Source organism: Ictalurus furcatus, chromosome 25 (genome assembly GCF_023375685.1).
Source record: "Ictalurus furcatus strain D&B chromosome 25, Billie_1.0, whole genome shotgun sequence".
In the NCBI taxonomy this organism is placed as follows: domain Eukaryota; kingdom Metazoa; phylum Chordata; class Actinopteri; order Siluriformes; family Ictaluridae; genus Ictalurus; species Ictalurus furcatus.
In genome coordinates, this window is record NC_071279.1 from 15131884 (window position 1) to 15203972 (window position 72089).

General features: G+C 39.4%; 3 protein-coding genes across 9 annotated transcripts in view; 1 reads left to right on the forward strand and 2 right to left on the reverse strand.

Moving 5' to 3' along the window:
- The first annotated feature begins 20164 nt into the window (after positions 1-20164).
- hddc2 (HD domain containing 2) lies at positions 20165-24436 on the forward strand. 3 transcript variants are annotated; one of them, XM_053614102.1, is made up of 8 exons: positions 20221-20260; positions 21260-21329; positions 21437-21688; positions 22066-22187; positions 22526-22628; positions 22743-22811; positions 22928-23066; positions 23658-24436. In XM_053614102.1, exons 4-8 carry the CDS (start codon positions 22129-22131, stop codon positions 23798-23800), a joined length of 513 nt encoding a protein of 170 aa, XP_053470077.1. In that variant the 5' UTR covers positions 20221-20260; positions 21260-21329; positions 21437-21688; positions 22066-22128; the 3' UTR covers positions 23801-24436. The 3 variants fall into 3 exon arrangements, with proteins under 3 accessions (XP_053470076.1, XP_053470077.1, XP_053470078.1); XM_053614103.1 differs by lacking the exon at positions 20221-20260 and having other exon boundaries at positions 21252-21329; XM_053614101.1 differs by lacking the exons at positions 21260-21329; positions 21437-21688 and having other exon boundaries at positions 20165-20260.
- Positions 24437-25915: 1479 nt separating this feature from the next.
- On the reverse strand, positions 25916-44007 carry tpd52l1 (tpd52 like 1). The gene is made up of 6 exons (XM_053614104.1): positions 43878-44007; positions 40872-40963; positions 39331-39479; positions 33935-34036; positions 28087-28147; positions 25916-27011 (listed from the first exon to the last, which is right to left on the reverse strand). Exons 1-6 carry the CDS (start codon positions 43894-43896, stop codon positions 26883-26885), a joined length of 552 nt encoding a protein of 183 aa, XP_053470079.1. The 5' UTR covers positions 43897-44007; the 3' UTR covers positions 25916-26882.
- A 4935-nt stretch (positions 44008-48942) lies between these two features.
- rnf217 (ring finger protein 217) overlaps positions 48943-72089 on the reverse strand; it is a 31756-nt gene continuing 8609 nt past the window's right edge. Inside the window, exons 2-8 of one of the 5 annotated variants that reach the window (XR_008384683.1) lie at positions 59690-59920; positions 58775-58939; positions 54166-54367; positions 52229-52300; positions 50949-51991; positions 50720-50783; positions 48943-50550 (exon numbers count right to left, since the gene is read on the reverse strand). Coding sequence is in view for 1 of the 5 variants with exons in the window: in XM_053614331.1 (XP_053470306.1) it covers positions 51915-51991; positions 52229-52300; positions 54166-54367; positions 58775-58939; positions 59690-59920 (747 nt within the window). In the remaining 4 variants the exon portion in view is untranslated. Of the gene's footprint in view, positions 51992-52228; positions 52301-54165; positions 54368-58774; positions 58940-59689; positions 59921-72089 lie in introns of all 5 variants that reach the window. The other 4 variants (XR_008384680.1, XR_008384682.1, XR_008384681.1 and 1 more) reach the window with 4 other exon arrangements.

The window sequence follows — 72089 nt, forward strand, 5'->3', positions numbered from 1 at the left end:
CACTTTTATCATCATCAAAAAATTCAGTGAATATGTAGAAATGGAAATGGAAATTCCCTCAACTCTACACCCACCCACCACCTTTAACCAGTAAACCAGTATTGCAAGGCTTGTATACTAAACTGCCTATTACCTTATATTTTATGATTCAATAAACCATTCCCTGTTCTTGTTCTTAGTGTGTAGAAAAGTACCTATTATACAAACAAGATCTAAACTCAAATTTAAATATTGAAATCACATGCAAAATTAAAAAGTCAACTAAAAAGTAAAACCCAGTTTCAAAAAAGTTGGTATGCTGTGTATAATGTAAATAAAAATCAGAATGCAATGATTTGCAAATCTCATAAACCCATATGTTATTCATAATAGAACATAGAAAACATTTCAAATGTTTAAACTGAGGAAATGTACCACTTTAAGAAAAAAATAAGGTAATTTGATGGCTGCAACATTGCAACAAAAAGTTGGGACGGGGCAACAAAAGGAGTCCATGGTTTCCAAAAGGAATTTCAAATTTAGATTCATCTGACCACAGAACAGTTTTCCACTTTGCCTCAGTCCATTTTAAATGAGCTTTGGCCCAGAGAAGACGGTGGTGTTTCTGGATCATGTTCACATATGGCTTCTTCTTTGCATGATAGATCTTTAACCAGCATTTATGGATGGCACGGTGAACTGTGTTCACAGACAATGAGTTCTGGAGGTGTTTCTGAGCCCATGCAGTGATTTCCATTACGGAATCATGCCTGTTTTTAATGCAGTGCTGCCTGAGGTCCCGAAGATCATGCAATAGTGATTTTCACTCTTGTCCCTTGCTCACAGAGATTTCTCCAGATTCTCGGAATCTTTTGATGATATTATGTACTGTAGAATTCATAGTCTTTGCAATTTTACGTTGAGAAACATTATTCTGAAATTGTTCCACAAATTGTAGATGGAGTTTTTTGCAGATTGGTGAACCTCTGCCCATCTTTACTTCTGAAAGACTCTGACTCTCTAAGATACTCTTTTTATACCCAATCATCTTACTGACCTGATCCCAATTAACCTCCAGCTGTTTCTTTTTAGTAACAATTACTTTTCCAGCATTTTGTTGCCCCCGTCCCAACTTTTTTGAGATGTATTGCGGCCATCAAATTCAAAATGACTTTATTTTTTTTTCTTAAAATGGTATGTTTACTCAGTTTAAATATTTGATATGTTTTCTATGTTCTATTGTGAATAACATATGGGTTTATGAGATTTGCAAATCATTAAATGTTCTTTGGTAACTGAATAATTTGTATAACTGAAAAATTAGGTTCTTTGTGACTAAAATTTTAGTGAGGTAAAAATGTGAAAATACTTTCCAGAAATAAAACTAAATTCCTTAAATTATTGAAAAAGTTCCCTTAGTGGAATGTGTTGTTTTGGTGGATATGGACCTAAAGACTGTGGTATAAAAGAGCCATAAAATCACAACTAAATTGCTTGAGTTTATAGAAAATATTTATGTGGTGGAAATGCAACTAAAATTCATGGGTTCTTTAAAAAGTTCCTTTAGTAACAAAATTTGACTAAATATAATTTTTATGGTAAATATTTGAGTTAATTAAGTAACTTGTGGATAAAATGTGACCAAATAAAGTTTCTGTGGTGAAAAATGTGAATAAATAAATTTCCTGTGGTAAAAACTTGACTAAATAAAGTTCCTGTAGTTAAAAAACATGACTAAATAAAGTTCCTGTTGGTAAAACTTGTCTAAATAAAGTTCCTGTGGTCAAAACTTGATTAAATAAAGTTCCTCTTAGTAAAAACTTGAATAAATAAAGTTCCTGAGGTAAAACTTGACTGAAGAAAGTTCCTGATGGTAAAATCTTGAATAAATAAAGTTCCTGTGGTCAAAACTTGAATAAATAAAGTTCCTGTAGTTAAAAAACTTGACTAAATAAAGTTCCTGTGGTAAAACCTGACTAAATAAAGTTCCTGTGGTCAAAACTTTACTAAATAAAGTTCCTGTGGTAAAAAAAAACTTGAATAAATAAACTTTCTGTGGTCAAAACTTGACTAAATAAAGTTCCTGATGGTAAAATCTTGAATAAATAAAGTTCCTGTGGTAACAACATGACTACATGAAATTCCTGTAGTTAAAAACATGACTAAATAAAGTTCCTGTGGTAAAAACTTGAATAAATAAAGTTCCTGTGGTAAAAACTTGAATAAATAAAGTTCCTGTAGTTAAAAAACTTGACTAAATAAAGTTCCTGTGGTAAAACCTGACTAAATAAAGTTCCTGTGGTCAAAACTTTACTAAATAAAGTTCCTGTGATAAAAACTTGAATACATAAAGTTCCTGTAGTAAAAACACGTCTAAATGAAGTGTGATTAAAAACCTGATTAAATAAAGTTCCCATTGTTAAAAAAGTTTTAGTAAAAAATGTGACTAAATAAAGTTCCTGTGATGATAACCTGAGTAAATAAAGTTCCTGTGGTAAAAACTTGACTAAATAATGTTCCTGTGGTAAAAATTTGACTAAGGTCTGATTGGTCAAACCTTTAAATATTAAGCAAAATTGTGCAATTCAGCTGTATAAAATGATGAAATGATGAGTTGGGGGTAGTGTATATACCTTCAACTTTCATATTATTAAATACATTTATATGAAATAAATTGAAATCTGAACACATTGTTCTCTTTTGTTGTATTCTGTAGAAATTTCTTGTGAGATCGGGTTGGAGAGACCACAGCTGACCCCAAACTATACACATATGGGGCTTGTCTGCACGTGTGTGTGTGTGTGTGTGTGTGTGTGTGTGTGTGTGTGTGTGGTTCTGTTATTTTAAGTTGTTTTTTTCTGATTTTACACATGTGCAGTTGTTTTTTGTTTGTCATGCTAGCCACACACACACACACACACACACACACTGATTCCGTCATGTCTGTGATGCCCATCCCACGCTCTCATTATCTGTGAACTCATACTCACACGGCCTCCGTGTTCAACGCACACACACTCCCTCTCTTATTTTATCTGGGTTTCCCCCTACACACACACACACACACACACACACACACACACACCACCTCTGTCCTTCTCTCATGCAGAGCTCTCCCTTTCTTTTATCTCTTTAATTCCCTCCCCTAGGCTGACACTCCGCTTTTGCACACCTTACCCTCACAACACACACACACACACACACAAATTTAGATGTGTGACATTGAAAGAGTGGGAGAAACCAAAAGAAAGAAAGTGGTGTAAGATGTAAGAAGCGGCGGGACATGAGAAGCTTAGGATGAAGGGAAAGAGTGGGATTTCAGAGGGGAAAGTGAAGGAAAGAAGGAGAACAGTGAGTGTGTTTACATGCACACTAATAATACAGTCATTATCTGATTTGGGAAGTTACCAGACCGCAATAAGCATACTACAACATCGGGTTGTAATCAGGTTCCTTGAACTCACGCCTCGATTTTAGCACAATAATTGCTTTACTAGAAATATAAAATCTTTCATTTTCACATGTGTGCAAACATAACTGTGTAGAGCAGCATGGAGAGAGAACATTGACTTTTTAATCTGTCCTAAAGAAAAGTTTTTAGTGCTGTTTGCAGTTTAATTACAGTTTACATACTGTGCTATTACCTTTTATTATTAAATATTACTTTATTATTTAGAGATTTATTACAGAATCATAACTTACTTATTATAATTAATCACAATTATGATTATTTGAATGAGCATTTGTTCATTATATATTATGATACTTTTAAATTTGATTTATTATGTTGCCTTTTTATTACATACATTTTAATAAGAAATTAATATTTTTGTAATTCGTTCTAGCATGACAGTTATTTTAATGAACATTTACTTTTTAACATTTTGTTTGTAGTTTTTCTTTTTTACATTTCATTTTTTTTTTACTCCTATTAAATGTCTAATTTGTAACATTAATGTCTAAATTTCGTACATTTCTTTCTTTATGTTCCCTTCCTCTTTCTTTGTCTTCAGCTCCTTCTTACAGGAAAGATGCAAATACATAAAATTTTTAAAATATTTTGGTTGAATTCTGCCAATTTGTGACATTTTATCATTATCAAATTATTCTTCTTTTATAGTCATTTGAACCTTTTCTGGTTATTTTAACGAATGCTTTGTTTATGTTTTATTTTTTTGCTGTATTTTCTATCAACCATTTATTTAAATTAATTTTTTACTATTATTAATCTCCCTTATCTACAATGTAAAAGCTTCTTTTGAATGAATGTAAGACCTAATGTAAGACCTTGTAAGAATAGCGTGTGTGTGTATATGTGTGTGTGTGTGTGTGTGTTGGCGGCAGTAATGACCCTCCTCCAGTTCTCTCTCACGCTTATTCTCATGGCCAGTGAGTGAGTCAAGTGTGACTGACTTCCTTTGGCAATGGCTCTTTAGTACAGAGAGCTTTTTGTGACGTGAGCCCACGCCTGTCACACACACACACACACACACACACACACACACACACACACACACACACACTGCAGCAACCCACTGAGGTCTCCACTAGGCCAACGATCAGGTGACATTCCCACCACTCCACACTCCCCCAGCATGCACGCACACACTCACACACACACACACACACACACATTTAGGATCTTAGTCTTTCTCACAGGATGGCCTCAGATGTGTATGTGAGAACATACAGCCCTTCCACTGTTTCTGAAATCACACACTTCTCCACTACTCACACTGAGAAATACAAACAAACTTAAGAGAGCAAAAAGACCTATATTTCCTAACATGATGTTTTGACTGGATCAGTTGTCACATTCAAATGAAACTTGGTGCATTTGACATGGGAAGGCGAATACAAGATTGCTCTCAGTGTTGCTAGGCAACAATGAAATATGGACACCTAGCAAATGCTAGGTAAAAATAAAGAAGACAAATTTAGGTAGCTAGCTCAAGCTCATTATGTCTTTTTATCTGGGCAATATGAAGTAGTACATCAAGATTTACCTCAAATATATTCACTAAATCAACAAGGAGTTAGAAGCTTTTAGATAGGAAGGAAATAGTAGATACCATCCATCCATCCATCTTCTATACTGCTTATCCTTCTTCAGGGTCACGGGGGAACCTGGAGCCTATCCCAGGAAGCATCGGGCACAAGGCGGGGTACACCCTGGACAGGGCGCCAATGAAATAGTAGATACTTTTCAACTAATTAGAAATTAGCATTTTTTCTGCCCATAGTATATTACTACAAAAAAGTATACTTGTTAATTGTGGTGAGCAATTTAGCTAGCTCATTCTGTCTTTTATCTGGACAATATAAAGGCGTACAAACAAAACAAAACTATTAGGAATATCTACATTTACCTCAGATGTGTTAGTATATCACTAAATTGACAACTAATTGAATGTCAGTGGGTCGTACCATGTTAAAAATATCACCATTGTGTTACTACTTATGAACTTTCATATCTATCAGACAAAGAGAAAAACAGTTTCATAAACACTTTGAGCACACACCCATATTTACACATAGCACAAGTTAGAGGCTTTTAGATATAAGAAAATAATAGACATTTTCCAGCTAATCAGAAATTAGCATTTTTTCCCCAAGCACAACAAAAACATACTAATCAAACCCGATATACAAATCTTCTAAAATAAATAAGTCTTAATATGCATTTTGTTTAGTACAGTAAGATCGAATCTCCCTGCGGAAAAAAAGTTTAATAGAAACCCTCATATAATTTGTAATGGTTTTAAAAGGTTATAATGGGAATTATATTGGTTTTAATGGAAACTGTAATGGTCCCTGTGAGTCTCTACTGGTAATTTGTTGCCTTCGGTTGGTGGCGTGTTATGTCTAGTGGATACCATTAAGGACCAATAGTGGTAATGGGTAATGGTTTTAATGATTAGTTGATGGTTTGTGATGGTATTTGTAGTGGAAACCATTAGAATTTCTTTCCCAGTAGGGGTGAGTATTGCTATTGGATTGTTAAATCAAATGAATCAAAACTGGTGAATCAAATGAATCAAAATGAATGAAATGAATCAAAAACTCACATAAGTGCAATTCATGCTTATCTAAACCGTGTGTGTGTGTGTGTGTGCGCGTGCTTGTGTGCATGTGTGTGTGTGTGTGCGTGTGCGTGCATGTGTGTGTGTCTGTGTGTGTGTATGTGTGTGTGGTCAGACTGCAGCTCCAGAGTACAATATGTGTGTGGGGCAGCAGTTCCTGCTGTTGTGCAGACAAATGCTCTCACTGATATCCAGCACACACATATACATCTACACACACACACACACACACACACACACACACACACACACACAGCAGTGAGTGATCTATTGCCATGTTTTTTTGTTATTAAATTTCTTGTTATGAGTCATGAGATGAGCAGTCATGGCAGGTGACTAAATATAAAGCAGGACAAACTACTTTAAAACTGCATTTCACATCATTACTCATTACTCAGTGGTTACTTATATAATAACTACTTACACCCCGATGTACAAAGTAGCAATTCTAAGCCACCATCTCACTCCTGGAGAATCTAAGTAAACAAATCGCTTTGCTACTTGTATCAGCTCTAGGCTCCAACACTGCCACTGAGCAAAACACAAAAACAGTATTGATTCAGACATTTACATAGACTAAGGGTATAAGACAAAAAACTCTCTGCTCTCTGTGTGAAAGCTGATGATAAAAAGGGCTGAGGGTCTGGAAGAAAGCAAACCACACCCAGATAAATGAGCTGCAATCAAATCTACCAACATGACAAATGGCTTTGAAAATAAAAACACATCCAGCTAGTACAATAAACTAAAGGCTAAAAGCAGGGGTGGAAAAGTACTGAGAACCTATACTTCAGTCAGAGTACAGATAATGTGCCAAAATCTTACTCAATTAAAAACTGGAATACAAAAATGTACCTATGTGAAAGTAAAAAGTTATTACTTTTAAAACTATTCACATATTAAAAAGCCAAAAGTTATGAAATTAAGTTAATGTCATGTTTTCATGTGCAAGTACATATTTACATGTACATTTATTCATTTAGCAGACGCTTTTATCCAAAGCGACTTACAAATGAGGAAATACAAGCAAAGCGATATATCAAGCAGAGAACAATACAAGTAGTGCTACCATACAAGATCTTTTAATTGAGTTCTAGAAGAAGCAATGTGCGCAGAGTAGAGGTGTAAGAGCCAGAGTAAGGTGGGGGTTTTTTTTTATTTATTTTTTTATAGGGATTAGTTAAGTGCTCACGGAAGAGGTGGGTCTTTAGCTGTTTTTTGAAGATAGTGACAGATTCTGCGGTCCAGCTTGAGGTTGGAAGTTCATTCCACCACTGTGGGACAGATAGTGTGAAGATTCTGGAAAGGGACCTTGAGCCACACTGAGTAGGCATTATTCCAGGCGTCGGTTGTTAACCGATCACAGATTACGTGAGGGAACGTAAGCCTTCAGGAGAGAGTTGAGGTAGGGGGGTGGTGTTAGAGACAAGGCCTTGTACATGAGAATCAAGGCCTTGAATTTGATACGGGCGGCTACAGGAAGCCAGTGGAGGGAGATGAAGAGGGTATGGGGGTACCTTTACTACTTACCTAAAGTACCTTTATTACTTACCTAATACTGTTAGAAGATTATTTTCATTTTAAAGCAACTACACAAAATTTTTTGAATATAGTTTTCAATAAAACTAAAAGTGAGAAGAGAAAAGAAGAAAGGAAGGATGTCAGAAAATCATCCTTATTAACATAACACCATAGCATATAGCACATTTCTGATATGCGTATTTGAAACAAATATTCCAAGGTATATCCAAATCTATCTATCCATCCATCCATCTATCCAACCATCCATCCATTCATCCATCCATCCATCCATTTGTCAGTCTGCCTGTGTCAGTCATTCTGTCTGCCAGTTTGTGTCTCTGCGTGCTTAGCTATCAGTTTGTCTGTCAGTCTTTCTATCAGTCCAAATCTATATCTATCTATCTATCTATCTATCTATCTATCCATCTATCTATCTATCACTGTGTCTGTCCATCCATCCATCTCTGTCCATCCATCTGTTTTATCTCTAGTCCTGTTTGTCCCTTTGTCCATCCATCCATCCATCCAGCCATCCATCTGTTTCATCCATCCATCCATTTGTCAGTCTGCCTGTGTCAGTCAAAATCTATCTAGTCTATATCTATCTATCTATCTATCTATCTATCTATCTATCTATCTATGTGTCTGTCTGTCTGTCTGTCTTTCCTTTCATCCATCCATCCATCCGTCTGTCTATCTATTCATGTCATCCCATCCATCTGTTTCATCTATCTATCTATCTATCTATCTATCCCGTTCTATGTTTACCCTTCCATATCCATCTATCTCAGTGAGAATGAGTATACAGAGTTTGAGTTAAACTGGATGAGGTGATGCCAGGCTTTAAAAATCTAAAGCAGCTGTCTGTGTGTGTTTGAGATAAAACCCTTGTTTCACCACTGGATCTGATAAGGAATTGCTGACTTTTTTTTCATGCATAAGAATTCCAGCTGAATTTGGAGCACACACTTGGCCAATGAGGAGGTGAGAATTCTGTGTGCGAGGAGGAAACGGCGCTGAGAGGCGCGAGGGGAAAAAGCTGCATCTGGCCGCTAATGAGGCGCTCTGAGGCAGCGGCGTTCTCATCAGCCATGTTTGTTTTCTCAGGCCGCTCTGGGTCGGCTCGACGATTGTTTTCCTTGCTAAGGCTCGGCCGTCGTTCTCAGGATCTGGGCCCTTTATTTATCGACTGACCGGGTCTGGCCTTCTTTTTTTTTTCTCTCCCTGGTCTGAGAGGCTAAATATAAGCACGGCCTCCCTCTTGGTCAGCATAGATGACAGCGAGGCCTGAGAGACAAACGTGGTGTTTTCCATCTCTCCAGTCTTCCACCGGGTACAAAACGGACAGGATGTAGGACGTTCCTTCACTTGTTTTGTGTGTATGGAGTGTGTGCATGCTCAGTAAATGCAACAGATTATTCTGCATTATATCTGCATTATATCCTACATTATTTACTGCAATGAAAGTGTTGCTACTCAAAAATATTCCTTATGTTAAAAAGGAAATGTCAACAGCAGATCGTTAGTTATATAAAGTGACTTTCTGTTCGTTGTTCATCTTCCATGTCATTATTTTTAAAAAAGTGGTTCCACCCAGCATTTGTCTAATGATAACATGCAGTGATGTAATGAGAAAAAAGGCCTTTTATCAATTCAGATAAGATGTGATTATCTTAAAGAGTGTATTTGTTGAAAAGTGAAGGGTGGGTCACAGCACGTACACAATGTCAACAAAGATTTCTAGAACGAAACCCATCCTGATTCAGATCCAGCCTAAAATTATATCAGCTTTCTGCTTTAATGTCTATTTTTAGTTACACAGTTTTCCCCTGGGCGTCACGGCGCTGCAGCGTTGCCGCCTCACGGTGCCTAGGTTCGAAACTAGGCTCGGTTTACTGTCTGTGTGGAGCTACACATGTTGCCCTTGTGCCCACGTAGGTTTCCTCCATGTTCCCAAAAGCATGCCAATGGACTGGCAACTCTAAACTGTGTGTGTGCATGGTGTCCTGTGATAGACCGTCATCTCATTCATCCCTTCAGGATGTATTCGTGCTTCATGCCCAGTGTTTCCCGGAATAGGCTCCAGATCCACTGACCAGGACAAAGTGCTTACTGAAGATGATGACAAGATGATAATTTTTCATTTTTATTACCTCTAAAAGTAGTCAATCGGCCAAGAGATATTTGTGCACTGGAGTTCTGAGACTAGCTAACGAGTAATGGAAGTGTATAAACGACCAGTTTATTACTGTACAAACTGCATGCTTAAATCATCACACACTCGCCTCAGAAGATATTGTTTGCCAATCCATCCATTTTCCAAACTGCTTATCCTACACAGGGGGTCGTCTGGAGCCTGGAGCCTATCCCAGGAGACTTGGGGCTGAAGGCAAGGATGCCAACTCATCGCAGGGCACAATCGCACACACACTCACACACCCATTCACACTCTATGGAGATGCCAATCAGCCTACAAAACATATCTTTGGACTGGAGGAGGAAACCAGAGTACCTGAAGGAAAACCCCCGAAGCACGGGGAGAACATGCGAACTCCACACACACAGGCGAGGCAAACGTGCTGAACACTAAGCCACTGTTCCCCCAGATAATGTTTGTCTCAGTAATAAACAGCACTGTAAATCCATATTGAAATGTTACCATGTCAATCACGTCTAATCTGCAATTCTGCCTTGAAATTTGAGGCCACGTCTCCTACAAGAGTCTGAGGCTTCCGTGGATTCCGTGAAACTATGTGCTAAACAAGAACACGTTTCGACTTAATCAAAAAGATACTCTTTTTGATTATTTACCCCAAAGCTATGATATCGTCCGTTTAAAAGAACAGCGGGGGGACTCAACTAATCGTAGACATGTTATCATTCCCGCTGATTAGTGATCCTGAAACACTAATACTACATTGTGTTTGTGATCCCTTTTATTAAAGTTCTTGACATTTTTGTCTACTGTTCAGGCTTGACATGCGTAATGCCCACATGCATAATGCACTGCTCGAAAAGTTGGCGCTCGAAACTCGAAACCGAACCTGAAAGAGGCTCAACACACTTTTTGTTTTGCTGTGGCTGGACTCTGGAGCTTCACATTTTCCAGGATTTAACATCGTAGCACTGAATTCTATCTTTCCCAGGCTTTTCAGGCAGTGCCAGTTTCAGTGGCGGCCAAGCGAGCAGACAGAGCGAGTGCCCTCTCACACCACCTCTACCTCTGTCCTGCGCTGAAATCAATCACTGGAGCAGTCCAGAAAAGGACAAGACAGTGATGAGAGAGAGAGAGAGAGAGAGAGAGAGAGAGAGATTGAGAGTGTGTTATGCAACTTGAGTGGGTGGCGTTGGGCCGACGGCAGGCAGACAGTGGCACTCTGTGTGTATGCGTGTGTGTGAGTGTGTGTGGCTGGGAACGAGGCGATCGGGAGCCGTGGGAGCGGCAGCAGGGAGGGCAGGGCTCCTGGCGCGACCCTTTATCTCTGAAACACAGGGGAGAAGTGGTTCAGCACTCAGGGAAATGGGGAAAGAGAGGTAGTGTTACAGCTGAAAGAAAACTTGCTGGGCTTTGACACGTTTTTCACTGGATCAAAAACCAAAAGAGAACACGTTTTGCCTTCCATTGCCTTCAACATAACTCATTTTTCATTTAATCCGATTTGCATTTTGACATGAAAACTGAAAAGGAAAAAAAAATGTTTTTGCAACATTAAATACAACTATAAACGGATGAAAAGTACAGCATATTGTGCTTTAATATATAAAAGTGTTAGTGCTGGTGAATTTCTGTGACATAAGAGTAAATAAAATACAGAATAAAACACTCCAAAATTTGCTGTTATGGGAAATTTTTGTTATTGGAATTTGCTGTTATAATCCATGTCAGAGAGATAACACTAACTCTACTTCATCGCACCACCCCATCATTGATTATTTCCCCATAACAGCAAACCCCATCCGGTTTTATTCCATAAATAATCAACTTCATCTGGCAGTTTATTATTTTTTTGCTCCTTTTACATGATGTTTAGCTGGACATTATCTCATTGTTTAACATTTTTGGAAGGAGTCTCCAGTGTTAGAGCTTTGTAACATATAGAGGTTAAGCTGGAACTGTGTTTCCTGCCCCAAAAAAGTCTTCAAGACAGATGGCTTTGTGGTTTCCCAGTAACATGGCATGCTTTTTTGTCTTATTAACTTGAAATGAAGTGAAAAAAAAAAGAGGATGTTGAGGTAATGATTGTGACTGCGATAACAAGGGATAACAGGAACTAACTTGTTTTGCATTAAATTAAATGTACAACATTAAATGTAAATATAAATGGATCAAATTGTGCCATCACTCTATAATAAATGTAAAAAATGGTAATTGTTGGTAAAATGGATATGCTGTTAAATGAAGTATACAGTGGTGCTAAACAGAATTTTCTATATTTCTGTATAAATATGACCTAAAGTATCATCAGATTTTCACACAAGTCTTGTGTACTTGGTCATTTATTTATTCAGGAAAATGATCCAATATTACATATCTGTGAGAGGCAAAAGTATGTGAAGCTTTGCTTTCAGTATGTGGTGTGACCCCCTTGTGCAGCAATAACTGTAATGAAACGTTTGGGGTAACTGTTGATCAGTCCTGCACATCGGCTTGGAGGAATTTTAGCCCGTTCCTCAGTACAGAACAGCTTCAACTCTGTGATGTTGGTGGATTTCCTCATATGAACTGCTTGCTTCAGGTCCTTCCACAACATTTCTAATGGATTAAGGTGAGGATTTGAAATTCTAAAAGGTTCACAAACTTTTAAGCACCACTGTAATCAGCATTGGGGTGTTAATGGAATCACACCATTGATTCTATGCAATTACTGATTCATCGTTTTGTTCTGCACGTAACCTATACCAGGATGTTTCCTTGGATGTAGGTGGGGCATTACACAGTGCTAACACACACAATCAGTGACCACTTTGGCGTTAAATTGCTCGTCTAGCCGTCTCTTGTGCTGCTAAAAAGATTTATTTCTAGTCACAATTTCTCACATTTCTTTTTTTCCTCCATTTCTAAAACCTAAAAGTGCTCGAATCTGAAATATTTTTTTTTTGCCATGTCGGTAAACCCTCACATTTTAACGTGCATCAATAATCAATTTTATGGCCGCCTCCCACTTCACATCCGTTCTCACAGGACTGAGCGTCACGTCCGCCGCCTCTCACAGCTCTAAATCAAAGCTCAGGAGCCATGAATGACAATGTCCCTTTCTTCCCTCTCTGCCCCCTGAAGAAGAAAGGCGTGTATCACCCCTCCACCCACTCCCTCGCCCCGTCTCTGCCCCTGAACCGTGTTTACAGCCGAGACGAGGTCGCTCACTTCAAGGTAGTGCTCGTGTTTCTCCTGCCCTCGCTCTCACCTCTCTCTATTCACATGGCCGGCAGTGACAAGGCCCTCCTCTGTGCGCCCACAAGCCAGCGCCGCCGACACTATTCGTTAGCCGCAACTACCACAGCGCTGTCCTCAAACACAAAGCAAAAGCTCCGGAGCTGGAGTGAAAAAAGCCTTGTGACGCCCAGAGAGGGCAGCTGGGAGGACTCCAGCTCTGAAGATCCGTTACCTGCTGCCATGGTGATGCCCTGAAAAGAGAGACACATGTCTTCCAGGAAGCCCTGCTGGCTGAAAGTCTCACTTTCTGCTGAAGAGAGTCATTCAGAGAAACTGAACTCAAGCTAAGATCAGGTCAGGGCCTAACAAAGTGGAGATGTTTTTGTTGTGGGGACTGATGTTGCATGAATAGAAGGCATAGTTTTCTGTTTGTTTTCATGTTGAAAATCGTACAATAACCTAGTTGCAATCGTGTGCACACACTTTTATAATGGAGCAGGTGACTTTGCTCAGAATTAGCCAATCACATTCAAACTCAAGATCAAAAGTAATTATCATACACCAGTGATCAGTGAATTGACTCTGATTAACCCTAAATAAAGATCAGCTTCTTCTGTAGGATTTTCGTAACATCTTCTTGGTTTCATCATACTGCTGAAGCCATGGTCTGCAAAGAGCTTAAAGCATGTATGGGATCTCATTGTTGAGGTGGTAGAGGTGTACAAAAGAAATGGAAGGCCATCATGAACAAGTGGAGAAAACAGAGAACCACAGTGGCATTACCAAGTCCAGGAAATCCTCAAAACCTGATCAAAGTACAAGAAGAAATCAAGACTGCCAAGAGACCTTTGGCAACATTAACGGAGCAGCAGGAATATCTGGCAAGTACTGGTCACTCCGTGTGTGTATGTGACAACAATCTCTTGTATTCTTCACATATCTGGGCTATAGGGTAGGGTGGCTAGGTGGAAGCACATTCTCACGAAAAAGTCTAACTAAATTTTGCCAAAACCATGTGGGAAAATGTGTTATGGTCTGATGAGACCAAGGTTTTTGGGCATGATTCTAAAAGACATGTTTTGAGCAAAAACAAGACAGCTTATCACCCAAAGAACACCATACCCATGGTGAAGCATGATGGTGGCAGTATCATACTATAGGGCTGCTTCTCTTCAGCTGGGACTAGGACTCTAGTCAAAACAGAGGGAAGTATAGATCAAATACCAATCTGTTTTGGCACAAAACCAAACCGGGGTGCCAACCCATCGCAGGGCACAATCAATCATTCACACACTGTAGACAATTTGGAAACACCAGTCACCCTACATCACATGTCTTTGGAGGAAACTGGAGTACCCAGAGGAAAGAACCCATACTCCGAAGCATGGGAAGAACATGCGAGCTCTATGCACACAGGGCAGAGGTGGGATTTGAGCCCCCAGCCCTGGAGGTGTGAGGCAAACGTGCTAGCCACTAAGCCATAAACCTGTAAAATACTTTCCCTCTTAACTTGTGTGTAAAAAGATTTGATCATTAATGTGTGTTAAAATGATCTGCATTACAGCTACCCATTGTTCATTATTTTCCTAAAACAGCATGCCTAGTAGGAGACCATGTTGGGACTTTAATGTGTAGGGAAGCTAGCTTTAATACTGACTTCACTATACTGTATATTTTGCAATGGGTTCGGCTTTTGATCTAGTTTGGAATGTGCATCGAGCTGGTCCTGTCCCGGAGAACAATTGCAGCATTAAGATGACATGGTGAAGATTTCAAATGATTGTGTGATGTATTTGCGTAATGCATGCTGGTTATTGATGGGTGAAAACACTACAATGAGGCACAACCAAGAATTCTGCCAAAATGCTGCGGCTATAAGATTCAGTGCTGCTTTCCAGAATACTACAAAACATGACAAATAACACTTTAGTACTAGTTTTATGTTGGAATGCTGCTAGGGATCTTTACTTTGTCAGTCAACAGTTGGAGTGAGAATCTCATCACCAGTGCAGATAGCACAGCTGATTAAAACCACAACCGAGTTGTGAGTGCAAGCCGTCGGCGGACATCAACACACTCCTTCCTGACACACACACACACACACACACGCACACACACACACACACACACACACACACTACAAGCCCTGTGGCATTCTCACGAGAAACTGTGCTGCGTTACGTTTCTCCCAGGGAGCGGCTCACGACTTCCATCAAGCACCAAAATCCCCTTGAAGAGTTCCCAGAATGATTTTAGGCCACGCTGCTAATTTTAGTTCCCCACTGGTTAACCAAGGTCAAAGGTCGGGCTAACATTTCAAATGTAACACGGCCAGGATGTTAAAAATAGCAGGCAGGACAATTCTGAGGGACACACGTAGAGAGAGAGAGAGAGAGAGAGAGAGAGGGAGAGGGAGATGAGCGGTCAGCAGGATGGTGGGGCTATTTTCTGCAGCCACAGAAGGAAGATAGGGGAAAATAACAATGTGTTTCCTGTAAATAAAAAGAGATGTGTAGTCATCATCGTCTTGCCAACAAATGACGTGCGGATGTTTGTCTTTCTCCAACAACCGGTTTTCTTTCTACAACATTACCTTTAAAAACAAACAAACAAACAAAAAACAAACATGCAGGTGCAAATCAAAATTATTCACTCGCCATTGCAAATCAGGTTTATTGTCCAAATGTACAGACTTTCAGCTGTTTGCAACAAACAAATCAATCAAAAAAAAGCAATTGAAATAGTTCAATACAACGAATGCTTCAAGTAGTTTCCCCAAATTCAACTGAAAATGCAACTTATAATGACTTCTCCAGTTTCAAAATTATTCAACCCCCTGAATAGAATCCCTCACAACAGCATAAATATGCAAAACAAGTGTTGTCTCAAGCACACCTGAATCAACTTATTGAGGGCTTCATTAGCTGCACCAGCTGTGCTTGAGCTGGAACACATGAAGTACCTGAACTGGCCAGGGGCAGAAAAAATATGAAATACCTGGACGGGGCAGAAAAAGGAAGCTATCAACAACTGCAACCAGATTTGTGAGAAGGCAGGTTGTGAAAAACCCTCAAGTGACTGCAAAAGACCTGCAGCAAGACTTGGTGGCAACAGGCACTGAGGTTTCAGTGAGCACAGTAAGGCACATATTAAACACAGAAGGTTTCCATGGCAGAACTGCAAGAAGTACACCACTACTGACCCAAAAGCACAAGAAAAGTCACTCAAAATCATATAAATAAGCCACAGAAGTTTTGGGATTCTGTTCTGTGGAGCGATGAAACAAAACTGGAACTTTTCGGCACAATGGATCAGCGGTATGTCTGGAGGAAGAAGAATGAAGAAAGAACACTCTGTCCACAGTCAAGCATGGTGGTGGCTCGGTGATGCTCTGGGGCTGCTTTACGTCTGTGAGGAAGCTGAAGCTTGGGCGTTATTGCACCTTCCAACAGGACAATGATCCCAAGCATACTTCAAATTCCACCAAAGCTTGACTGCAGAAGGAGTCCTGGAAGATTGTACAGGGCCATCACAGTCACCTGACTTGAACCCCACAGAAAATCACTGGTGGGATTTGAAGAAGACGGTTGCAGCATGCAAACCTAAGAATATTACTGACCTGGACGCCACTGCTCATGAGGAATGGGGTAAGATTCCTCAGGAACGCTGCCAGAAGCTATGCATCTCGTTTGCAGCAGGTCATAACAGCAAAAGGGTGCTCTACTAAGTACTAAAGATGCTTGCCATGCAGGGGTTGAATAATTTTGAGACTGGAGAAGTCATTATAAGTTGCATTTTCAGTTGAATTTGGGGAAACCACTTGAAGCATTCGTTGTCTTGAACTATTTCAATTGCTTTTGTTTGATTTGTTCACTGCAAACAGCTGAAAGGCTGTACATTTTGACAATAAACCTGATTTGCAATGGCAGTTGAATAATTTTGATTGCAACTATAACTGGAATCATCCACAAGAAGACAAATATAGAGTCCATAATGTAAACATATACAGCAACAACAACAACAAAAAAATTAATTAAAAAAAGAAAATAAAATTCTGAACTCCCCACTGCCTCTGTCAGGCCACAAAGCTAATGCTAATCACACATCACTGGCCACACATGTGTTGTTTCTATGCCACATCCTTCCTGTTGCATACTCAAGCAGTCCTAACTCAACTCCCAGGAAGAGTGTGTATTGTCTACACGCTCCAGGAAACGGCATCTTTCACAGGTGGTAGAGTATGACATCCACATAATGAGAGCTTAATGCATGTGTCAACATATTCTGTATTTAGCAGCTAGACTCTGCTGGAAGGAAGATCCTCATATCCTGCAACATCACATCGCTGTGACGTGGCCACTGTCCTTCCTCGTGAGACAGTTATTTTGAGAATCTGGCTTTCTGTGAAGTGTGTTGTGAGTCTAAACTTGGACGACGGATATAAACAAGACTCTAATACACCCGGTCCCTACCTCCCTATACCCTATAAGAAATACCTCTCATTGTTTTCACTGAAGTATTGGGTGTTGAGAGACATGGGATGACATCTCATATCACATATATAATTATGTTATTTGTGAGGAATTAATTCCCTTAAACAAAATCACACAATAAATGACATCAGCAGAAGAATACTCTCAAAAAAGGCGTTCCGTTTTGAAGGTAGGCCCTTTATTACACGCCTTTTACCTGGAAATGTGAATATAGTGTACAAGATTCGAATAGAATTAGATTTTATGGTTGAGCTCTAAAGGTAGAGCATACTACCCTTTTTGGGGAGTTTGTACAGCAGAAGTCTTTAAACCTGTATGTATTGAGACACAGTGTCATGGATTAGAGGTGAAGGTGGATGCAACTGTAAAGTATTTATTAAGCAAAGTGCTAACAAAACAGCAAAAGATGTGAAAACCAGAACCATAAACACGAACTGTTGTTACGAAGCAAATAACATACAGACTATGGGCTGTACCGTGGCACATACGACAACACTAGAACATTACAGAAAACGTTGGACAACCAGACACTTAAAAACTATAACTATATATAGTGATACTAATCAAGGTGAAACAAGGCACAGGTGAGAGTGCTTGAGACATGTGACATGCTGGGGCTGATGGGTAATATAGCTCAGCACCCCTTTGGTGCTACCATGATACACAGCAGTTGCATTAGACATTTATCGTAAAGAATTTTAATAATAAATAACCCAAACAATCTTTACCAATTTATCACTGATATTCTTACAAATACTTTTTTTTTTTTTTTTTTTTTTTAATTTAAAATTTTTCAAGTAAAATATAATGACGTATTTATACAAATGCAGCTTCACTAGCCAATGTGGAAATTGACATACATAATAAAATCAAAAATCTTTGGATAATTTTTTATAAATTTATGAATACATTTTTCATTTTACAGTGAAGACAATGAAAAAAAGAGCTTTTACAGAACAGTTTGTCATTTTTATGATCGAATCAAGAAAAATAATCTATACTCTCTGGTATAGAATATATATTGTGTTGTATAAAATCTAAGGATGATTAATGGGCAGGATTAATAATAAATAGACTCAAACTGTTGATATTTATAATCAGAGATATAGTGAGATTTTCTGTAAGGAGATGTTTGTTTAACATTAATGGAAGGAGTCTCCAGTGTCAGCGCTTTGTAACTTAAAAATTTCAGACCGTCTTCAGGATTTAGAATTTTTTAAATAACTTGACAAGCTGCATTTTTTTTTGTCTTATTATCTTTAAAACAGAAGAAAAAAGAGGCTGGGGAAGGAATTTCTAGCTTGTCAGTGACAGCAGGAACCAACTTGTTTCATGGTCAGTACATAACATTAGATGTGACGCTCATTAATAAAAAGAAACTGCAAATTGCTTGGGTATAAGAGGAATAAAACACTTTAGGACATGCTGTTACTGAAAAAGAATTATTCCGCTTTGCATCAAGCCGCATCACACCATCCTGTTGTTGATGTTTTTCCTATAACAGCATGTCCAAAGTGCTTTATTAATTACATAAATGTAACATTCTCGATCACTGATTCTGCTATATGACCTAATGTGATTGCACACAGGTTGTCTCTTTTCAGATAATCCAATTCAGTGCCAGTAAAAAAAAAACTAATGTATTTTTGTTTAGATTTGACATTTTTATTACTATATTTACAATTTATCCAAAACTCTTTGGGGTCTTGCCCCATAGAGTATTTACTTGCAATAGATATGCAAGTAAAAAGCAAGCGGTAGTGATTTTTTACACTTTTAACACTTATGAGACTACTCAGTGTCAAACGCGTATTTCTTTTTCATGCCACACACATTCAGGAAAACTAAGTAAAGTAAGTTTTATGTATATTTCTAGTTAGAAACTGCATTAAGATTTCTACAGTTTATTCAGTTCAATTGATTTTTTCCAGTGTTAAATGTAAACAAGACATTTACACAGACTGATTGTTTACTGATCCCTCACTATTAACAGATAAACAAACACAACCATGCACTTAGACAGCTTGTTAATCAAATGAGCCACGCCCCCTAGTTCATTATGCTGTGACTTAAGCTTAATGTCAATTCACAATGTTGGGAGACACTGGTAAAGGAACATTACTGCTGCCTAGACTCAGATGTGATCATAATAGAAATAATAGAGTTTTTCATAATTTCTTCGTTATATGTTTTTCAATTTCAAATTGTCAAATGAATTTATATATATATATATATACACACACACACACACACACACACACACACACACACACAGTGCATCCGGAAAGTATTCACAGCGCTTCGCTGTTTTCCACATGTTGTTATGTTACAGCCTTATTCCAAAATGGATTACATTCATTATTTTCCTCAAAATTCTACAAACAATACCCCATAATGACACCATGAAAGAAGTTTGGTTGAAAATTTTGCAAATTTATTAATAATACATTTAAAAAAGCACATGAACATAAGTATAAGTACACACACGACTTAACTGATTTTAGATGGCAATATCAGGTTTCACAGAAACCACAATAATGTTCAAAAAGCACAAAAAATGCACAAAAAGTGCGATCTAATTGCACAAAAAGTGCACAAAAGCCGTATAGAATATTCATATAGCGCCATCTTCTGGTCTATTTAAGCTAACACAGCGTTACCTCAGGGCCTACGTCATCGATTCGTACCGCGCATGCGCGTTCTTTTGACGCATGCGCACTCGGATACCGGGAGCTCTTGTATCTTTCTTGTATTGCAGAAACGGCATGGCAAACATGTTACAGTTCATGAAGCTAGTAGGACAGTTAAAGGTAAAGGTAACATTTATGTTATTAAAAAATATATCTCATTTAAAGAAAAAGGTGGTTTTCCATCGGTATGGAGTTTTTAGACAATCGTTTTCACGATTGTTTGTTTACATCCTTTACTGTACTGTTACTTTATTAGCTACATTATACTGGAATAAAGTTCGATATCCGATATTCGATATTCGCGGTTATTAAGGGACCATCTCTAAAGTTACATACGACATTGTTAAACACGATTCTAACTTCAATAGCATTTGAAGGGAATGACTTACAGTCATATAACCAACCAAGTGTTCATCTGGGTGTCAGCTATAATGCACACCTGTTAGATTTTTGATATTTATCAAAATAAGCTATTATATAAATATTGCCATGTATTTCACTACTGCATGGGGTCATACACAAAATACCATTATTTAAAGCTCAATAGTGTTTGAAGGGAATGATGTAAAGTCACAAAACCAACTGTAAAGTGTTCGACTAGGTGTCAGGTATGATGCACAACTTTTAGATTTTTGATATTTAACCCTGCAATGCATAAACCAAAAAAACCTTCACGAATGCATAAAGGGGGTCAAAATGACCCGTACTGGATTGAATGGTTTTCATCTATTTCTATATGGACATCTATTCTATCATACCTGACACCTAGATGAACACTTTCCAGTTGGTTGTGTGACTGTAAGTCATTCCCTTCAAATGCTATTGAAGTTAGAACCGTGTATAACAATGTCGTATGTAACTTTAGAGACGGTCCCTTAATTACCGCATTTCCACGAATATCGAACGTCCAACGTCAAACCAACTTTATTCCAGTCTACTTTAAATATTTGTGGCCTACTTTGTTTCTTTGGTCTGAATGCATTCTGCATGCATTAGAGTCTAGATGTGGAGAAATCTATTACACACACACACACACACACACACACACACACACTTACTTACTTACTTAAAGTAGATAGGGAAGTGCATTCATGATTTCTAACTTTTTAAGTGTTTCAGGTCTGCAGTGTTCTAATGGGTTGATGCTGTGTTCCCTTTGAATACCGAACAAACAACTTTAAACAGAAAAGTTGTAACCCTCTCATTCAAACTGAAAGACACTACATTTTCAGTTGTCATCTGTCCTTTTGCATCATGTGTACTTAAGTCTATCCACTTTTATTTTGTCCTCTAAAGGAATGGACTGTATTTCCCATGAGCAATCTCAGTCACTGCTGATGATGGGTTACAGATGAATCAGACAAGCGACTGAACTTATATCATCCCAGATCTAGGGGGCGTTTAACTCTGATTACGACTCTCCCTGATTGGCTGCATGAATCTACACTCTGGACTAGAAAGAAACCAGCGGCATCCTCACTTCTTTCATACCATCCTGTGTTTATTTTACAACCACTGGTGGTGCTGTTGAGCTCGGTTCCACGAAAGGTCAAAATAATCCTCTTTAAGACATTTGCTAACAGAGATAATCTGATGTGGATAGCAAAAAAAAAGTTAAATAAATAAACCTTACGTTGATGTCTTTATATTTTTAAAATACGGACGGGAGATTAGCCCTGCTAGTACATTTATACCGACCGTCTCGGCATACAATGCATTCGGCATGTCGTCATTACACCTGTGACATTTCACATGACTTAAAAACAGCCAGAGTAATAAACAGAGGCCCTCGGTTACTGTGAGAATGATCAGTATTGGATGATACCCATAGCTTGGGATCTGTACATCCCTATATGTTATAGATATACTGTTTACTGTATACGTGAGATTTGTTTATACCCTTAACATTTTACCCTTTGTTTCAGCGTGTTCCGAGGACTGGTTGGGTTTACCGGAACGTTAAGCAACCCGAAAGTGTGTCTGATCACATGTACAGGATGGCGATGATGGCACTAACGCTCCGAGACCCCGGTGTAAACAGAGAGAGGTAAGTGAGCGCACCCTTCCTCTGTGGTCAGTATAGACCACGAGTGTCCAGTCTTATCCGGAAAGGGCCAGTGTGGCTGCAGGTCTTCATTCCAGTCAAGCCGGAGCACTTATGTCCCATAAGATTGGACATCTCTGGTATAGAGCATGCATTACAAATGGATTTGTGGATTTGTGATGTTAACACTACACTCAGAACATCCTCATTTGAAACAGTTAATCCATTGGTTAATGAACAGAACAAAACCCTGGTCTAGCTGAGGTTCTCCAAGTACAGAATAGTAAAACTCTAATTCAGGGTTCTCACATGCTGTTCGTTTGTTTTCTCTCCCATTCCAGATGCATGAAGCTGGCTTTAGTTCATGACCTGGCTGAGTGCATCGTCGGAGACATCGCTCCGGCCGACAACATCAGCAAAGCCGAGAAACACAGACGAGAAAAGGTGCGGATTTCTCTTTAATGTTTAGAATACTCAGTCACTCAGCTTCACATGATTGCAAATCATGAGCCATGACTTTCCAGTCTGCCTCCACATGTCATTGTTGTACTCTTTCAGGAGGCGATGGTTCACATCACAGGCCTGTTGGCTGAAGATCTGCGTCAGGAGCTGTACCAGTTGTGGGAGGTGTGTAGGTTTTTGCCTCTAGCAGAGCACTGCTGAGACATCTGTACATCAACCGCTACTGACCTACTATTGACTATATCTGTGATGACCACAGCCCTGTTTGCCTCTCTGTACAGGAGTATGAGTCTCAATTGAGTCATGAGGCGAGAGTCGTGAAGGAGCTGGACCAGCTGGAGATGATCCTACAGGCTCATGAGTATGAGGAGCTGGAAGGGAACCCGGGCCGACTGCAGGAGTTCTTCATCTCCACTGAAGGTTTCATCACATTCCCTGTCATTTATGTACAATTGTTTTTTTGTTTTTGTTTTTAAATTACAATCCATAATCATTAACCATACATAATCGAACAAACATATAGTTTTAGTTAGATTTTTAGTAATCAAACTAAGATATTTTTAACAGAATGTTCATCTGTTGTATTTATTTAAGGTTGTATATTTACTGACTGTAACTTTATTTACCTAAAAACTTGGAGTCTAAAAAGTTATGCAAGAAGATCAATATACAGCATATTCTCCTCTAAAACCGATAGCGAGAATCAAATATTGAATTTTCCAGTACGCAGCTTTTTACGAAACCCTAAGCTTTAGACGTTTTCTTGTGCTAAACAGCTTGATCAATATCACCTAGTTAAGTCGATTATTGAGGTTTCATACGATGCAGTCCTTTAGTAAAATGTTATGGTGCTTTTGTGATCTGAAAAATTCAGTTATAACACTCTAATTATTATAACACTCTAATAATTTCTGATTTATATCTCTAATCTCATATATCTCTAAGCAAATATCTTCTGGAGTGCCTAGTAGTGATGTACTGAAAGCACTGAAAGTTTTCTGGTTGCCGCAGGCCGTTTCCATCACCCGGAAGTCCTGGCACTGGTGAAGAGCATAAACGAGGAACGAGCACGTCACATGGCCAAAGCGGGAGAGACTGGATCAGAGAAAACAGCAGAACTGAACTGCCACCTGACAACGACAGACTCCTCGTGACCTGACGCTGACGGTTACACATCAGGACGTACTGTACAATATTAAAGTTCAGATTTCATTCTCACTAACCAGGATCCACCTGGAAATAAAGATACTGTTAGGTGTAATGTTAGCAAACGTTCAGAAAGCATATTTTGTATACCTGCAGTTCTCTGTCTCCATTATAAGAAGGGAAATGATACTTCTAGACATTCACAGAGAATAGTGAATAAATAGTGTCTGGGTTACCATGAAAATAAAGCTGATCTCTCTTTACAACACAAACAGCTTTAACTGTGTCTGTAAAACCCTGTGTACGTGATGTTCAAGCACACTGGGAAGTTTAGTGAGATAGACTGGACTGGATGATGTACTAGACACGCTGTGGTGAGCCCTGACATCATCCCTACCCCAGGACCATTGAGGACCTCGTCTGAATTACAGTGTTGAGTTTGCTGTATAAGCAGTGTACGTCATATTTACTCGGTGTGTACTTGCTGGCTGTACTGGTTATGCAGTTTCCTGTTCAGTGATAATTGTTGGTTTTGTTTTATGCTTTTGAGGTAGATTGTTTGTTTTCAGGTAGATCTCACACTTCCTGTAGGTTAGTTTTGTCTGTATCGCCTTGCTTTCAAACATAAAAATAGTTGCACAGTATTTAGTTCTGCTGTGGTTTTATTAACAAACAGCCACATTACAAAAATGTTCAGTTTTAACAAGGAACAGAGAAAATTGAAAACGGGAACAAAAATAAAACATGTCCAATTAGTCGTTTCTTGTTGAATTGTGTAGTAATGGGGTGACTCAGAAAAATGTATAATGATGTTTATACATGACATTGTATACAGTATAATCAGTCCGTACAGGATTTCACAGTTTTTTGTGCTTTTTTTTTTTTGCGGAAAACTACTTGAATTGTCTTTCACAGCAATGTTTGTTGGTAAATGAGAGCTTTTTAGCCGTACTCATGTTCGACACGCTTGAATCGAAGAGGGCTTAGACTGAATACGGGTTGTGATGATGTCACATGATGCGCCTGTGGAAAATCTGCGGTACTTTAGAAAAATCACAAGCTCCTCTGAATATCGCGGAGTTTGCTTGATTTTGCATTCATTTCGGCGATCGCAAAAATCGCACAACCCTGGAGGGACTGTGTTGTCCACGTCAAAAAATTGTGTTGTGTTTGTCAAATGCACAGTGTTCGTTGCACTCTATTATAAATGTTATTTGGGTCACGTTTCCTTTCATTAAAACGTAGGATAAAGATTTAACACCCTGAATCAGGTAGGATCTTTAAACTACAGTGTAATATCATTTTGAGATGGTAGTCCTTTGAGAATTGGCAAAAAAAAAAAACCCAAACATTTACTGTGGAAAAACTGCAACTTCCAAACTGAATATTATACAAGCATACTAATCAGCTTCTAAAACATTTTCATAAACAGCTACTGCTGGTTTTGTATCATGTTATCATGTCAACCCAGTGAAGTTAAAATGGGGCCTTCCAGGAACAGGTGTATTTATATTGAGATCATGTGACATTTTAATTGCACACAGGTCTACTCCATTCATCTAAGTGTGTGTCTTCTGGTTGCATCAGAACTAATGTAGGGGTTTCACAGCAACTAACGTTCCTCCACTAACCGCCATTTAAATAAGAACACCTGCTCGTTTATGCAATTCTCCAATCGTATGGCAACAGTGCACTGCATCAGATCATGTAGATACAGGTCAAGAGCTTCAGTTATTGTTCACATCAAACAACAGAATAGTAAAAATATGTGAGCTCGGTGACTCAGACCATTGCATGGTTCGTGTCTGAGTATTTCAGAAACTGCTGATCTCCTGAGATTTTCTTGCATAATAGTGTCTAGTTTACACAGAATGGTGTGAAAAACAAACAAACAAAAAACATCCAGTGAGTGGCAGTTCTGCATGCGGAAACGCTTTGTTGATGAGAGAGGTCAGGGGAGAATGGCCCGACTAGTTGCAACCACGGTGAGCAGAAAAGCATCTCAGGTCGGACAACACAAGACCAGGAAATGTTTTTCTAATCATCAACTGAAATTTCTTTTTGGAAGAAACACGGATGCTCAGAAACAACAGCTCGGAAACTAGACCACAATTGAATGCATATGTTATAAGATTTTTTTTATTTTGTTTTATACACCAGAGGAACAATCAACTCATCACAGACAAAATGCCTTAACCTTTCTCCAGCTGAAAGCTCAGTAGGTTGTACTGAGGTTGTATTGGGTTGCTTTTACTGCCAATTGGACTTTGAATAGTTTTGAACAGCCATTTTGTTACACAGGGGACGCCCTGGATGGGGTGCTAACCCATCGCAGGCACAATTGCACAAACATTCACACTCTTTGGACAATTTGGAAATGCCAATCTGCCTACAATGCATGGCTTTGGACTGGGGGAGGAAACCCCCGAAGCACGGGGAGAACACGCAAGCTCCGTGCACACAGGGCGGAGGTAGGAATCGAACCCACAACCCTGGAGGTGCGAGCCAAACGTGCTAACCAAAAGCGTAGATTTACAGGCTAGTTAAAAAACATAAATAATAAAAAAAAAGAGTTTTTAATCTAAGGATCTTAATGCAATGAGCTGGAAACCAGACGTACAGTACGAGCTTATAGAAAACCTACGAAGTTATTAAAACTAAACAAAAGGCTGGTGTCAAGCATCGATATCCAGATCAAATATTATATTTTGGAAATTTTGCCCATTTTAATGCTCTTTTTTTGAATCATCACTTTTGACCACCATTTGCTTAAGGTTTCAACAAGGAAAATGCATCAGATCCTGATGCCTTCCAGGTAAATTTTGGTCGTTCCCGTGGGCCTTTAAATGGATTTCTAACATATCTCAATTGGCTATTAAGCAGTGGAAGTTATCCCAAGGTAAACTGGTTCGGGCATATTAGAACACAGCCTAAGTGAAAAGTTTGGTCATGGTTAGTACTTCATTCTTAACTTTAAAGTTCTCTTTCCTATAAAGGTGGTGTATTCTCCTGGCCACAGAGGGGCACCAGAGCTCCATCTCCAGTCATCTAGAAGTCTGTACATTTCTTAGCAAATCTGGTCTGGTCTCATTAGCACTGGTTGTTTTCTCTCAGGTCGTTAGCGGAGGCTGTGGGGCCGTTGTTCTGAGCGCTGGCCTGAGCTGCTGATGAGAGCACGTCCTCGAAACTTCCTCCACTAGCACTCCCTCCGACCTTCGTCTGCTCAGACGGCAAAGAAAGACAAATAGGGCCATGTTTAGTTTCCAAACAGCACGCAACACCATAACACTGTGTTTCATTGGGTACATTTCGCTGCGAGTCAGTGTCTAATTGTAGTTCTCCTTCTAAAAGATCACACTGCAAAGAAAAGCAGATCCTACTAGGAGAAAATGTCTAGGATCTATATCCTGCTTGGTTAAGTTTTGGGTTCCTGGACACCGTTGGGTTCAAGTACAAATTACAAAACAGCAATACATGATGGTAGAATAATGACAAGTGTTCCAGCAAAGGCGTAAATGGGCTTTATTAAAGGCTAGTTAAAAAACTAGCCTGTAATAAAGGCTAGTTCCAGTGAACCTTAAGGCAGGTTCACTGGAAGGGGTAAATCAGTTAAGGCCATACAGTCAACTCCAGAATCATGTTAAGGACGGATGCCAATAATTCTGGACTTACTTGTAGCACAAAAGGCGCTTGCTGTATGTCCAAAATCACAGTCTATTCGATGCATAGTGCACTATTTGATAAGTGTACACTAGTGAGGTGCAGATGAACCGTTTCTTATACAGAGATAGATTATTCCCAATATCACAAAATTCATTCTTAATTCATTTATATCTATTATGTACAGAATAAAACAACACTGAGTGTCTGGTTAGATCTAAATTACACGAGCACCCACATAGTCCCTGTGAATACCTTGTTACTATAGAAACAAGTGCATTGATATAATCCTGTGATCTGACTTGCAGTTGAAACTACTCTCAGAGCAGCTGTTATAAAAAGTTATCAACACTGCTGTTATATAATTACTTCTATATTTTATAATAGCAAAAAAAAAAAAAAAAAAAACAGAGCCTACTGATTATAATAGGCATCGTGACATTCCCCATTACTCACAGAATCAGAAAGCTAAACGTGTGTTGGCAGGCTGCCAGGAGTAATCATTAACAGCACTGGACTAACAGAGCGAGAGAGATTCATTAGCAGCTGACATCGCTGACACTTCAGGTTTGTCTGAAACACAGGTCAATATTGACCCACAGCAGGTGTCCACACCCTGTCCGCTTACACTTACCTTAATGTTCGAAACCGTGGTTTCAACCTTCTCCTCAAAGGACTTAAAGCTCTGTGAGTTCCTGTTGACATTTAAAAAAAAAGAAAAGAAAAGAAAAGAAGAAGACATATATGATGTACACAATGTTGCACTGAATGTGCTGAAGGGTAATTTGTTTGGTCATAATATCATAATTTCTGTTTTTGCCTTTATTATAATACATACAGTTTCTAGTTTGTAATTATAGACTACTACGCAGGACTTGGCTAACACTTCACAAGTAAACAACAAAATAATTAGCTAACAGTTAACTAATTGGCTGACAGTGAGCATGTCATACTAACTCATTTGTTAACAGCATGTCATATAAACAATTATCTAATGTCATACTAATGAACTTGCTATTAATTTGCACGTCATACTAACTAATTGGCTAACAGTTAGTTATTAATGTTACACAGTGCAGAAATACTTTTTAAGTGTATCCCTCTGGGATTTTTTTTTTGTCACCTAGACAACTGGATAAATAACAAAGGAAAACAGTTATCATCTCAAAAAAGTTTAGCATAGATATTTAAGGTTTTCTCTTAACAGTTCAACAGTGAGGCAGCACCAACAGTCAGTACGTTTACATGGACAACAATATTCCGATATTAAGCCGATTAAGACGATACTCTGATTAAGAAACTAGCATGTAAACAGAGATTATTGATGACCTTAATAAGATTAAAGTCATACTCAAAGTAAACACAAATGGAATTAAGACATGTGGAGTATTCCTGTTTTAGTCGCATTATTGACGTGCGTTAAAGACATGTACACACCTTAATCACACTATTAAGGTCGTGTGAGAGTTTTCACTGCATTTTGTGACAGGACACGATCACACACGGCAGTGCTCAACCGTTTGACGGCAAACAAGAGAGCACGGCTGCATCCAAAACCGCGTACTTACCTACTATATAGTAGGCGAAATACATGTATATAGTAGGCGAAATACATGCATTTCAGCTGCTACATAGTACGTAAGTATGAGGTTTGGGACGCAGCCCACGGCTTCAAGCAGTCGTCTATTTGCATGTATAGCATGATAAATAATTAACTGCACTTGAAACTTTCGTAAAATTAAAAATGAAACACCCAAAACTGTATACGGTACCATAACGAAGACGATCTGTATGTCGATACGTGAAATTCTGGAGGGAACGTCGGACGGCGTGGCGTGGGGACGTAATGACGTGTGCCGTTAATCGATCTATGTTCTATAACATGTAAAACCTGAACATGAAAGGAATGTTCTAAAAGCGACTCATGTAAACACCTTAATCAGAATATTGTCTTATTCAGAATAAGGTCAATAATTAGATTACTGCTGTCCATGTAAACGTAGTCACTGAAGAAATGGTATCCCATTGTAGTGGTGCTGAAAGTAGAATTTACTTTTGCATTTCTGATACAAATGGTGAAATATATTTGAACATTTACTGTTTTCATACAGCTCTGTTTTTGACCAAATTCAACTCGGTCAAGTTAACTGCCAATGATCCACGTTTACCTCATAGTGGGCATGCTCATCGAGTGGCGTATAGAGTAGCTGTCCATAGTTAGCATGGTTAGGCAAGAGAGACACATATTAACATGATGAAACAGTAAACAAATACAGCTTTAGCAAGCACACCGCAGAACGGCTCAGGATCTGCTACAGCAGTTACAACTGTGTTTCTTGCTAAAGGCTGCTAAGCTATAAATAAGCCATCTTATCAGACGTGTATATTATGTACACATTTAGCAGGTCTCAAGGGCATGCTCTCAAGCAGTGTAACTGAACTACGTGCAGATCTAGAAATCAAGTCGGAGTGGACTGTAAGGCCTAAAAGTCTCGATTGGACCATTTATCGAAAAACAAAGTAAAGTTTATATTTTTTAACCACAGTTCTGCTGAATTCTCACTTATGATTGGTCGGAAGATTTTCTATAACAGCAGCTATAAGAGTAGTTCCGGCTGCAAGGTAAATCACAGATTTATAAGAATGTGCTCGATCTAATTATAATAATTATTGTTTCCATAGTAACCACTTGCACAGGGACCTGTATGGCAGATTTCCATATGTCCATCTAAAAAACTAAAAAAAAAAAAAAAAAAAAAAAGACAGTACTTGGCATTAGCTTGTGCATATATTGCCTAGCTAAGTTTCTTAGCTACAGTATGTCATGACCTAGCTCTGTTAGCTATTTATTTGCAAATGGTCAGTTAACAAGTAAATTGACTTGCATTGGTCGCTGTTGTTATGGAGAAGATTCCAGCTGCTATCTTAAAAGTTCATTAACCAATCTTGCTCCTACTCTTCGCTGCATAGATCCTGATGTAAGCTACATATTTTAGTCATATTAACTATTTTTTTCCCCAGGTTTTAATAATAATTCTAGTTCTTTTATACGGACGACACCATTTCTTTGATTGGACAGTACTTGCATTTCAGTGTGGCATGACTGCAATCCACTCATGAAAGTGTAACAGATTCCAAGGGGAAATTATATTTACTTCGGACATGATGTCAGCATTAATTTCTCGACGAGTATGTGCTGCTAGAGTGGTAGCTTCAGCTATTTAGGGCTGTAATATCTAGATCTCCAATTAGTCAGTAGTGTTATCCACATTCCAATGTTTCAGAACTCACCATCCTAAAACATCACACAAAACAAGCAGTTTAGTAGTTCACACACAGAATCTTACCCTATTGAATTTAGTCTTATGAAATGCAACAGAAGGCGGGGGAAAAAAAAAGTTAAACAAACATTTAGATAGTTTAATCCCAGCAATAATTTACACATGGGATGTGTATTAATGCAATCTACCTTCACACCATCTCAGAACACACACAAAAGCATGCACTGCAGTCCAAATACACTGCAAATCCAAGGTGCCTTGTCCTAAACTAACAGGAAAAAGGGCACTATGAATATTAATGAAGTAAAAGGCTGAGTCTACCCTAGGAATTATACTGAACTTAATTGATTTGCTGATGAATGATTTTAACACTACAGGGAATTTTGTACAGTAGATAAAACAGGATCGTCATCTATATTGTGTGAATCTGAGTGCATGCATTCATGCAGACTGCTAATCAGTGTATACATGCAGGAGAAGAGTGTGTAAAGCTGAAATCCTCACACACACACACACACACACACACACACACACACACACACACACACACATACATACACAGACATACCTCCTGGCATAGAGCAAGTCAAGGCCAAAAATGCTGGAGTAAATCAAGCAGAACAAAAGGTTTGTTTTTGAGCACAATTACAACATTATGCGAAAGAGCAGTGTTAGTTATTATAGTAATGACTGCGGGGGAGAAAACAGAAGGAATAAGAGCATTTTCACAGCTGGGTTTTTAATTGCGATAGTTTTCACCAGGAGTTTGGTACATTACCAATGGAAATTTCCTTTAATTAAAGGTTCCTCTTTGATATGTGCGGAGACTTTCATCACTATATCTCACTTTTATTACATTTAGATATTAAGGTTTCTCTCAAAATTCCTAAAGTTCAACGTGTAGTTTACCGAGTCGAATTATTTCGGTAAACTACAAAAGTGAAAAGTGTCGGTCAAAAAGTAACACGAAGCTACACTAGAGTACTACACAAATACTCTAGTGTACTACTTGTCTTCAATTAAAGTGCTACCACGGCACTGTTCTGTTTGGTCAGAAGTTGTTATAATCACAGGTTTATATTAAATGTGCTCGCTCAATACGAACAGGATATATATATTAAAAAAAACGTGTCTGATTGTTGATATGGTGTAAGGAGATATTTATTTAGCAATTTTTGGAAGGAGTCTCCAGTGTCGGAGCTTTGTCACAGGTGGAATTGGAAGTTTTCTGACATGAGAAAGTCTTCATGATGGACGGCTTTCCGGTTTCTCTGTAACATGACAAGCTGAGGGTTCTGACGGTACTATCCATAACTATAAATAGATAACAATTATGATGTGTTATTCTTTAATAAATAAAAAATTGCAATAATTGATATCATCAAGAAAGAATCAACTTTGGGGTGGTAACGGTGTTACTGTTTCATTACACCATCCTTTCGTTGGTTATTTTCCCTTACTTATTACCATATTTGAATAAACTTATCCTGACATCATTATCGTCACAGATCTGAGAATGTTGGTAGGAATTTTTTAAGATCTTGACTGAAACATCAACGAAGACAATTTTTTGAGATTACTGGGGGATTTTTTTGTTTGTTTGTTTCAGGAGAAACACCTGAGGAAACAGATCTTTTTAGATGTTTTCCTGTTTTCAAACTCAAGTGTGGATCGAATAACTGATTGTTGTTCCACATGAGAACATCACTTAGGGTCCGTTTCGAGTCTACACGCCATGTGAGCGGGCTAACCGCTCGAGATCGGGTGTCGAATGGCATGACTGGTTAAACAGTAACAGTGTTAATATTTAATCTGAATGATTTTGTGATAGTATATTTATGACACCCCTGCTGAATGATGGCAAACAGCAGAGCATGTTTACTTTCAGGACCAGGATGTGCAAAGCTGCATCACTATAACAAACAATCGAAATCCATAATCGCCTAGTTGTTAGATAAACATTGGCCTAGTCTCAGTCTCTGATGCTCCAGAGTGTTTGATACCTATTTTTTCACTTTTCTGGCCACATGCTTCAGAATCTTTTTACAGCTGCAGTCTGATTGGCTATTTGGCCTTCTAGCTATAGACACTTCTCTACACCAGTTTCCAAACTTTCGAGAAGGTCCGGGAAAAATTGTGATCGGGCTCTGCCGAAGAAACTAGACAGTTCTTGTTCAATGTTTAGCGATGAAGCACCAAACTCCAGCTAGCAATAGCTAGAATTCTTGTTTTCAAGACTAATACGCAGAACAAAGTATAAATAATAGGTGACTTTCTACACGTTATACATATTTATAGATGTAATTATTTTTTTTTTCCCCCACAGTGGTTAATTGTCTGAGAATTAGTCTCAATGTAGCATTTAAATAATGTAGCATTAGATAACATACACACATTAGAGGTACGAGACATTAGGGAAAAGACAGGATACTATTTTGAAAGTCTTAGACAAGCTGACGTGTTTTTTTTTTCCTGAAACAGTTAAACAATATAAATTAATTTTGTTCAGATATTCATATAGCAATTCATATAAGACTCATCCCTACCCCACATCAGCGTCATCAAAAGAGTAAGTAGCAAGCAAAAGCCAACCTAGCATGCTTAGCCTATTAACAATTGGTTTAGTAATGTGAGTGGCAAGGAAATTGTCTAATTATATATCTGGATTGTATAATGTAGTATGTTGGTACGTGTAGCATTCAACTATCCTGAATCTCCTTGGTAGTGTAGCTTTGTTCTGCGCGAGTGGTATAGCATGCTGGGAGTCACGGAAATACTGATGTCAATCGAGCGTGTTCGTTAGAATTTTAGGACACGCCTATTAGAACTGTTCGTAGAATGGTGTGATTAGTGCAGGGGGAGTAAGATAAATATATGACACTATGACAAACATTATGAAAGACATAAGTCTCCATTACTACAGGCCAGGGTCAAGTCCTGATGCTGAATGCACTCTGGTGAAAGCTGCTTATGTAACACAATCTCAGACAGGCTGTCTTGAGTAAACCACTCTCGGGCATCACAGGGCAGCTGGCGTGTCCTCAGCAGGGGATGACAGTGGACAGTATGCGTATTGTGCTTTAATTGGAAAAAGCTGTTGCTCCTGGCAGTTCTACAAGATGACGAAGGACAGAGAAAGGGAGCAAAGCAAATGCAGGAACAAATGACGCAGTAGGCTGAAAATGGCTAAAGCTACTATACCTCATATCCCCAAACTTTCTGCTGATGGCCGTGCCCAGGTTGCTGATGGCCGATGTGGTCTTACTGCCTGCTGTGCTCAGGGTCTCTGAGGTCTTTTTATATCTGTAGACGACACACAAATGTTATTAGTCACCTGTTTGACGACCTTGTTTGAGAAACAATACATCAAGCGGTGAGACTGCTTCTCTGGAAACTCATCATAATGATAATGAGTCTTTATTGATCACATATACATATGCACAGTGAAATTCTTTTCTTCGCATACCCCAGTATGTCAGGAAGTTGGGGTCAGAGCGCAGGGGCAGACATGATACAGTGCCCCCTGGAGCAGAGAGGGTTAAGGGCCTTGCTCAAGGGCCCAACAGTGGCAGCTTGGCAGTGCTGAGGCTTGAACCCCTGACCTTCTCATCCAAGAGAACTGCTGTAATATGGGCAGCATTAGCTCAGTGGTTAAGACATTGGACGACTGATTGGAGTCGTGTGTTCAAATCCTAGCACTGCTAACTTGCCACTGCAGGGCCCTTGAGCAAGGCCCTTAACCCTTTGTTGCTGTTTTTTTTTTTGACCTCATGAGTAGATTTGTTGATTAATGGCGACATTCCTAGAGCTACTGTTTAGCCCTAGAATTTACGATTTTTAACCTCTTATTATATTGATACACAAGACCCACAAAGAAGTTTTTTTTCTGTTTGTTCAGCTGAAGCATGGTTGCGTGCTCAGCCCCAGTATAATTTTTTTCTGGGGGGAAAAAAAACCCAAATCGTTGAAAGGGAAAAGACCCAAGACCTGAATGACGTGCATTTGTTCTGGCAGCACTTACTTTCGCTTTCACGAATTTCTCTAGGCAAACTTTGACCTCTGTATACACAAACCTTGGTTTTGTGAACCAACAGAATGTGAGAGCAGGGCTGTAGTTTCTAGTCAATAAAATCATGGGGTCGAATGTGCTGTTTATGCTTTATGCTATTAGCATGGAGCTGTCTCATCCACCAACATACGGCAGCCGTTTTAGTGGTAAAATTCAGGTTTTTTTCTCTCTGCCTGTTAAGATTTTCTTGTTAGCAATGTTTGCACCTGTGTTACAGAAACAATGTAAGATCAACATTACACCAGCTTCTCATATTGCATCCTAAACACCTGTAAACCCTGGGATATAGTTCAGCAACTACTATCATTGCTGTATTAACTAAAGTGAAAGAAATAGCAAAGATGTGTAGTTATGAAAGTGAAGAATGTCAGGCTGGATCCACGGCCAGGTCCTGACTGTTTAAAGGACTAATATACAGGTTGCAGAATTTTCCAGTTCCCCTTAATGTGCAAAGATATGGTTTCGTGTGTGAAATTTTCCATTGTTCTTTCACTAGTAAGTGAAAGCAAACAGTAAGCAAACAAGTAAGTAAAGCTAATATTTGCTGGTTTAGTGGTATTCACATCATATGCCTATGATGACATCTTTTGACTCCGCTATAACTTTTGTTATAAAACCATGTATACACACCATAGTGGAACTGTATGATTATCCAAATCTGTTTTAATTCACTTTTAAATTCAACAAAACTTTTGGGCCACCCCTCAGATCTCATGTTGTAAGGAAGAACGTTGTGACTTCTTCCATTTTAAATCTTTTATGTTTTTGTATCCATGTTTATAGGAATCGGTGTTGGACAGGGTCAGAAACCACATAAGCAACTTAGTCTGAGAAACTGAACAACTCAAGACAGTTTGAGGTGTGTATAACGATTCACACAAGCTTTCCTTACTTGTTAGCTACATTAGGAACCTCATTAGGAAACAGAGTTCACACAACAAACATCTCTTGGCTGATTGACCAGGCTACAAAGACAGGTACAAGGAAACATTGTGTACGACTTGGAGAGTGAATCGATCCCATTGTGCTATCTGATCTTCTCCACCTACGTCTCCTCACCATGGCATCTGTGACCTGAGACGAAGCTTTTAATTATAGAGGCGAGTTACCAGCGTCACTGTGTGTAACTTTATAACTTAATGAACACAATCTGGGTCATACAGGAGCTACACACCTGTACGGACTGTACACACCGACATGGTTGGGATTTTGACTCAGGGAGCGACATCATACACTTGAAAAGGTGCTTGTTGTTGACAAGAGAGCGATTACAATATAGATATCATGATAAATTATGTCACGATACATTTTTCTGAGATATCACAGGTATTATGATATTTTTCAAATATTTTAAAGAACAATTACAAGCTCATTGGAAGCAGCTAGTGTGATTCGGTAAACTTCATACTAAACCTTTAAAAGTGTAACATTTATTTGTAATTATTATTAGAATTTAATTACTAGAATGTTTTTTTTTATTTATTAGTATTAGTAATTTATTTTTTCTGACATCCATGTTTATTTGTATTTTTTTGCTGGCAGTGATTTAGCAAAGCTTTATTTTTGTCATATCATATTCCCACCCCTAGTCGAACGTAATATATATATTATCCATCCACCCATTTCCATACTGCTTATCCGACACAGGGTCACAGGGGAGCTCTGGGCGCGAGGTGTGGGACACACTGGATGGGGAGCCAGCCCAATATAGGGCACAATCACGAACACATTCACACACTACGGACGATTCGCCGTAGTCAGGCTACAACCTATGTCTTTGGACTCTGGGAGGAAACCGGAGTACCCAGAGGAAACCCCTGAAGCACGGGGAGAACATGCAAACCCCGTGCACACAGGGCGGACATTAATAGCAAGAGCAGAACAGAACTGACCCCGTTAATCAGTGATTATTCAGCACGAACAGAAATCAGACGAGTGAAGAGATGACGATGAGTCTCGTGTTTGAATGCCACGAGTGACTTTCACCTCAGGTGATGAGACAGATCAGGTGATCCACTGATGTGCATGTTCCGGATAATCGAAGTAAGAATTCATTTATCATTCTTTAAAATGTGTTTTTTCCATTCAACCTCTTGATGGTTGATCTTCACCCGTTCTCACTGTTCAGCATTTTAACAGAAAAAAAAAAATTCTGTCTATATCTCATTTGGGCTGTGAAGGACACGTGTCATGCACCCTTGAAATTTGTCCAAAATAAGTCACCTTAGAAGACTGATGTCCTTGAGCTATCTTTTGAATGGGACAGACTTTATTTTGGGAGCACAAATTCTGCCCAAGAATGCTTGTACAAAATGTAATGCAGAGGTAAAGACGATCATTTTGAAAAATATACATATGAATGTACAGCTCAATTCCAAAAAAGGTGGGACACTGTAAAATGTAAATAAGAATAGAATGCAATGACTAGCAAATCTCAAAAACCCATGTTATTCACAAGAGAACATAGAAAACAATGTTTAAACTGAGGAAATGTACCATTTTAAGAAACAAATAAGGTCATTTTGAATTTGATGGCCGCTACACGTCTCAAAAAAGTTGGGACTGGGGAGACGAAAGAAGAGTAAGTGTTAGTAAAAAGAAACAGCTGGAGGAACATTTTGCAAGTAATTAGGTTAATTGGCAACAGGCCAGTAACATGACTGGGTATAAAAAGAATATCTTAGAGAGGCAGAGTCTCTCAGAAGTAAAGATGGAATGGAACCTGGATGGAAGCATATGTTGCTCTAAAACCTTTATATACATTTCAGCATTGATGGTGCCTTTCCAGATGTGCAAGCTGCCCATTCCATAGGCACTAATGCACCCCCATACCATCAGAGATGCAGGCTTTTGAACTGAGCGCTGATAAAACGCCAGGTGGTCCCTCTCCTCTTTAGTCCTCTTTATACTGTATACAAGATTATTGGCACACTGTTTTCTAAATTATATGTCAGTGACAACTTTAATTTATTAGTGAGTTAATAACAGAGTGTTTAATAATGGCATTTTATAATCTGATTCCAGTCTGTGGATCTGCTGTGACCGGACAGGAGTGCTACCATGTGCTAAGTGCTCTGTGCAGATGGTCTAGCAGTGCTAATGATGTCATCCCACTGTGTTTGCCTGAGTGAGGCTGATCAGCGCTATGGCTGCAGACGGCTCTGTGACAACCATAAAGCAAATCCGCACCTCTAGGACTAAAGAAGCTGAATGAAAATTGTGGTCCTGTTTGTAAACAGATAAACATGTCACATCTTAATAACAGACAACCACAAATGTGCTTTCGGACATTTCATGTACTCTAATTTTCCTGTGCATTTATAGCTCTAGTCAGCACCGATATCTAGAATAAATTGTAAGGCTCTTAAAAGTAATAGTTTGTTGATAAAAACTTTGCTTATTAAATGGAAATATAGGAATATAGGAAATGGAAATATTCCATTTTACCTTTAATATTTAAATCAGGAAAAAAAAAACAGCAAGATTTTGCTAAATGTAATGTATGGTGAGCGGCAGGATGCAAATGCATAGACTCAGTTGCACATTAATTAATAAGATAAGAAACATCCCCAGAACATTATGCTTCCACCACCATGCTTTACGATCAGGATGGTGTTTTTATTGATGGGCTGTGTTGGCAAAAGTGTAAACTCAGCAGTGTCTTAATTAACAGTCCAAAAATCATAACCAAAATTTGTAACAGGGACACAAAACAGACACGCAATGACAAACAAGGATAATCCATAATTAAGCAATATCACACAAGGAAGCGTGCGGTTATACTGAATATCGGCACAGCTCTGATTCGGTGCACAAACAAAATGTCCAGTAAGTGACATTTTGGACACAGTATGGCCAAATGTTTTGTTTATTTTTGCTCCACTAGGGGAAAAAGATTCCGAAGGAGCTACACTCACTTTATCGCCTCTCAGCTAGCTGGCTAGCTAGCCCACATTGATTTGCACATTTTCATTAGAGGTGTTTCTGGTAGAATTGGCTTCCTTTTCATCTTTATTGGACAAGCTTTTATATTTTAAGTCAAAAGTTATATTTATGAAAAATGTATCATTTGCGATGTCCACTGACAATGCTGCTAACTCTACTGTAGTAACCGTTTGAAAATAGGAAGTGGAAGTTTATGTGGTGAACAGAGGCAAGCATTGTAATACAAACGGTGAAGCGTCCCAATGTGCGTGTACTAAATATCAGCACTCTTGGAATGCTGCTCGACCAAGCAAAGTGTTCTTTAATCAGAATCGTGTATCAGGAACTAGGATCAAAACCAGGAAACACTTTCATATACAGGAAAAAAAAGAAAGGACTTAGACCTAACAAAACTAAATGCACGATAAGACTTCACAACAAACAATGACACAACATGGTGTAAACAGAAACTACTCTAGGACTAACACAGAACAGGTGAACACAATCAGCTAACAAGTGGCAGCGACAGTCATTAATTATTAGCTGGGTAATCTTTTATAGGGCTTTGAAGCAGGACTGTGTCGATAAGCAGGAGTTTACTTACACTGTGCTTGACTGAACGTCGTTCCAGCTCCTGCTTAGGTTCTGTTTCAGCTCACTTAACGTCGACATGCCCAGCCTGTGCTTCAGCTCAGCATGATGCTTCTCTTTGGAGGCCAGCACTTGTTTCAATGTGACAATTTCTTCCTCCAACTGACAAAAGAAATACAGGGTGTTTTTTGGGGGGGGGGGGGGGGTTTGCATTGCAATGTATCCTTCAAGAATCAGTTATAGAAGCAGACCAGAAAAACAAAACATGGGGAGTGAGGGAAGGGGTACGACTGGAAATGTACCGACAAAGGTCTTTCGTTTAATGACTATTTGTTTTGCAATTGCATTTGAATCAGGCTTGAATTGTGGTTGAATTGATCAAACAAAACAAAAGTAAAAAAAAAAAAAAAAAAAAAAAAAAAAAAGTAAGTAAAAGCATTAATCTGCTGCCCATTCCCACGTTTTGGTTGTGCCGTAATTGATCAAGCTAAAAATTGGTAGCTAACATACTGTAGTAACATATAGCCAGCTAGTTTGTAATTAAGTGAATTAATACAGACTAAGGGAAATTAATGAGTTTATGAATATTATCCTTTTTTAAAAAAAAAAAAAAAAGTTTCTACATTGTGCTTTAAGACCCTGAAAAAGACTTAATGTTTCAATGTTCCAGCCAACAGCTACGGCGTTCTCTCCTCCCACTACACATAAAAGATATTCAAGATGGTTAAGATATGTTAAATGTGAAGCAATTACATGAAGTAAAGCATTAGCGTTATATGAGCAAAGTAAAAGTTGTGTTTCGTTGTGTTCGTTGTGTGTCGTGTTCCTGATCCTCAAAAGAATGTCTATCATTCGTGCATGGTGATTAATCTACCTCATTCTTCTGTCAGCCAGATGTGTGCAGTGCAGGTGGGGGTGGGATTAGGAAGCTTGAGCTACAGTTATAGCATTGAGGTGTGTCGCACCACTGTAAAGACCATTCCGTTTAAACATACGCACCAAATCTATGAACTATGAATAAAAAAATACTAATAATAGCCAGGACATGAAATCTGCTTGTCTGCGGACTACTGTTTTGAACTTCAGCTGATTGTGATTGTGATGAACTGCAATGAGTGAGAGAGAGAGAGAGAGAGAGCGCAAGAGAGAGAAAACGAACAAGGGTTTCCTTCTACTGTGCAACACCATTACTGTGGGTGAAAATTGTGGAAACGCTGGTTCTTGCTTTCACAACCGTATGTGAAAACTACTGCAGTTTCCGCCCTATTTACCGCCATATATTACTCTCTTCCCCTGTGATGTACAAGCTTCAACTCTTATTTAGAGCAGCTCCTATTAGCCTTTCACAAAGAAGACAGACACTATTGTAAAGCAAAAGTAGGAAGAATAATCAGCAATGAGTCAAACTTTTACCAGATTTACATGGAACAACCTTCACTTTTTTTTCACCCCACTTTGGACTCCTGACAGTCTTCATAGTGTTCATAGTTAACTCAGTGGTGGATTTCTACAGCATGACACTGTATTTCTGATGAAAACATGAGAAAAAAGGACCTTGGTCAGCTCGTTTTGCATTTCCTCTCTATCTTCTTCCATTATGGTATTGTCTTCCTCCACTTCCTGGACTGGCTCTTGTCCCAGGAGTCCTGAGACAGCAAAACCACAAAAAAAAAACAAAGCAGAAGTCAGTCACTGATTGTTCCTTACATAGAAACGGATCACGAGGTATTATTACACTGAAATGTATTTCATGGAAGTATAGTTCTACTGTATGTACCAAATATTTCTCATGGATAATCAAACTAAAGAAAACGACCCATGTTGTGTGTCCACGACAGCCATCAACCATGATGTCGTGAACAGTCATCCATTTGGCGTAATTATCTCCTCAGGCATTCTTCTTATGATTTTTAACACCCACTGTAGCTCGTCTGAACTTTTTCATGGAAAAATAATTCCAGCCCAGCTCGAATTCACTGGAATTTTGCACATTATTTTGTGCTACTTATTTAGAACGTTAACATAATTTTAGAACAAGCTGCATACCAACAACTCAGAAGTAAGAGGCCTCTATTTTGGTTTCTTGGTTGAATGGAGTCCATTTAAGGAGAAACACAGCTGGTATTTTAAGGCCATCGCAGCTGGATAGCGATTTAAATGTCAAAAACAATGACACAGAGTGAGTGAGAGATGGGAGATATCCAATGCTGTGCCATTTAAATAGGAGATTTATACAGGCTCTAATGAGAAAAAGACGAATCAGACGACACGGCAAGCTCAATCACAGTGTAGAACGTCTACCAAATAGGTCACCCTGCTTTCAAAAGAAATTCAAGTTTAGCTGATGAGTATATCCTCAAGTACTGATTATGCTGGACAAATTCTATGAGTAGTACTAGTAGTGCAGAATTCCTAAACTGTACCAGGGTACCCTTGAGTTGCACAATACGAAAATAAATGAACATTGTTGATTCAGGGAGGCGGGGCTTTGTGTACATGGGTATGAATGAAAGGTTTGGTCAAGAAGTAAACAAATTATTCCAGTGCTTAACAGTAACTTCTACCGCCCAAATTCTACCCAGCGAGTCGTAATAAACATACACTTTAGACAACCATTAAGCTGCCAACATCACTCAGGTAACTGACAGCGTGGCATGCGGAAGCAGAGGTCAGAGACCGGCGTTTCGCCACAGCATTGCATCATCTCCGATCTGGAGTAATCTCGGGGATTATGGGACAGGATTTAACTCAACTCGTTGTCACTGGGCGTGTGCATCAAGATGTGAATCTTGCGATCACATGCGATCAGCTGTGTTTTTATCAGCAGTGTCACTATCAGTTACTGATACGAGAACACCACTGGAGCACGTTCTACTCCTAACACAAACCTGAAAGACCTACCTGCATGGAGATCATCTTCTTCTTCATTTGATTAGCAAAAAAGAAAACAAAAAGGACATGAACTACAGTATAGCTGTATGACGTGAGCAAGTAGAACGTACACGTGCGTGAACGTAGACTGAGCCTATGCCTGATTCTAACGTCATGCAAATTTTCAACACGACATAGACGAACACAACAGAAGCCACTCTGTTCTAAGGGACACTAAAACACACCACACTATCAAACAGCATGCAATAGAGCAACTGTCACCATGTCAAACATATTCACTGTTGCACGACTGTTTATATTAGTAATAATCGCCTGAGGTTGCAGACTTCAAAAGTTTATTGATTTTGGAAAACAAGTCACACTGCTCCACTCTGGGTTGACTTTCCTGTTAAAAGGAATCAGACTTGGCGACTTTTATGGCTGCAAAATCCACAGTCGGTTACGTATAACTTTTCATTCAATAATTATTCACACATTGAGGTTGTACATACACACTACATTATACCATTTTGTTTGGAAACTTTTAGCAGTTTGTAGCTGCAAACTGTACACAGATTGGTTTCAACCCCATCCCCCATCCTCCTTAACTCCTCTGAAGCTGTACACCTGGCCACACCCCCTAAGCTCTCTAAAAATATACACCTGGCCGCTCCTCATCACTCTACCCATCAACACTTTTCTGTAGCTATACCCCTGTTTTCTTCCCTCTCAGCTCTTTTGTAGCAATAAACCTAGCATTCCAGGTCTATGAGGCCAATGATTATGGATTTGTCACTCATAAAATGTCATTGTTGTATCAAATATGATCATTTTATTCATATTTAACAAACAATCACCAACAACAGCTCAATTGGAGTCCTGGGATTTGAACTCACACCCTTCTGACTACCCTGAGAGTGGATACTTCTAGTGATGGGTGTAGGGAATGAAAAAATACACACTGTAAAATCTCTCTCTCTCTCTCTCTCTCTCTCTCTCACACACACACACACCCCATTCTTAACCGTAACATTCAGCACAAGCTGTGTTTTTCTGTTGTCATTCACCGTTTAACATCATCTTACCACATTCATCTGCTTCAGGGGTCAGAATGCAAGAAGCCAGCTCTGTCAAGATTATAAACATGCAGAAACATGGCAACACACAAGCTTGAGTAGAACCCTTACAGACAGGATTAAGTGTCAGATATTTTAAACACAGCTGCACTCTATACAGCAATGTACTTGGTATAAGCCAAATCACAGGATTTCAGCTGTTTGGGCTTGAGTGAGTGAAATGGCCTTGGGTCAATCATAAGGTCCAATATACCAGTTACATAAAGAAGTGTAAATTAAAATAAGATGCAGCTAAATAAAAGCTGAATTAAATATCCAGAGAAGTCAATGACCTTGATCAGGTGCATGTTTATAATTTTTTTTTTTTTTTTTTAAAGCTCCAAACTGTTATTCTCAGGCATATAATAATACTTTTCAACATAATAAAGAGTAAATCCAGAGCATTTAGTACTCTCTGAGCACTTTGAGTATTGTAAACCCAAAGCATGATTAATAATGACAAGTCTTATTAGATTTTATTTATCTACAAGCCATAAAGAAGGTCTTTTTTTTTTTTTTTTAAACAGCAGGTTATATTACAGAATGAGCAAGAGAAAGAGAAGCTGAAGCTCACCTTGCTGTCTTTGCTCCATGTCACTGCAGTAAAATGACTGTTTTCAGTGTGCAGAGCCAGCAGAACATTTAGTTTGGTGGAGTTAAAGTCAGCTGCTGTTTAATCCAGGTCAACTCCCACATTTGACTCTGGGTTTGTGTTGCCAAATCACCCTTTACAAAAGTAACAGGGTTGCCAGGTTGGAGTTTACAAGCAAAACCCTCAGGTTAAATCCACTCTCTGGCTGTGTTCTGATTAAATCGGATCCATTTCCTGTTTTTCTCCGTATACATATTCATTTATTTAAAAAACATGATTTTTCATCATTCAAGCATGGAATCACCTATAAAGTTTTCTATGACGGAAAAAAATATTAGCTGCAACCTATATTTCCAGGAAGAACATAAAAGAGTATAAAATAATAAAATAATAGTCCTAATCAATAGCTAACATAAGCAACCCATATCTATAAATATACCATTTAACACTCATTGTTTTCAGTGTACAAACAGTCCTGACTATGAAACGGATAAAATGACAATCTGGCAACATGTAGGAGGAGGCGTGTTAAAACACTAATAGTCAACATTACAATTGTAAGTATAGAAAGTTAAATGTGGTCACTGATCAGCAGACATTTCTCATCAAATAGAAGAAGCACAACAATAACAACCACAACACACTTTATTTGTAATACAATTTGCTATGGGATAAAAGAGAAGTTAATAAAATGTAGTAGTTAGAAAAAATTATATATATATATATATATATATATATATATATATATATATATATATATATATATATATATATATTCAACTACTACATAAATCTTTTATCCTATAGCAACATTGTACAATGTTATTTATATCATTTAACTGTTGTATGTGAATTTAGAGCAACAGCCCCACCTGCTGTTGTAACATGGCACAGCGGCCATTTTGTTTTGACCAACTCTTGTTCAAACACAGTATTTTTATACATATATTTCAAAATGAAAGTCAAAGATTCGAGCGCTATTCTTTCCATGTTTTTCTCCTGTTTACGTAATCTGTAATCTCTTCATTCTTTAATGTAATAATGTAATAATATTAGAACTGTGTAATAACACAAGTTAAAGCATAACAATTATGCTATAAAAATAAATACATACAATAAATTAGCAGTAACAATTACCAGCATGATGAGTTACATTTTCATGACCTGTTACATATAAAATGTTCTGTATTAAAAGTTTTTCTTTTGAGCCCTTTTTCATCAGAAAAGAAATCCACTATGGTGCTTATGGTAACTATGGATGTCTTACTCATGTGTCTTCAGTAAGAGCTGTAACTTGGTCATGGATGTGGATGGATCCAGAGTCGGATCAAACCCCAGACCCTACAACACTACCTACTGTTTAGCTAACCACTTACCTAGAATTGTCTATTAATTGTTGTTTTGGTCAATGATGTATAAAGTTTTGAATATGAACTTTTGGAGGAGCAGCTAAATCAACTATTTATTAGTCATGTGTACAAACTGCACATGAGATTTCTAGCCCAATGCATTCATTTCTGATCGCGTCAACCATCTAATTTATCAGTAGCTCGAAAATGGCATTATTAGGCTTAAACAATACATTATTTCCCGTCTATAGCTTAATAAGAAAGATGTGGTCAAACAACAACAACTACTACTACTGCTACTACACCACACACATACACAAAGACACTTAAAGGCAGCTGAATTTGTGATTTTTTAAAAGTGTTTTAAGTCTGTAATGTTCAACTGGGTTCATGCCGTGTCTCCTCCAAATAACAGAAACACTCTTTTTCAGTTCTATCGCTTTACTCTGATTGGACAAAGTTTCTCCTTCAAAGGCATTTTGGGGGAAAAAGGATGATAAATAATCCACATCATTCGCATTACATCTGCAAATGTATTTCACATGCTGTCGATGTGTTATAAATGTGTCAGCAAAGCCGGCTGAAAAATATCAACTGGAGATCAAATCTAGGAAGTGTTTGACTCTGAATGTCACTGATAAGGTGCATAAATGTACAGATTGGGCTAGAAAGAAATCAGCCCCAGTCTGATTTCCTCATACCGTGCTGTATTTTTCTTACAATCGTTGGTGATACTTTTTTTTGCACTTGTTTCAATCGGGGGGGGATCACTTACCTCCCACCACTCTGAACAAATCACACTAATTCAGATCAGAGCCTCCTGGATCAACAGGATGCTCATGTCAGAGAGTCAGTGAGGCTTGGGGCACACGTCTCAGCTCAGGAAGCAGATCTTTAAAGCAGCGACTCCATCAGACAAAGTGATGAAAGTGGGCAGGAAATGGAACCAAGGAAGTGGTCATTGTGTGAAACTACTTGCAGAGGGGGGAAAAAAATGGAGGCCCACTGTAAAAGTAAACACAAGCTCTACATTTGCACTGTCCACTTCTATTTCTATAATGCTTATCCTACTGGGTTGCGAGGAACATGAAGCCTATCCCAGGGGGCATGGGGCACAAGGCGGGGTATATCCTGGACGGGGTGCCAATCCATCACAGGGCACACTCACATACACACTCACACACCCATTCATACACTGTGGAAACTTTAGACATGCCAATCAGCCTACCATGCATGGCTTTGGACTGGTGGAGGAAACCGGAGTACCCGGAGGAAACCCCCGCAGCACGAGGAGATCATGCCATTTGTGCTGTCTGATCAAGCAAATGAATAATAAGAGGCAAGCACCAGAAATATCAACTAATTCAAACATGATTAAGGCAGAGTCAGAACAGGACTTCGTTCAACCGTTGACCCTGTAGGATAAGCGATATAGAAAATGGATGGATATCTTACAATAGAAATGGCTCTGTACATCTTAGACAGACTGTCTGCAAATACAGCCTGTCTTTGTTTGCAGAAATCTATTAGATTTAATTCTAACGATTTGCTATAAAACAAATTCTTGCATGCTGTAAAATATTAAAAATAAGCCCAATTTGGCAACCCTGCCATTTACTCCTCTGCTCCTCCCCAGACTATGGGACTGTCTGAGTCGTGTCCCTATAGGCCTTAGTATTTCTGTAGTTCCCATTGTTGACCACTAGGTGCATAATAACTATACGGTGCTAAATGGGGCAGTAGACACGCTGCCCTGTGATTGTGCAACATGTAGAAAGGTGAGCAAAGCTTCTATTTATGAAATAGCAAACTTTTTAGATCCATAGTTCCTTAAAAGAGGTCAATAGTATTTTCACAAAATTTAAAATGAATGGAGTTGGAAATAAAGACTTTAACGTTTGTTGAATGGCGGATACTGTATATCTGGTTGGGCTTTGCCCCATCTGCCCCTGTACAAACCGCTACTACAACTGGGCGATCAGGCCTACAATGGATAGCTCGCACTGTTAGATTCTGATTTTATCCTAATGTTGTTCTGAAGCAGGATGTTTACTACCCAGGATGTTATCTGACTAATGTAATCTCACAGCTGTCAATTGCTACAATTGACCAAAAATCATTAGAAGTCGGAGGTAAATCAGCATCTAAAGAGTGAACCTCCCAGACTATGTACCTGATATGACCTCTCACCATCAGACCAGTTGGCAGAGATCACCCAGACATTAGCCAAACACTCTGTTCTTTGTCTCAACAACAGCTGGCATACTGTGTAGTGCTGATCTTTACTGCAAAGTTCTCGGGGCATGAAATCTTCGCTCTAACAGTCAGGAGTATCTCAGTATTGCATTTCAACTGAAAAATCATCACACACTCCTTCTTTGTGCTGTACATGTCCACTCATATAACATAGATGATGATACATTGCTTTGTTTCAGTTTTGTTTGGTCAATTTTGTTTAAATCCCATCCGGTCCTGGAGTTATTATTTCTGTTTGCACATGGCCAAAATATTTGCTTTCATTTCCCAAAAATACGAACAAATTAGACATTTAAACCACTGTAACCAAGTTCACACAGTGACAGAAGACTGAACGAATGCTGTAAATGCATTTGTAAGTGTGGCCCTATCCACAAGTGGTGTTTTCTCTGTGTTTTTGGCTCCCTGCCACACGGGAAAAAAAAGGAGTTTTGGGTCTTTGAAACTTTGACAAGTTTGTTGAACTTGCATTTAAAGGAGGAGAAATTCACAGTGGGGACTGAAATGTTTCATGGTTTTGTAAGCTCAATTACTGACCAACTTAGTGGTTTGCAATTTCATTTTGCTTTACTTTTACACTCTCGCCAGAATACGAAATGCATCGTACTGCTCCTGAGTCCTCCACTGCTCTACAGTGGTACTAACAGTACCGAGAATGGAGATTTTGGATAAGACCAGGGGGAACTGTCAGTAATAATAACAACGAGGCTATTTAATTAAAAATGGGACAATTTCCAAATCACAAAAATTGTGGCTGAAGAGTGCTTTTCTGCATTTTGCCTTCTCTACCACATGCTCTTAATGTGATTATTGAGGAATTTGATATAACAGTTTATGGCTTACTTAAGTGTAGATGGGGTTTTTGTCCTGCAAGATTCATATCTGACTGCTGGCATTTTTCTTGGGTCTTGCAGGATCCCAGGATCCAACTGCACACCTTTAATGTATTGAAACTACACAGTCAGTCTATACAGGATTTCGCAAAGGTTTTTTTTTGTGATTGTTGCAGCCAAAAATGCTGTGGCTTTTTTTTTTCTTCCAAATTTGCGATGCAACTTACAGAGTTTTTTTGCACTTTTTTTTTGGCGGAAAACTACTTGAATTGGCGAAATCACAATTGCATGAAATTGTTTTTCATAGTGATGTTTGTTGGTAAATGAAACCTTTCAGCTGTACTCATGTTTGACGCACGTGAACCGAAGAGGGCTCGTTGTGATGACGTCACGTGACGCGTCTCGGCCCAAATCTGCGGTCATTTTGAAAAATTGCAACCTCCGTTTGCTTGATTTTGCGTTCATTTCTGTGATCGCAAAATCCCGGAGGGATTGCACAGTGTGTTGAAAACTGTATTAAAGACATATAACATGCTACTCATTTAGATGGAGGGTAAAACATTTTTAGAAAACACTTCACACTTTATAGCATAAAAAAACAGACAAGGAAGACCTTTGTACCTACACAGTGTTGGTTGTATTGTGATCTTTTATTATTATTATTATTAGCATTAAGGCCAAATCCAGACAGTCGGGTCCCTCTTAACACGTCCTCATGATTAATAAACAAATCTTGGCAGGTCCATTTATTTCCACATAGAAACCACTGTCTGCCAAAGTGGACTAACATGACAGACTCTGAAGATAAAGTGCAGCAGCATACAAGATTAAGCACTGTAAGAGGATTTGGGGGAGGTACAAAACAAAACCGGGGGGAGGTGGGGTGGGGGGGAGATGTACGGGTACATATAAGATGTATTCATACCAAAATTCATAATCATAAAAAAAAGAAGATTGTGCGGTGGTCTCATACATGTACCACAGGATCATCTGGAAAGTGTGCATGCACTTATCACTCATATGCGAAATTCGAATAAGTTTTAAAAAAAAAATCCCTCTAATACAATCCCATTTACAGCATATTAAAAGGCACAAGAGGATAAAAGATACATCAGAAATACATCAGTAATACCACTGAAACCGGCCCAGTCTGGGCCTTTGGCTCACAGCAGAGTGCAACAGCAGGTCTCGAATGACTGTTCATGGACTTGTGACTCATGACACTGTGACCTTTTTCTCATTTCGGATTCTCGACGCGAGCGCAACACTGTGATCTGACAAACACCAAGTCGCAGCATTGCAGGAGTGAAAGAGTTGTGTGTGAAAGTCCAAATGCACTCCCTGAGAATAAAAGTGCCACAAACTCTCCAGCCTGATTGTGTCGTATATGTATATGTGTGATTGTCATCACTGAAACACCGAGAGCTGCTTACTGATCAACCGGTATGAGGCACACGTTCATCACCGTGCCTTTGTAACATAAACGCCCCTATATTCACTGAGCATGATATTCAACACTGGATAGGAATCTGTGATATTCATCGCAAATATATTCGCCGCTCCTCCATAACGATTCAATAGACATCACTGGTGTCAAAGGTCAGATATGGAATATCGTGTGCAAAGCTCAAACATACTGGAGGTTCATGTCTACTGGATGAACCTGAGAATAAAAAGAAATGGTGGAGTTGTTCTCCCGTATGGACCCCAGCTTTAATAGTGGAAGAATGTCCATCAGGCCTTGTTTACACTTCATATTAGCATGTGTTTTTGATGATTATTGTAAAAATGTGCATGCAGAATGAACTAGAGTTGGCGAGTTTTTGGTGTCCCTCATGTGTGAGCCCCAGACATGGATATTTACAACAACAAAAAAAAAAGCCAACGCCAACCATCATATTGATCCATATTGATTTCATTTCGTCCATCCATTTTCCATACCGTTATCCTACACAGGGGAGCCTGGAGCCTATCCCAGGGAACTCAGGACACAAGGTGTGGGACACCCTAGCTGGAGCCAACCCATCGCAGAGCACAACTGCACACGGATTCACACACCCATTCATATGCTACGGACAATCTTATGATCAATCTACAATGTATGTCTTTGGACTGGGGGGGGGGGGGGGGGAGAACATGCACACAACTCTGCGCACACAGGACGGACGTGGGATTCGAACCCCGAACCCTGGAGGTGCGAGGCAAACATGCTAGCCACTGTCATTTCATTGAACATGTAAAAATAAGAAATATATAAATATTCAATATGACAACATGAAAACTATGTCTATATTTATATCCACCTTTATTTACAGTCTACAGCTGATGTAGACTACAGCTGTGTGTTTTTTTTTTTTTTTTTTGAGAAACTGGCTTCTTTATCTACCTAATGTGATGAGAAGTGTGCTTTTACGTTGCTTCTGATGATGATACAGCTGTTTATGTTGGAACTGCATCACAAGAACGTCATGTTAAAATGCTACAAAAACAATCGTGGCAGGTAGAACCAAAATCTTACCAAAAAAAACCCAACACCACCACCAGTGTGTGTGGGTGGAAGGGATGGCTCTATGCTAACAGCATAAATGATAAACAGTACTTGTGCTTTTACTGACCAGAGACTACAGTTCCGCCCTCTTGTTTTTGATTTCCCAGAATTACGATTTTGCAAATTTCCATTGCTTGATAAAGTCAGGACAAATGTCCTGCGTCCTTTCCCCTTCAGTGAACTGCCTTGTACGCCGGGCAAATCGTATTCACGTTTGGCCTGACGGTCGCTTTAGCTGAAAAAGCTGAAAAAGTGTACCTTTCAGATGTCCCCTGCATTGCTGTACCAAGGTGCTACAGCTAAACTGTAAATTTTGGCACCCCTGCTGGCAAATGAAAAGCGAGTATAACCTCGGCTTTAACAGACTCCCAAACTCAACCAAGCTACCTTGTTTTTACACTGTGTGAGAGAAATGAGATCAGCTCACAACACAACCGTCTGAATGCATATAAATATCAGGTGTAATAGCAGGGGCTAGTTCGGATATGCATAACCAGAAACACAATGCATGTTAGCGTGAGGTGTGAACAAGGCCTCCGGACTGACACAAACGGCATGGTGATAATCTCCCAGGCAGTCAGTCAGATCAGCATCCCAACACACACACCCACACAGGTTTTTGTTGATGGTGCAAAATTCCAGGCTTGGTCACGGTGTGTGTGTGTGTGCGTGTGTTAGAGAGCACTGAATTCCTATTGACTCCATCAAATCCCTGAATAATCACTCGAAACGTCCAGATAAAAGCATTCTATGCGCTAAAAAGAATGAAGATAAAAACAGACGACTCTCACATGAAGCATCAGTTCCATCTACAGTAACGGTGTGTAAACTGGATGAATCCTTACATACGCTGTTGTGTTGAGAAAATCCTCCATGGAGTAGTGATCGGTGTGTTGGAGGTAAAGGAAAACAAAACAAAACCAGAGAGCTCACTCAACCATCATCCATATCACCGTGTAGTGTGTGTGTGTGTGTGTGTGTGTGTGTGTGTGTGTGTGTGTGTATGTGTATGTGTATGACACAAAGTGCAGTCTCAGCACAGCCAGCGTCCAATTCCGTTGGGGTGTTTATTCTTCTTACAGATGTAGTAAATGGGGAATGCGACCACACCTGAGGAGAGAGAATAAAACAGCAGAGGATATTTCAATACTAGCAAGAGCTTTATGTCCAGCTATGGTTCAGATATGAAAAAAAAAATAGATGTATATTTCATATATATATATATATATATATATATATATATATATAAAGAGAGAGAAAGAGAGAGAGAGAGCATGTACTAAAGTTTATCTTTAAAATATAATGATTAATCCCTCCATATAAATAAAGTGTTACTGAAATTCTTACCTATAACCAGAGCCAAGGCTCCGATCACCACCACCAGGACAATGAGCACCGGCGCCACCAGCACTTTACTCGCTGCAGAATGAGCAACACACAAGTTAGTGACTCCAGACCTGGCAATATATATATATATATATATATATATATATATATATATATATATATATATATATATATATATATATATATAAAAAGACAAATAAGCAAATAGGACAAAAGTAATGGCACCCTATAAAAGGAGGAAGAGAAAGAGTGAGCGTATCTGTGGTACCTGGCATGCTGCAATCGCTGAACTACGTTACTGAAAGCCTGAGCGCACACACCATGCTCTTTCACCGACTAGCTGTCATTTAGTCATTTTCAGCTCTCGGTGAGCTTTGCCTTTTATTTATTTACTTTTGTGGGTGTCTCTAAATGTAAATCAGTTCCGCCGTGAATATGCTCGGCATTTGTCAATACAGACATGTGAACTATGAATAAAATCAGTCTCCATCTCAGACAATCGTTTATATTACATTTACGGCATTCGGCAGATGCCCTTATCCAGAGCGACTTATATTTATCGCATTTATACAACCGGGCATTTGTTAACAGCCCGAAGACAAGAAGTAAACATTACAGATTAAACACAGTTTTATCTGTATACACTGTATGCATATTATAGATTGTCTTTCAGGTCAGCAGAGCATGCAAAGTGTCTGATAAAGCTCATCATTCATCCCACATCAGTGTCACGGTTTCAGGAAGTTTTGAGAGGAAGTTAACGACCGCTGCTGACCGAGTTAACCTGCACAGCTTCACAAGACTGGGCTTTTGTTTTGCTGTTGAAGTGACTTCGCAAGAACAAAACCAAAAAGACAAGTTCAGTGTTTTTAACCGTATCATCTGATTCAAGTGTGGGGTGTAACCCAGTGACTCACACCGAGAGGTTCGTTCGGCACAGCGTGGAGTCTGACTCAACATGACACGTATCCACAAGCTAAGTGATCTCGTGTCGGGTTAGTAAATGTAAAACACGAGGAACATACTTTCTTGCTACTTCACTGAGCGCTCCTATTACCAAAAAAGAATGAACGTCTAGTCATTAAATTACGGTGCGTTCAAGTAACACGATGCCGTTTTTACCAGAAGATTCCACATTAACGATTAACGCCCCCCCACTTGAAGCTCAAGATTTTCCGACATCTCGAAGTTCATGAACTGTGGCCCGACGCTGATGTTTCTCATTATAGCAGAACCTATAGAAAGGTTGCATTTGTGCTTGATGCAAACTTACTAAGTGTAATTATAGTGTCGTTTTAGTGATTTCTTCGTAACACATCTAAGGTAAATGATGATATTTCTCATGGTTGCATTGTGTTAACACTATCATTCAGCTTTTACAATGTATATCTAAAAAACTTAACGGCCGTGTGTTAAGCCGGGGTCACGCTGTACGATTCTGGCCACGATTTGGTCGTCTGAGACACATTTTGAGAATCCTAAAAGATTCCTGTAATCCTAGGTTAAAATCTGAAGTCTTTGATCTCTAGTTTAACGTGTTCCCCGACAGCCGATTAACGGCCGTTGCGATCAAATTTTTCCTCCGGGGATCGTGTTCGTACAGTCTGACAAGCAACAGTCGCAAAGGACTATTAAAAAATCGCACAGTGTGCACCCGGCTTTAGCTGTTTAAATCATTAGTCTTAGTCTGTAGCTAGTTTTTATCTACTGTCAATGTTTCGCAGTTGCCCTGCAACAATGTTGCTCACACTTTAAACAATAACTGGCATAAAATTACTATAAACACTGTGGTGTATCATAATATTTAGCGAAACCCAGAATGCCTTGAGAATTACTCAAAATGTCTGTGTAGCTGTAAACACAAGCAGATTGTTGCATATATACAGGAAAAGTGTTGTGTTTAATAAACAAACCCCCCCCCAGCTAAACTCACTCACCACACACGGATCCACGGATGAAGCGGCGCAGGTGCGGTTTCTCAGGCAGGTAGCGATACTTGCAGCCAAACACGCTCAGGTTGGAGGTGTGATCTCCGAAAAAGCGCAGCTGGCGATATTGTTCGCCGCAGCGGTAACAGAAGTTGGTGTGGCATTGTGTGCAGGTCATGTGATCACAGCCGTCCACCCTCTGGATGTGGACCTGAAGGAAGATGAATGACAGTCTGAACTTGACTTTTGACTGTTGTGGCTCTTAGCGACATCCAATATCTGACATAAAAAAAAAATAAAAATAACCATCCTGTATTTTTACGGGGCCCCCTGGTGGCTCGGAGGCCCTTAGCAACTGCTTATAGCTAGTAACAACACTAATGTTGTGGTCATCAAATACGCAGCCTGGATCATTATTTGCTTCGCAGACTGAGTAAAAAAACATACTCATGAACAGCCAGAAATGCTATCATTAGCTATTAAACTGAAAAGATGAGCGCTGTTAGGCCTAGTGTTGGAAAACAGCTTGTTACTCGAGGACAGAGATGTACTTTTTACTCGACTACATTCGGCTCTGTTTTTCCATCTGTTTTCTTTTTGTAGCTGATATCAAATGTCCTCGTATTCAGTACATGCAGTGCTATATATTATAGTATTAGTATTTTTTTTAAATACTTGCTCCACAAGAGTCGAATCTAATTAATGACCCTTGATCTAAGGTTTGGGGTGGTTTACTTCTGTAAAGTTTTTGGTCACTGGAGGATGGAGAAATGGTCTGTCTACCACAATTCTCCACCCAACAGCTGCTGTGCTGTGGTCAAAAACCGACACTGATGAAAGTGACTTAGACATACCATGCAGCCAAAAAAATAAATAAACAAATAAATAAATAAATAAATATAGAAAATGGAGAACGCTACACCATCAAAGTTAATGTTTCTTAAAAAGTGGCCAGTCAGTGTACACAGGGTTTAAAACCCTCAATAATGTTGCTGGACCTGACACAAGGGTTTTTATTATTATTATTATTATTATTATTATTATTATTATTATTATTGTTATTATTATTATATTTCTTTCTATCACTTGCTGCTTGAATCAGACCTTTGGACATTACTGATTCACATCCTTTCCTGTCTTTGTTTTGCAAGGATCTGTCCTGAACTTCAGCCACTGACAATGGCATGAGCAATCCAAAAAAAACTGAGCAGAGGAGCCAAGATCTAAACCATGAACAGGAGTACAACAACTGTGATTAATGAGAACAGACTCTTTCCATTAAATCTGGCTCTGAAGCTGGTTTGTCACAGAGGGATTCATGCTTAGTCCGGCACTCAGAGATGCTCCCAATGCGCAATATAATAAAGCTGTTCAATTTTATTTGATTTGTGTAGTAATTTTAACAATAAACACAGTAACAAAACAAAAAAAAAAATCCACATCGCAGTGGCAAGGAAAAACTTCCTGAGACAATGAAGAAGGAAACTTGAGAGGAACTAGATTCAGATGGGAAGCCATCCTCTTTTGGGTGACACTGGATAGTCTGATTATAAATAATTACACTTCTACAATTGTCTACTGTAAAGTCAAACGGTACTAAACGTGTTGAAAAGATATCTAGTATGGGCATCATGACCTTCAGGATTACAGCACAAGTCCTGGTGTTTTCTTTCTTTCTTTTTCAAAGTGCCATCTTTAGGGTATCCACCTGGGACTATCCACATCAATCTGTTCATGTTTTCCAAGTATTTAAAACCACTTTCCTGCACAGAGTTGGCGCATATTTGCTTAGGTGTAGCCAAAAATAAGGCAGGCAACTGCCTGTTCACGCTGATCACTTCAAAGCTTTAGGGAAGAATTTTTTTTCCCTTCCTCAAATGACTCAATCCTGCAGCATTGCATTAGTAGGAAAAGTCTGAGTCACAAACACACAACAGTGTGTGAAAAGAAACACCTCAGCACATAAACTTTTTAAAAAATCGAAGTGGAATTACAAATGGATTAATAAACTGTTGAAATGGTCTTTAACCTAAATTTTAATGTAATACTCTAGTCCTCCTGCCTTCTAATAGACTACTAACAACATTAGCAAAATTAGCAAGCAAGCTAGTTAACTACTTTGTACAGCAATCAGCCATAACATTAAAGCCACTGACAGGTGAAGTGAATAAGACTGATTATCTCGTTACAATGGCACCTGTCAAGGGGTGGGATACGTTATGCAGGCCCAACTGGCAGACTTACACTATGTACTGAAAGTATGTACTCTTTTATATTTATATAAAGAAAAAGTACATACGTTTGAGTGTGTATTAAAAGAGTACGCACATATTGTGAGTAACAGGTCGTGTAATGTAAGAGAACGGAAGGATCTGAGCGACTGTGACGAGGGCCAAATTGTGATGGCTAGACGACTGGGTCAGAGAGTCTACAAAACAGCAGGACGGCAGGTCTTGTGGGGTGTCACCGGTATGCAGTGGTTAGTATCTACCAAAAGTGGTCCAAGGAAGGACAACTGGTGAATGGGTGACAGGGTCATGGGCGCCCAAGACTCGTGGGGAGCAAAGGCTAGCTTGTCTGGTTCGATCACACAGAAGAGCTACTGTGGCACAAGTTGCTGAAAAAGTTAACGCTAGCTCTGATATAAATGTGTCAGGATGCACAGTGCGTTGTTGTGTTTGGGGCTGCGTAGCTGCTGACCCCTCTCCACTACCGAAAGCACCTACAATAGGCACGTGATCATCAAAACTTAGTTTGTGGTTCATGCTAACTTGCTAAGTGTAATGTGAGTCTTTTCCTAGTCATTTATCAACACATCTGAGGTAAATGTTGATATTTCTGATGGCTGTATAGTGTTTTCAAGACCTTCAACATGCAAACAAATAGCTGAGTGGCTGTGCTAGCTAGTTAAATCATCAGCCTCAGTCTTGCTAGTTTGGATATAGCGTCCACATAACCCAGTTGCCTAGCAACAATTTCTCATGACTTTTATTCACTTTTATCAACCAATTTTATCCCCTATTCGTTTCTAAAAACTTAGTGACACAAGTAAATGAGGTATCAGTTTGTTTATGGAGGTCGAGAGTAAGTGCGTTTTAAATAGAAATACATTTGTGGTAAGAAATCTGACCCAAACACTAGTCTATATACTTCGAATCAGCCATACAAAAGGAGGTAACAATTTAAAAATCATGTCTTTGAATTCATACTGTAGGCATCTCAAGGTTCTATGTTGGTGTCTAGCTCATTGTGAATTTAAATCCTAGGACTGACAGTACACCACTGAAGGACTTTTGAGCAAGTCCATTTACAGCTCAAGTCAGCGTTATACTTAGATTTTATTATCGATAAATACAGAAATCGAAAGTACTATTCAGACAGAACAATACTACAGGACACACTGTTAAGTCATGTTACAGGAGGATGTTCAAAATATTTCTGATCGATTCTTCAAGATGTACCAAATGATCTGGAAAGTCATCTACATTTTATTGCTCTGCATTTTAAACTCAACCAGTACTTCGGTTTTGTTTTAGACACGCCTCTATGCCCACAGGATATAACAGAATCTTTACCAACATTTCGATTAGGACAGGATGTGCTGTATATCAAATGAGCTTGTCATTTTATTGAAGGCAAAATGCAATTTTTCCAGACGGACATGACGGATTTGGATGGGGCTACAATCCTGGAGATGCTCCGGTAATAATGTCATTACCGCGCCTCCTCATATAAAACTAATTCAATCCGAATAGGGCTTAAGCAAAACGTTGATGATTCGGTGTAAATTCCACCGAACAAAGCCTTCTCTGCAGAGCTGCAACTTCCTGGAATGCCACATTTCCACTCATTGTTAGGATGGAGACAGAGACAAAGAGAGCGAGAGAGAGAGAGAGAGAAAGAAGTGAGGAGGAAGTGAGAAAGACACCAAACATCCTCTTTTCACAGTAATATTAGACAAAATGATCTGACACAGAAGCCAACATGTAGTGTTACACTTCTCTCCATCACCAACCCAAATCATAACTCGTCTGCTTGAATCCAAGAAAAAATCCCAGGAAAAAAAAAAAAAAAAAATCAGAGATGAGTTTTCCCAAAAAGTTCAGAGTTGAATGCTTTTAAGAAACTGTTCCAGTTCTAATAAAAACCTTAACAGGCTTGGGGGTGGAGTCATTGTGTCACCATGACAACAACTAAAGTTATTTACATAAAGTCTTACATAAAATAAGACGTGATTGATGCAGGGTTTTTTTTCCGTTTGATGACTGCTGTTTTGACTGTTTTAATTAATTTAAGAAATTTTTACTAGCAGTTTAATCTGTTCTTGTGCACATAGTGATTATATATGATGATATAATAGTGCTGTGTATAGAGGGTGACATAATGGACTTTGAATGGTATGGTAAAAAAAAAAAGCCAGAGGTAAAACTCAAATCCTCCATGCTAGGAAGTGTCTACTATTTTCATGAAAGCCATTTACAATTTTGAACAGTATGGGAATTATGGAACTGTTTTACTGGCAACTCAACAGGAGCTAACATTGGACTAAATATTATATTGTGTAAACCTGTGCTGTAATAGGCGTGTGTGTGTGTGTGTGTGTGTGTGTGTGCTGTACCTTGCAGTGTGGGCATTTCTGGGCGTTCCTCTGGCCGTGCTCGATAACGCTGGCCCAGTTACGCAGCAGCTTGTCTCCCTTCCTGTACTCGCGGCACTTCAAGCCCTCATGCCACGGCGCGTGGCATCTAAAACACCACACCAACTCGCACTTACTGCACTGGATCTGTGGGGAGACGCTGTGAATTAGGACACAAAATATACAGCGCGAATTTGACCCAAACACCAATCTATAGACTCATAGGTGAGTTGTTTCACAAAATAAAGGACACATATGGAAGCATATTGTCCACTAAAGCGTAGGTATTTGGTCTTTGCTAAAAATGCATTTATAAATAAAAAGACAGAATTCAGGTCATTTGAATACTAGCATGTAAGGTTTGAGTTACTATTATTACGCAGTAATAATCAAACAGTAAATGGGAACCGATTGCAGGTAGGAACTAAAGTTGTGAGTGGGGAACTGAAGAAAAGTCGGCTCACACGTGCCATAGGATTGGTCCAAGGAATCGTTCAACTGTTTCACAGTGTCATACCTCACTTGCATCGAATCTCAATTCACATGTCGCTTGTCATGCTGTCGCTGTGTGATATTTGTGGCTTTGTGCCTCGCACGTACATAGAAAATCGCTAGACATCTGCTGCTTTCTCGCTTGCTAGTGTGAATGAAGGGTTAGTGTTAAAGTGAAAAAGTAGATCACCACAGCCAGCTAGCTGTAAGAAAATAAGCTAGAAAAAAATTCACTAAAAGAATAAAATCACTGTTCACTGACTTGACCCATCTGTATAATTAACTGCTTACGGAGGTGAGGACTAGTGGTATTTTTCCTATTTCTAAAATATGCATTATTTTAAAAATACATCAGCCATGTAATTACAACTAGCCGTATCGATGAATAAGAAAACTTCACTCTACCTTGTACCTGGGTTCGTCTTTGCTTTGCACCGGCTGGCCGCGTCCCTTCAGCGAAGTGAACAAGCTACACTTCGGACACGTCTTCGTTCCCGAGTCCAGTCTGCCAAGTTCCAGGAAGTACTTATACTTAGCCACATTCTCAGAGGCCAGGTGGGCCAGCACCACGCTCTCCGCCAGGTACCCGCTGCACTCTGGGATCGGACACACGATCTCCGCGAGGCCTGAGACAACCTGAGGATGGAGACACATATACAGCCGTCAAGCACATGGAGCTCGGATGAACTGTAGTATAAAGACTGTAAGCATTACTATAAATAAAAAAATAAAAAACAAACAGATAATTACCCCACTATTTCCGAAACAAGATTACATTATGTCATAAGGCGTTTTTCTTTTTTTTTTATTAATGGAATACAACATGTATCAACCACAATCACTGACAGCGAGGTGTGATGCAAAGCAAATGTACTGCTAGCGCTCTACAGTTGATTGCTTTTACAATAACGGGAAGTTTTATTCCACTTACAGCAACAATTACATTTTTTTTTACAGAACGACACTTCATACTTTTTAACTGGTTAAAGATAGCGTTAATGTTGTGGAATCAAGAAAATATTAAACGAGTCCTCTGTTCTGAAAAGTTACTGAAAAGTTCTGAAAGGTTACTGTTTTTTTTTCTAACTGTCACTAAGAACTAATCCTGGAGATTTCTTCCATAAATGCCAGATAAACACTGACATATCAACGGTTACACATGATTTTCAATCTGTTTATGTGGCGTTCTGTGGTGTACAGTAATCCTGAACATCATTAAAAGACAGGAATAACAATAGCGGCAACAAAATACACTGTGGACTGTTACCGTTTCAATGGCATTAAAAACATACTTTATATTGACTATAAAGACACGGCTTACTTTGAGTATGAATGTACCAAATGTATAAAAATGTGCATTGGTTTGAAATAAATGAAGAAACATACAGTCCCTCCAGGATTTTTGCGATCGCAGAAATGAACGCAAAATCAAAGGAAACGCCGCGACATTCGGAGAAACGTGCAATTTTTCAAAATTACCGCAGATTTCCTGTAGATTTGGGCAAGACGCGTCACGTGACGTCATCACAACGTGCATTCAGCCAAAGCCCCCTTTGATTCAAGTGTGTCGAACGTTAGCACAGCTAAAAGGTCTCGTTTACCAACAAACATCACTACGGAAGACTTTTTGCACTTGCGATTTCGCCAATTCAAGTAGCTTTCCACAAAAAAAGCACAAACAACTCAAATATTTTTTAAAAAGCCGCAGCAAAATCGAGCATTTTTGGCCACAACGATCACAAAAAAAACAAACCCTCAGTGAAATCCTGTACGGACTAAAACATACATCTGGACACTACTGAACAAACCACAACAGGACATTTGTAACACTAACGCACCTTGTATTGTTAAGAGTAACCGCAGTATGCTGTATATATTTTGACTGGAGACATATTGGATACAGAATATTTCAAACTGAATTGATGGTGTGAGCAGAATGTCGTCATTTTCGTGAATGGGTAATGGAGGATTTTCATTGTGTAGTCTGACATGGAGAACACGTGAGTGCACAGTCTGTTATAGTCTAGTACAAGAGCGTCTGCTAAACGATTAAATGCAAATGTAGTAGACACAGTACAGACACAGTGGGACACCGAGTCAAAGACCGACGTTTCAGTTCAAAATCCCCATCTGGGACTGAAGTGGTTCATGGGTATACAAATGTGTAGAAAAGCACCTGAGGGAACCTGCTCTGACTAAATTTAACAGCCGAATAAAGTCTAATGTGAAGGAGTCTGGCTCGGTGCACAGTGACCTTTGCTAGTCTGCAGCGAAAGCCCTGGGCATTCCATTTGGATTTCTTACATACCAGAGGAACGGATTTCAGTTTCATGCCCAGGAATCAGAGGCTTCCAGCAAGTATCTTGGATTTCCATCTGCCTATTAGATTTTACTTACAAAACTTGATGAAATCACTTGTTTGACTTCTCATACGGTATACTTACATCAGAACAAATGGGGGGTAAAATAAGGAGCTGCACAAGGAAAACATTCTGTCTCCGTCCTGGTCTATCTCTGCAATGAACTCATTCCAGTTCCATCTCTGTAGTTTCAGAAGTTTGCTAACAAGAAGATCCTAGTGTTTTACCACTAGCATAGGTCAGTGGACATGACAGCTCCTTGCTAACAGCATAAATGCTAAACAACACATTCTACTCTGTGCTTTTACCAACCAGAGAACAAAGCCCTGCCCTCTTGGCTCACAAAGCTGAAGTTTGTGAACTCCCAGGTCAAAGTTCACCTAGATAAAGAAGAAGAAGAAGAAGAAGAAGACACCTTTATTTGTCAAACATATATTACAGCACAGTGAAATTCTTTTCTTCGCATATCCCAGGTCAGAGCGGGGTCAGAGCACAGGGTCAGCCATGATACGGCGCCCCTGGAGCAGGGAGGGTTAAGGGCCTTGTTCAAGGGCCCAAAAGCAGCAGCTTGGTGGTGCTGGGACTTGAACCCAAGACCTTCTGCTCAGTAACCCAGAGACGTAACCATTGAGCCACCACTGCCCAAAGTGGTCAAAGTCAGTGTGAAGTGAAAGTAACTGCTACCAGAAGGAACTCAGTATTTCCCCTTCAGTAAACTGCTGTACATTTGAGGTGTCTCCCATCTCGCCATACTAATAGAAATTATAAGTGGTACCGCTAAATGATATACACACAAACATAAAACTTTCACAGAATATCTACACTATATGGCCAAAACTATGTGGATGCCTGACCATGACTCCAATATATGGTTCTTTACCACAGAGTTGGAGGCACATGACTGGTTGGAACGTCTTTGCATGTTGTAGGATTACAACTTACTTTCAGTGGAACCAAGAAGCCCAAACCTTTTCCAGCATGCCCATGTCCACAAAGCGAGCTCCAGGAAGACACGGTTTGCCGAGGTTGTAGTGGAAGAACTCGAGTGTCCTGCACAGAGCCCTGACCTCAACCCCACTGAACACCTTTTGGGAAGAACTGAAACGCTGACTGTGCGCCAGGCCTCCTCGCCCAACATCTGAAAGCCTTCCCAGAAGACTAGAGGTTATTATTATAACAGCAAAAGGAGGACTAAATCCATATTAATGCGGTGCCTTTGGAATGGCATGTTGAACAAGCACATATGAGTGTCATAGCCTGGTGTCCACATACAGTGTAGTTTGTACCTCGCACACTGTAAAAATTGTCAGAGATCTTTGGAAGACATTGTTGGTTTCCAAAATGTCTAACATGATGAAAACCCTCACAACACGACACAGCCCTTCAACTTTAAACAAAGTCAACTCTGTGATTTTCCAGAGTCGCTTCTTCAGCTAATGAGCAACTGAAGAGCTTCCTGACGCGTCCTCAAGTTCTCGAGGCGCATATGGGCGGCTGTGGCTCAGGTGGTAGAGCGGGTTGTCCGCTAATCGTAGGGTTGGCGGTTCGATTCCCAGCCCACGTGACTCCACATGCCGAAGTGTCATTGGGCAAGACGCTGAACCCCAGGTTGCTCCCGATGGCAAGTTAGCGCCTTGCATGGCAGCTCTGCTACCATTGGTGTGTGAGTGAATAGGTGAGACACAGTGTAAAGCGCTTTGGATAAAAGCGCTATATAAGTGCAGGCCATTTACATCGCTCCACGTAGGAAAACGGGATGTTCGTCCAGGGAGGTAATTTTCCCTAAAGCTGCTATTGTAATTTTACTCCTTCTCTATTAGAAAAACTAGACCACAAGCTACTTACAAGACATTATTTCACAATGTGGGTTGTGTTGCACTGTTCTGTACCACGCAGATTAATCACATACCTGCGAGTGCCAAGAAATACACATTCACAGAGAACTCCATGCGGATTCCCAAACTGTATTATGAGCGCTACCATAAATAGTAATGATCACACCGATGGTGTACTTACAAAGTATTTAATACACCAGTATTCAGTTTAGGATGTGGGCCAATTACTTGGAACGCTCAGGATATAATTATCTGTTTACATTTCCTCAGTATTGTGTTATGAGAATTTTAAAAAATAAATAATAGTGTAACGGTCACAGTTACAGAGCACCAAGTGAAAGAGCAACGTCTCTCATTGGCTCTGCTTCAAACGAAAAAAAAACCCGAGATGACACATGATGGATAGTGTTAGCAGGTTAGCTCATTAATATACACATTCACCAAGCTGAGCAGAATGTGAAATATACAGCCTATATATTTATACCATGGTCTGTCGGAATACTTGATTCTGATTGGCTGGAAGGTGTGTGTGTTAACACAGTGTATACCGCAGGTAGTTCCGGTCAGTTTAATCACCGTTCTAAATTAACGCCTTGTCTACAAACAACTGTAACCATAGTAACATATTCCCAAACTTACAGCTTCATTATTAGAATCTTATAGCACTACTTTATCTCTGTGTATGATTAAGAGAGGGTGGAATTCTACATCTAACAACCCGTATGTAAAATAGCTAACGGAAATGAACCGTTATTTTTACATTTTCAGTCAAATTTTGCGCTGCAAACATCAATGATAGATTTAACTTGTTAATGCTGTCAAGTGACTAGAGTATATGTGGGATTATTCACGCCTAGGTGTGCGTTACACCATTTTAAGCACTCCGCTTCGAGTCAGGTGCTTCTGCAGGGCTAAAATATTAAGGGTTTATTACTTAGCCCACTGCTCTCCTATAACCAAAGACGGAAATAGGTGCAGCTGAAGGCTGGCTTAGTGGTTAGCGCGTTCTTCGTGCTAGTGGGCGCGTTCTTAGTGGGCGCACGGTGGCTTAGTGGTTAGCATGTTCACCTCACACCGGGGGTTCGATTCCCACCGTGGCCCTGTGTGTGCGGAGCTTGCATGTAGTCCGGGTACTCCGGTTTCCTCCCCCAGTCCAAAGACATGCATGGTAGGCTGATTGGCATGTCCAAAGTGTCCGTAGTGTATGAATGGGTGTGTGAGTGTGTATGTGATTGCGCCCTGCGATGGATTGGCACCCTGCCCAAGGTGTACCCCGCCTTGTGCCCGATGCTCCCTGGGATAGGCTCCAGGTTTCCCAGTGACCCTGAAGTAAGGCTAAGTGGTATAGAAGATGGACGGATGGATGTCCGACTCCATTTAATTAATTATCTGACTCCAAAAGATAATCTTCTAGTTAGTGCTGGAAGTATGCTCAGTGCCTCAGTGTTCTGATTAGGTTTAGTCTAAAACAGTTTCATGCTAAGCTTTCAGCATAAAGAGAGGCTTTATATAGCCTATAATAAACAATTATTTTTGTTAGCTCAGAGGTTGATAAAGTCTAGGCCTTTCTTATTTACTTGTCAGGTCGATTTTAACATGTCTAACATAAGGCAACTTTAGCTTAGGAAACTATTTCCAACAAGCATGGAAATACAGTCATGCACTTTTAACGCAACATACTTTCTTAGAGAAGAACCGCTGATGTTAAAGCATTAATGGCAAAAGGCCCTTCCTTGATGTTACCAGCCCCCTGTATTCAATCCTCTTATACCCCTGAGCCTCTTTGTAATGTATAATGACCAAAATACCAAACAGGATTGTTTTATGGCAGGATAGACTCAAAGCTAATTAGCTCATCCTGTAGAACTGTGTGCTGATAAAATTCCTGAGAATGGGTTGGTGGGATCAAAGGAAAAACGTCCCCCATGCAAACCAGGGGTGCCGGCGTGTGTGCGCTTGTGTGTGTGTGTGTGAAGAAAGAGCACATATTGCAACATATATTGAAAATTTTGTTTCCTAAACCTTTTTAATATTTATGATTTCACCACATCATTCACCATGAAGTACGGATAAAAATGATACCAAACATTCCCTGAGGAACAGTTCAGATGACCAGTTTTGGTTTACCTGGTATCTCTGAGACACATTTCTGATCATTTCAACCGTAATCAAATAACTGCCACAATTTATAAATCTTCTACAGTACTCCACGTCGTGCTTTGCAACCGTGTAACGCAAACCTACACATATACAAGATTATCCCTTACACATATATTATAAAGAAATATTTTCCATTATTCATTGCTGGTTATCATGAGGTCTTTAGCTAGCTCTGGAACAACTTCACAACTAGGCTAGATCCATCCATCCATCCATCTTCTACCACTTATCACCGTGCTGGATAACGATACAAATTCCATGAAACTAATTTATTCCAAAATTGCTGACTGTCACTCAGTAACTTCTAAAAGCGAAACTCCATCAGTGCTGGATCTCTTATAACATTCTCTATTCTATAATAATAATAATAATAATAATAATAATAATAATATCAGACTCCTTTACATTCTCACACCCCTGTTTAGTCCGTTAACCCTCTCACACTCTTTGCTGCTCTTGTGATGATGTTGGAGTACAAATTTACAGCCAATTCTGACCACACACCCCTGACCCAGTGCTAACTGTGAATTACTAGTACACTCAATCACAATTCAAAATAGAGGTCAACACGTTTGCCTCACACCTCCGGGTTTGGGGGTTCGATTCCCGCCCCCGGCCTGCTGCACGGAGTTTGCATGTTCTCGTTGTGCTTCAAGTGTTTCCTCCGGGTACTCCGGTTTCCACCCAGACTCCAAAGACATGCATTGTAGGTTGACTGGCATCTCTAAACTGTCCATAGCGTGAATGTGTGTGTGCTCGTGCCCTGTGATGGGTTGGCATCTTGTCCAGGATGTACCCCGCCTTGTGCCCCGAGTCTCCTGGGATAGGCTCCTGGGATGCGACCCTGTGTAGGATAAGTGGTATGGAAAACGGACGGATGGCTGGATATTTATTTACATTAAGGAAAATCTGCAACGTAGCTTAATTCGCAAACAACACAAAACGTCCGAAGTTTGGGGAACGGAAACGTTCGGTGTAGTCCATGCAAACACAAGCGCAATGTACATGAGTGAATGCTTGTGAGGGATCTGTAAGCCGAGATGACTAACGATGGTAAAACAAAGTTTAACCGTATTGTAAGAGGCAAACTTGCTGGTATGATTATAACTAAATAATAAATGATGTGTTGCTATTTCCAATCTGTTGAGGATATGACCTCAAATTCAGATTCAAGAATTCAACAATGCTGTGGTGTAATAACTTTTATAAGGCGATGAATACCTGAAACTCAGTTGGTCATTAAATATTTGACCATCATCTATAACATTGCTGTCTTTCTTATTCTTACTTTTATTATTTATGTCGGTGTCATTTTAGACTTAAAAAAAGCAAGTATTTCAGCCTGGCTCGGTTTTTATTTCTTCAGCTTTGCTCTGCCTCTTTCACCTACTTCAAATCAGAGAAGGTTCCAAGCTGTGAATGTTGCTTCACATTCACATTCACACAACTACTGTATTACAAAAGCTGCAAACATTCACTGATGCTCAAGAAGGCAACACGATACACTAAGAATCAGGGGGGTGCAAACTTTTGAACAGGATGATCTTTGTAAATTGTTATTATTTTGTCTTCTGGGAAAAAATGTAAACATCTTATGTAGCTTCTGAAGGGCAGTACTAAATGAAAAAAAAAAGTGAGCTTTAAACAAATCAATTTACAAAGATCATCCTGTTCAAAAGTTTACACCCCCTGGCTCTTAATGTATTGTGTTGCCTTCTTGAGCATCAGTGAATGTTTGCACCTTTTGTAATAGTTGTGTACGAGTCCCTCAGTCGTCCTCAGTGTAAAAAGATGGATCTCAGCATCATATAGCCAAAAAAACAAAGAATGTGCAGGACCTGGAAGATTTTCCTGAAGAACAGAAGGCAGTTTAACTGCTCAGGACAAACAAGGGACTTCTGAACAACTATCGCAAAACATAAACACAGTTGATAACAACACACAGTATTAAGAAGCAAGCGTGTGTAAACTTTTGAACTGGTTCATTTGTGTAAATTCAGTTACTATTGTGACTTGTGGACTATATGTAAACATCTGTTATGTGAAATAGCTAATTCAGGGCAGAACTAAATACACAACAAAATGCAAGTTTTTTTTATACCTCTTATTTATTTTGATTCTGTAAGGGGTGTGTAAACTTATAAGCACAACTGTACAGTCTGCTGTAAACAGGTAAACTTAATGGACTGATGTCTTATAAAAGAACCTCTCTCATGATTAGTATTCTACCGCTTGTTTATTTTATTATATCGCTAAAATATATATATATATATATATATATATATATATATATATATATATAACTCCATTTGTTTTTCTATGCTGAAATCAAAACAGTCATTATCCAGCATATAGACCTTTGGATGCTCCTGTATATAAATTATTACTATTCAAATTGAATAATGACTTGGTAATCAAATTCAACAAAAAAAAATTCTCTGCACTCATAAGAATCCCAGTTCAGCTCAACATGATAAGATCCTACATGTAGGTCCACTTAAGGTCCACTTCTTACAACACCGCTAAACATAACGCCTACTGAGAGGCAAAGTCCTGTAAGAAAAATTAGCTTCTTGAACCTGTCTAATACTTTAAGACTGGTTCGATGAGGTATCAGGTGCCTTCTCGGTGACCTGGGAACATCTCACATTTCAGTTTCAGAACTTTGACTTATCTGTGTTTGGTGATGAGAGAGTATTTCTTTCGTAGGGTCTCATGATGTGTTCAAGTCATGTCGGAGAGATCACGTCGCACAAGATCGCCAACACAAAGTCATACTTACTAGGGATTTGCTTTGAGCTCAGAGTTTCCGAGTTGGGGGCGTGTCAGTAAGAAAACATGCTGGAAACAATGGATGCGACGTCCGTCGTCGATGGTAAATTTGATGAAATTGAATGTTTACACGGCCCAGAAGCTGATTTCAGTTATTATGTGTTTGGTATAAGCATATTTTATGCACAAAATACGATAGTATTGTACAATTACGATATAATATGTAATGATAAAGTTTACAGTGGCATCATAAATTAATTAAAAGCATAAAAAAAAACCACCTGATGCACAGAGAAGGTACTCTGCCATCTCACTCCGACCAAAGTGACTTGAACGCACCTGGCGCCGTAATCGCTATTTCCCATCTCGTAAACGCGAACTTCCCAGGAGGATGCACAGTCACAGTAGTACACTTTATATCGGGACAGTGGTGACTGGGTGGTTAAGGCTCTGGGTTACTGATCGGAAGGTCGGGGGTTCAGACCGCAGCACTGCTGAGCTGCCACTGTTGGGCCCTTGAGCAAGGCCCTTAACCCTCTCTGCTCCAGGGGCGCTGTATAATGGCTGACCCTGCACTCAGCGGTAAAAGATTTAACACCCCCATGGTCGGAATTTTAGCATTACGTTTTTACTGACGCTCTCACGTTCATATTCAGTCACTAGCAAGTGGAGCTGCAATGGCTCGTCGACATGACTGTAACAAGAATCAGCATGGATTTTTATATTTGACATGTTTACTGAACCACGTTGTTTAAACATGCTATAATGTAAAACCGCACAGGCCTTTATTCACGCACTCATGCTCTCCTAACTATAACTATAAAATGAAATTAAAACATGTGCGGTAGAATAGCGCAGCAGTAATGTAGCTGTTGTAAAATACCAGCGTCGTGGGGTTTGGTTCTCCGCTCAGGTGCGAGTTTGGTGGTCGAATTTATTCAGGGCTTTGAAAATACATGATCAAGTCATGTTGGAAGTACGAAAACTAATTGTGTTAATGTTCACATGATGATATGATGGACACGTATGAATTCAGTAAATCCATAGTGGGGGGTTTTCAGTGGGGCAGCAGCAGCGCGGTTACTACTTGCGTCACGTAACACTATGCACACAGGCAGCCTAACACTGCTTAGTAAGGAATGAAACGCTTGAGGGCATGCTGTTATAGGAAAATAATCAACAAAGAAGTGGCGCGATGAAACCTGATGCAACGCGGAGGTGGAATTATTTAAAGCAGCTTATGTCAGCTGTGGCTCAGGTGGTAGAGCGGGTTGTCCACTAATCGTAGGGTTGGCGGTTCGATTCCCGGTCCACGTGACTCCACATGCCGAAGTGTCCTTGGGCAAGACACTGAACCCCAAGGTTGCTCCCGATGGCAAGTTAGCGCCTTCTGCTACCATTGGTGTGTGTGTGAATGGGTGAATGAGACACAGCTTTGGATAAAAGCGCTATATAAGTGCAGACCATATTTTATCCCAGCTGTGATAATGCATGAGTATTAAAAGCGAAACTATCCAAAATCTCCTGCTTGATAAGTGAAATCTAAGCCAAGTGGTACATGTTACACCCGTCGTCATTTATAAGCTACGTTTCAACCAACGTGTCGATTAATTCACACGAATAATCAACTTACAAAACAATTTTTTTTGCCGTCTTGGCCAATCGATAGTGTCAGAGATCTGAGCAATAATGACCTTACAGCCATTATTAGTAGAAAAAACAACCAGCAATAATAAATCTACCATCCCTGCGACAGTTTATACCCCCAGGTTTGTCCTGAAGCTACTAAGCACTGAAAGCTTCGCTGTCTTTTATTAATATTCCATATTATCATCATCAAGTTGTATTTTTATTATTATTTTTTTTACTGTTAGTAGTGTTGGATATCAACAAACAGTGATCATCAGATTTCCTAATAAACATTCAGAAATGTCATGTGTGATATAAAGTATGCTGGGAAAAACAAAATGATAAAGCTTCCGAGAAAAAAATACCACGCACGTAGGCTTGTGTTCATTTCTGGTAAAATGATGAGTGAAGCTCGTTAAACTACTGGAACGAGATTCGTGTGAATGTGTAGCAGCACAGACCTGCAATTTAGCACATAAAGCAAAACGCATACCCCCAGAGTGGACTCACAACCACGTCGCCTTGTTAACTCCAGCAGGCTGGAAATGCCATGCATACGCTTGAAGGAATTGTTATGTGGTTAAAACAGAACAGTGATACGGTTAAGAGTTTGATCCAACAGATCCTTCTTGTATATACATAACTAAAATTAGTCATGATAAAATATAACGTGAGACTCCAACATCCACTGGCTCAACTATCTAAGGTGTCATTAGTACAAGGGCAGATGGTTCTGCTGGTGTGAGCCAAGGGCAGCTGGACCTCTTTGCTTTCCCTCAGTGGGAAACATGGCTTAATTTCTCTATCCCTGCTGATGCATGATGACGCCAGCTGACCAAGGACGAGGAGTTCGGTTACAAAGACGGAGGTGAAGGAGTCGATGTCTAACTCCAGGGAAGTTTTCAAAAAGGGGGGGACGATGTGAGGTATGATACTTTTTTATGCACACAGTATGCATCACAATATAAAGATTTGCTAACAAACTGCCAGAAAGCCAGCCAACTTTTATGCATCTTTTCAAATTTCTGCTTTTGCTGCATCCCAGGGCAGAGTAACACACTCGGAGGAAAGCGTGATCTGCCGTCGTACGAATACATCAGCTCAATAACGCCACAAAAGACTGGCTAGTGTCACTGTGATTGACTACGTTTACATGGACAGCAGTAATCTAATTATGGACCTTATTCTGAATAAGGCAATATTCTGATTAAGGTGTTTACATGAGTCGCTTTTAGAATACTCCTTTCATGTTCAGGTTTTACATGTTATAGAACATAGATCGATTAACGGCACACGTCATTACGTCCCCACGTCACGTCGTCCGACGTTCCCTCCAGAATTTCACGTAATAACATACAGTTCGTCTTCGTTATGGTACCGTATACAGTTTTGGGTGTTTCATTTTTAATTTTACGAACGCTTTAAGTGCAGTTAATTATTTGTCATGCTGTATGTGCAAATAGACGACTGCTTGAAGCCGTGGGCTGCGTCCCAAACCGCGTACTTACTTACTATATAGTAGCTGAAATACGTGTATTAAGAAGGTAAGTACGTGGTTTTGGATGCAGCCGTGCTCTCTCGTTTGCCGTCAAACGGTTGAGCGCTGCCGTGTGTGTTCGTGTCCCGTCGCAAAATGCGGTGAAAACTATTAGTGTGTTATTAGTTATATTATTAGTTATTATTGTGATTAAGGTGTGTACATGTCTGTAACGCACGTCGATAATGTGACTAAAACAGGAATACTCCACACGTCTTAATTCCATTTGTGTTTACTTCGGGTATTACTTTAATCGGATTAAGGTAATTAAAAATTGCTGTTTACATGGTAGTTTCTTAATCAGAGTATTCTCTTAAACGGGTTAATATTGGATTATTGTTGTCCATGTAAACGTACTGAATGACAGGGGAGAGAGCATGCCATCCCAAACAGTGGCGACAATTTAAATGCTCTAACAAGCACCTGATTTAATGTTATAATGTTTAATGATATCTGCGATATTTTGACTTTCCTGATGATATACATATGACAGTCATATTTCCAGGCTGTAC

Coding starts and splice junctions, on each gene's coding strand:
- hddc2 (XM_053614101.1), top strand. CDS start 20,216: ATGGCAAACATGTTACAGTTCATGAAGCTAGTAGGACAGTTAAAG. Junction 20,261..22,065: donor AGCTAGTAGGACAGTTAAAG/GTAAAGGTAACA, acceptor CCTTTGTTTCAG/CGTGTTCCGAGGACTGGTTG. Junction 22,812..22,927: donor AGCTGTACCAGTTGTGGGAG/GTGTGTAGGTTT, acceptor CTCTCTGTACAG/GAGTATGAGTCTCAATTGAG.
- tpd52l1 (XM_053614104.1), bottom strand. Junction 39,480..40,871: donor TGCAAAACGAGCTGACCAAG/GTCCTTTTTTCT, acceptor TTCTTTTGTCAG/TTGGAGGAAGAAATTGTCAC. Junction 34,037..39,330: donor GACGTTCAGTCAAGCACAGT/GTAAGTAAACTC, acceptor TGTCGTCTACAG/ATATAAAAAGACCTCAGAGA.